Source organism: Crinia signifera, chromosome 1, assembly GCF_055691185.1.
Source record: "Crinia signifera chromosome 1, ASM5569118v1, whole genome shotgun sequence".
In the NCBI taxonomy this organism is placed as follows: Eukaryota; Metazoa; Chordata; class Amphibia; order Anura; family Myobatrachidae; genus Crinia; species Crinia signifera.
The window spans coordinates 12,732,837-12,804,142 of NC_139217.1; the positions used below are offsets into that span (position 1 = coordinate 12,732,837).

General features: G+C 52.9%; 2 protein-coding genes across 6 annotated transcripts; both read left to right on the forward strand.

The window, feature by feature from the left end:
- The first annotated feature begins 13,157 nt into the window (after positions 1–13,157).
- TTC31 (tetratricopeptide repeat domain 31) lies at positions 13,158–51,761 on the forward strand. Of its 5 annotated transcripts, none has more exons than XM_083178157.1 (17): positions 13,160–13,371; positions 17,215–17,279; positions 21,614–21,786; positions 23,139–23,222; positions 26,664–26,729; positions 29,206–29,295; positions 36,881–36,952; positions 37,031–37,228; positions 38,561–38,609; positions 39,034–39,124; positions 43,724–43,865; positions 43,941–44,033; positions 44,849–44,918; positions 48,435–48,567; positions 48,641–48,715; positions 50,861–50,963; positions 51,578–51,761. In XM_083178157.1, exons 2-17 carry the CDS (start codon positions 17,276–17,278, stop codon positions 51,656–51,658), a joined length of 1,524 nt encoding a protein of 507 aa, XP_083034283.1. In that variant the 5' UTR covers positions 13,160–13,371; positions 17,215–17,275; the 3' UTR covers positions 51,659–51,761. The 5 variants fall into 5 exon arrangements, with proteins under 5 accessions (XP_083034545.1, XP_083034633.1, XP_083034283.1 ...); XM_083178333.1 differs by having other exon boundaries at positions 29,206–29,286; XM_083178248.1 differs by having other exon boundaries at positions 13,160–13,361.
- LOC146064751 (uncharacterized) lies at positions 37,235–38,554 on the forward strand (the record flags this gene model as incomplete). The annotated part of the gene is made up of 1 exon (XM_083178625.1): positions 37,235–38,554. A coding segment is annotated over one exon (1,209 nt), but the record flags the coding sequence as incomplete, so codon positions are not given.
- Positions 51,762–71,306: the final 19,545 nt, after the last annotated feature.

A 71,306-nucleotide genomic window follows, 5' to 3' on the forward strand; every position in this document is an offset into this window, starting at 1 on the left:
TCATCACCGTCTACTCAGTACTAACCAACATGGGTTCGTGAAAAATCGTTCATGCCAAACTAATCTACTAGGGTTCTATGAAGAGGTTAGCAAAAACCTCGATAATGGAAATGCTGTAGATGTGATTTTCCTAGATTTCGCTAAAGCATTTGATACCGTCCCACACAAGAGATTGATTAATAAAATGGAGAACCTAGGATTGGGTGAAAATATCTGCAGATGGGTAGGGAATTGGCTATGTAATAGAGAACAAAGAGTGGTTGTGAATGGTGCCGTATCAGATATGATACCGGTACTAAGTGGAGTGCCCCAGGGTTCGGTTTTGGGGCCCATTTTGTTTAACATTTTTATTAACGATATTGGGATAGGGTTACTCAGCAATGTATCCATCTTTGCGGACGATACAAAACTTAGCAAAGTCATCAAATCACCAGAAGATGTCACCATGCTTCAAAATGATCTTGCAATTCTAGATGAGTGGGCAAAAAAATGGAAGATGAGGTTCAATGTAGATAAATGTAAGGTTATGCACCTTGGGAGACACAACCAGTGTGCAAGTTACAGCCTTAGCGGAGAGGAACTGGGTAATTCCATACTTGAAAAGGATCTAGGAGTCCAAATAGACAGCAATCTAGGATGTAGTGCCCATTGTAATGTAGCTACAAAAAAGGCCAACAAAATTCTGGCATGTATTAAGAGGGGAATGGAAACTAGGGACTCAAGGGTAATTATGCCACTATATAAAGCATTGGTGAGACCTCACCTAGAGTACGGAGTACAGTTCTGGGCCCCACACTATAAAAAGGACATCATAGAATTAGAAAAAGTCCAAAGGCGAGCAACAAAGCTTATTAGGGGAATGGAGAATTTAAGCTACGGGGAGAGATTAAGCAATTTGGGACTATTTACATTAGAAAAGAGACGTTTAAGGGGGGACATGCTCAACATGTACAAGTATATCAAGGGCCAATATAAGGAACTGTCACACACCCTATTTTCTACTAGAAAGGAATCTAGGACGCGAGGGCATGAGTATAGATTAGAAGAAAAAAGATTTCATTCAGCTAGTAGAAAGAATTTCTTTACGGTCAGAACAGTCAAACTCTGGAACTCTCTTCCCAGAGAGGTGGTAACGGCTGGCTCATTAAATGCGTTCAAGGCAAAGTTGGACAAACATTTACTGGAGGAAAACATCCATGGGTACAAATAATTTGTCTGTAAAATACCAGAACCTACCAAATTAGCAATGGATATCTATACCAGGTTGAACTAGATGGACGCAAGTCTTTTTTCAGCCTTACCTACTATGTTACTATGTAACTATGGTCTTGCACATATTTTGTGCCGGTTACAGATGTCCCCAGTAGTGCCAGTTACATATCATGTCCCCAGTAGTGCTGTTACAGATATCCCTAGTACCAGTTACATATCATGTCCCCAGTAGTGCCAGTTACAGATATCCCTAGTACCAGTTACATATCATGTCCCCAGTAGTGCCAGTTACAGATGTCCCCAGTAGTGCCAGTTACAGATATCCCTAGTACCAGTTACATATCATGTCCCCAGTAGTGGCAGTTACAGATGTCCCCAGTAGTGCCAGTTACATATCATGTCCCCAGTAGTGCTGTTACAGATGTCCCCAGTAGTGCCAATTACAGATATCCCTAGTGCCAGTTACAGATGTCACCAGTAGTGCCAGTTACATATCATGTCCCCAGTTGTGCCAGTTACATATATCCCTAGTACCAGTTACACATCGTGTCCCCAGTAGTGGCAGTTACAGATGTCCCCAGTAGTGCCAGTTACATATCATGTTGCCAGTAGTGGCAGTTACAGATGTCCCCAGTAGTGCCAGTTACATATCATGTCCCCAGTAGTGCTGTTACATATGTCCCCAGTAGTGCCAGTTACAGATATCCCTAGTGCCAGTTACAGATGTCCCCAGTAGTGCCAGTTACATATCATGTCCCCAGTAGTGGCAGTTACAGATGTCACCAGTAGTGCCAGTTACATATCATGTCCCCAGTAGTGGCAGTTACAGCTGTCCCCAGAAGTGCCAGTTACATATCATGTCCCCAGTAGTGGCAGTTACAGCTGTCCCCAGTAGTGCCAGTTACATATCATGTCCCCAGTAGTGCTGTTACAGATGTCCCCAGTAGTGCCAGTTACAGATAACCCTAGTGCCAGTTACAGATGTCACCAGTCGTGCTAGTTACATATCATGTCCCCTGTAGTGCCAGTTACAGATGTCCCCAGTAGTGCCAGTTACATATCATGTCCCCAGTAGTGCCAGTTAAATATCATGTCCCCAGTAGTGCCAGTTACATATCATGTCCCCAGTAGTGCCAGTTACATATCATGTCCCCAGTAGTGCCAGTTACAGATGTCCCCAGTAGTGCCAGTTACATATCATGTCCCCAAGTAGTGCCAGTTACAGATATCTCTAGTACCAGTTACATATCATGTCCCCAGTAGTGCCAGTTACAGATGTCCCCAGTAGTGGTAGTTACATATCATGTCCCCAGTAGTGGCAGTTACAGATTTCACCAGTAGTGGCAGTTACATATCATGTCCCTAGTAGTGCCAGTTACAGATGTCCCCAGTAGTGGCAGTTACATGTCATGTCCCCAGTAGTGCCAGTTACATATCATGTCCCCAGTAGTGCCAGTTACATATCATGTCCCCAGTAGTGGCAGTTACATATAATGTCCCCAGTAGTGGCAGTTACATATCATGTCCCCAGTAGTGCCAGTTACAGATTTCACCAGTAGTGGCAGTTACATATCATGTCCCCAGTAGTGCCAGTTACAGATGTCCCTAGTAGTGGCAGTTACATATCATGTCCCCAGTAGTGCCAGTTACATATCATGTCCCCAGTAGTGCCAGTTACATATCATGTCCCCAGTAGTGCCAGTTACATATCATGTCCCCAGTAGTGGCAGTTACATATCATGTCCCCAGTAGTGGCAGTTACATATCATGTCCCCAGTAGTGCTTTTAGCAAAAAAAATTTTTTTTCACTTTCTGGAATGTATGGTTTTCAGAATAATTTGGGGTACTTGTTTTCTAGCACGGCGCCTGTCGGGGTTGATCGCATGTCTTAAGTTAAGGTACTTAAGGCATGCGATGGACCCGATTGTCTTTCATTTACAAGCTTATCTGCCGGTAAAAGTGAAAATCGCGTTGATCGCGTCCATCGCGGCCCCTAATAAGGGGCCGCAACGCGATCAACGTGATTTTCCCATAGGGAACAATGTTAAATTATTTTTAAACTGTAAATCGGGTTGATCACGTCGGTCGCGGCCCATTATAATGGGCCGCGATGCGATCAACCCGATTTTACATAGGTGACAATGTGAAATGGGCCAATATGGGCCATTTCACATTGAATATGTTTAAAAAGTATGTTGAATGCCCCCCCCCCCAATTTTTAACGCCACCCCGCCAATTGACGTCAACCCGAAGCGTGGCAAGCGCAGGGCCCGCGAGGGGCGGCGGTACGCGTCCTCCGACCTTTTCATACCCCTACTATCCACGTCGGCGTGGAGTTGAGAATAGAAAGTGTGGCGAGCGGACGCGGATACCTGTGAAGGCCGCGAGGGGACGCCAATACCTGTGAAGGTATCCGCGTTCCCTCGCGGGGCTCGGTGGCTCACTGCGCTCGCCACACTTTCTATTCTCAACTCCACGCCGACGTGGATAGTAGGGGTATGAAAAGGTCGGAGGACGCGTACCGCTTCGCTCGCCACGCTTCGGGTTGGCGTCAATAGCGGGGTGGCGTTAACCATACCTCCCAACATGACCCTCTCCAGGAGGGACACAATGCTCTGCTCCTGCACTTCTCTCTTAACCCCTTACCGCCGCAGCCTGATTTTGCCTTCCTGACAGAGCCCTTTTTTTCAAATCTGACAGGTATCACTTAAGTGGGGATAATTTTTTTTTGCTTTTACTTATCCCAGTGATTTTGAGATTGTTTTCTCGTGACACATTGTACTTCAAGTTAGTGGTAAATTTTTTTCGATACAGTCTGTGTTTTTTTGTGAAAAATACCAAAATGTCGTAAAAAAATTGAAAATTTTGCAAAATGTTAAATTTTCTGCTTGTGAGACAAATAATCATACCACTCAAAATAGTTAATAACTAACATAGACCATATGTCTACTTTATGTTTCCATCATTATTTCAACCTTCTTTTAATTTTTTTGGACACTAGGAGGCTTAAAATATGAATAGCAAATTCTCAAATTTTCAAGAAAATTTCAAACACTGATTTTTTTAGGGACCAGTTCAGTTCTGATGTGACTTTGAGGGACTTGTATGTGAGACACCCCCATAAATGATGCCATTTCAAAAACTGCACCCCTCACAGTATTCAAAACAGCATTTTGGAAGTTTGTTAACCCTTTAGGTGTTTCACAGGAATTAAAACAAAGTGTAGGTGAAATTTCCAAATTTCATTTTTTTTGCAGATTTTCAATTTTAATACATTTTTCCAAGGAACACAGTAGATTTTACTAGAGAAATGTGACTAAAAATTGATTCCCCCAATTCTTTTGTTTTCATAAATATCCTATATGTGGCCCTAGTGTGCACGTTGACCAAACCACAGGCTTTATAATAGAAGGAGCACCTACTTGATTTTGGAGCCTCCTTTTTATGAGATTATTTTTTAGGCACCATGTAGGTTTCTAGGCACCATAAGATGCTAAAAGTTAGGAACCCCCCCACAAGTGACCCCATTTTGCAAACTACACCCCTCAGGGAATTCATCTAGGGGTATAGTGTACATTTCAAACCCCCAGGGGTTTCACCAATTTTGGTACAACTGGGCTGTGAAAATGAAAAATTACATTTTTTTACACAAAAATGCAGTTCTGGCTCAAAATTTTTCATTTTCACAAGGAATGAAGGAGACAAAGCACCCCAAAATCTGTGCCGCAATTTCTCCCGAGTACGGCAATGCCTCATATGTGACCAAAAAATACCATTTGGGTGCATGGCAGGACTCAGAAGGGAAGGAGTGATATTTGGATTTTGCAGCACAGATTCTGGTGGAATGAATGGTGGGTGCTATGTCGCATTAGCAAGACCCCCGAAGCACCAATACAGTGGAACCCCCCCACAAGTGACCCCATTTTGCAAACTACACCCCTCAGGGAATTCATCTAGGGGTATAGTGTACATTTCAAACCCCCAGGGGTTTCACCAATTTTGGTACAACTGGGCTGTGAAAATGAAAAATTACATTTTTTTACACAAAAATGCAGTTCTGGCTCAAAATTTTTCATTTTCACAAGGAATGAAGGAGACAAAGCACCCCAAAATCTGTGCCGCAATTTCTCCCGAGTACGGCAATGCCTCATATGTGACCAAAAATACCATTTGGGTGCATGGCAGGACTCAGAAGGGAAGGAGTGATATTTGGATTTTGCAGCACACATTCTGGTGGAATGAATGGTGGGTGCTATGTCGCATTAGCAAGACCCCCGAAGCACCAATACAGTGGAACCCCCCCACAAGTGACCCCATTTTGCAAACTACACCCCTCAGGGAATTCATCTAGGGGTATAGTGTACATTTCAAACCCCCAGGGGTTTCACCAATTTTGGTACAACTGGGCTGTGAAAATGAAAAATTACAATTTTTTACACAAAAATGCAGTTCTGGCTCAAAATTTTTCATTTTCACAAGGAATGAAGGAGACAAAGCACCCCAAAATCTGTGCCGCAATTTCTCCCGAGTACGGCAATGCTTCATATGTGACCAAAAAATACCATTTGGGTGCATGGCAGGACTCAGAAGGGAAGGAGTGATATTTGGATTTTGCAGCACACATTCTGGTGGAATGAATGGTGGGTGCTATGTCGCATTAGCAAGACCCCCGAAGCACCAATACAGTGGAACCCCCCCACAAGTGACCCCATTTTGCAAACTACACCCCTCAGGGAATTCATCTAAGGGTATAGTGTACATTTCAAACCCCCAGGGGTTTCACCAATTTTGGTACAACTGGGCTGTGAAAATGAAAAATTACATTTTTTTTACACAAAAATGCAGTTCTGGCTCAAAATTTTTCATTTTCACAAGGAATGAAGAAGACAAAGCACCCCAAAATCTGTGCCGCAATTTCTCCCGAGTACGGCAATGCCTCATATGTGACCAAAAAATACCATTTGGGTGCATGGCAGGACTCAGAAGGGAAGGAGTGATCTTTGGATTTTGCAGCTCAGATTCTGGTGGAATGAATGGTGGGTGCTATGTCGCATTAGCAAGACCCCCGAAGCACGGTGAAATGATGAACCTAATAATCCATAGATGTGTGGTATATTTTAAAGCACTCCTTCATACATAGGCCGGGTTTGTCGGGGCAAGTTTCACAGTGGAAAATAGTTTGCTTTCGTATTCCCTTTTTATAGCAAACTTTGCACATTTTTTGTGTCCTGCCCTTTTTTCCAGTGGAGGGGATTTCGTTAGGAAAATGCTGCCCTGATACAATACGGGGGCCAGTACTAGAAGTACTGGGGCCAGTACTAGAAGTACTGGGGCCCTCTGCCTGCTGGTTCCCAAATATTAGGCCCTTTATGACTTCCTCTTGAAAGTGCATAAATGTCCCCCTCTGGCTGGTAGAACGGAATAGCACGTAAGCGTTATACAGTGCCATCTGGATGATATACACGGCCAGCTTCTTATACCATATTTTTGTTTTCCGTAGGGCACTGTACGGCTTCAGTACCTGATCTGAAAGTTCCACTCCGCCCATGTACTTATTGTAATCTAGGATACAAATAGGTTTTGAGGTGTGGGTACTGGTACCTCGTACAGGGACGGAGGTGGTACTGTCTCCGTGAATTGTTGTCAGTATAAGGACATCCCTCTTGTCCTTATATTTGACCAACAACATATTTTCGGTGGATTGTGCCCTGCTTTCACCCTTTCTCAGTAATTGGGCAACGTGCGTTTTTGGGAGGTCTCTTTGGTTCTTGCGCACAGTACCGCAAGCTGCTGTACCTCTTGAACCAAGGGCCTTAAACAGGGGGATGCTGGTGTAAAAGTTATCCACATAGAGGTGATAACCCTTATCCAGGAAGGGGTGCACTAAATCCCAGACAATAGAAACATAGAAACATAGAAACATAGAATTTGACGGCAGATAAGAACCATTTGGCCCATCTAGTCTGCCCCTTTTTTACCCTTTAGGTAAACTCAACCCTTTTTAATCCTTATTTCTTTGTAAGGATATTCATATGCCTATCCCAAGCATGTTTAAATTGTTCTACTGTCTTAGCCTCTACCACCTCTGATGGGAGGCTATTCCACTTATCCACTACCCTTTCTGTGAAGTAATTCTTTCTAACATTTCCCCTGAACCTACCTCCCTCCAGTTTCAGTGCATGTCCTCGTGTTTTATTACTTGTTTTCCTTTGAAGAAAATTTCCCACCTGTACTATGTTAAAACCCTTGATATATTTAAAGATTTCTATCATGTCCCCCCTTTCCCTTCTCTGCTCCAAACTATACATGTTAAGATCTTTTAGTCTATCCAGGTAAGTTTTGTGATGTAGGCCATGAACCATTTTAGTTGCCCTTCTTTGTACACTCTCCAATGTATTTATATCCTTCTGAAGATATGGCCTCCAGAACTGGACACAGTATTCCAGATGAGGTCGTACCAATGACCTATAAAGTGGCATTATTACGTCTTTTTTTCTGCTACTGATTCCTCTCCCTATGCAACCAAGCATCTGACTAGCCTTCCTCATTGCTTTGTTACATTGCCTCCCTGCCTTTAAGTCACTTGAAATAGTGACTCCTAGATCTCTTTCCTCCTCAGTAGTTTCCATTATAGTACCCTTGATACTATATTGAGCCTTTGGGTTTTTGAGTCCCAAGTGCATAATTTTGCATTTTTTAGCATTAAACTGTAGTTGCCATTCTCTTGACCAATTCTCAAGTTTACTTAGATCATCAGTCATTTGATTTACCCCTCCTGGTGTGTCTACTCTGTTGCATATCTTTGTATCATCTGCAAAAAGGCATACTTTCCCTTCAATACCATTTGCAATGTCACTGACAAAGATATTAAAGAGCACTGGTCCAAGTACAGATCCCTGGGGTACTCCACTGGTAACATGTCCCTCCATAGAATGCACTCCATTTACGACAACTGTCTGTTTCCTATCCTGCAACCAGGTTCTTATCCATTTAATTGTTTTATAATCCAATCCCACACTTTCAAGTTTATTTAGCAGCCTGCGATGTGGGACAGTGTCAAATGCCTTACTAAAGTCTAGATATGCCACATCTACAGCCCCCCCTTCATCTAGTATTTTGGTCACGGAGTCAAAAAAGTCAATGAGACTTGTTTGGCATGATCTCCCTGCAGTAAAACCATGCTGTTTTGGATCCTGTAAGTTGTTTAATTTAAGATATTCCACTATTCTTTCTTTTAATAGTGTTTCCATTATTTTCCCTACTACTGATGTAAGGCTCACTGGTCTGTAGTTACTTGCTTCTTCTTTGCTTCCGCTTTTGTGCAGTGGAACTACATTTGCTTTTCTCCAGTCCTCTGGAACTGCACCTGTATCTAGTGACTGATTGAATAAATCTGTTAATGGCGCTACCAACACAATCTTTCCACTAACACCTACGAGGGAGGGGGGGGCATTCTGGCGGTTCAATTCTTGTGTCCTTCCCTTCATATACCCTAAACCTGTGGGTGTACCCTGAGGTACTTTCACACAGCTTATACATTTTTATGCCATACCTTGCCCTCTTATTGGGAAGGTACTGGCGGAATTTAACCCTTCCTTTAAAATGTATAAGTGACTCGTCTACACAAATGAATTTTTGGGGGATGTACATCTCAGCAAATTTGGCGCTGAAATGATCAATGACCGGCCTGACTTTGAATAGCAGGTCAAAGGTGGGATCATCTCTGGGTGGGCACTGTGCATTATCATTGTAATGCAAAAATTTAAGGATCGTCTCAAAACGAGTCCGGGTCATGGCCATACGATGAAGTGGGGTGCTGTACAGAACATCTGTACTCCAATATTGCCTAATTTCTGGCTTTTTAACTATGCCCATATGTAACACCAGACCCCAAAACGTCATCATCTCTACTGCATCTACAGGGGTCCACCTAGCAAATGATGACGTGGGGTTTTGAGCAATAAACTGCTGGGCATATAAATTACTTTGGTCCACCATTAAATTTATAAAATCATCAGAGAAAAAGACTTTGAAAAAGTCAATTTCTTTGAGGCCTGTAGTATCAAATTGGATTCCTGGGTTGGCCAAAAACTCAGGAACCTGGGGCTCAAAATTGTCTGGTGGTGGGGTCCATACGAGATCAATCATTGGGGGGGGGGGTCTCAGCTGCTCTACGGGGGCGTCTTTGAGGGGGTCCCTCATCACTAGAGGAGGAAGAGGAGCTTAAGGCGAATGCAAATTCATCGCTTGCATTACTGGCTGTGTCAGTGTCAGAGGCAATAAGGGCATATGCCGCCTCCGCTGAAAACAGTCTTTGCGATGATTGGGACATTTTTATTATTTTTAAGTGTAGTGTTTCAACACGTGTATAGTGTAGGGGGGGGGGTACAAACTTTATTTCAACACGGGGGGTATGTAGTGTGTATGTAGTGCTTTAACACGTGTAAGTTAAAAGAAAAAAAAAAAAGCTCCTGCGCCAAAAATTGAGCACAGATGTTGGTCAGTAACGTCCGTCACTGATCAGCGCTCAGCGGGCACAGGACACCCACAAAAGCACCGTGGGTGTAAAAAAAATTAAAAAAAAAAACCCCACAGCACCCTCAAAAAAAAAAAAAAATTAAAAAAAACTGCTGATGAGTCAAAGGCAACAGAAATTTGATCAAAAAAAAAAAAAATTAGATCAACCCTGTGCCAAAAATGCTGATCAGTGATGTACGTCACTGATCAGCGCTCAGCAGGCACAGGACACCCACAAAAGCACCGTGGGTGTAAAAACAATAAAAAAAAAAAAACCCACAGCACCCTCCAAAAAAAAATAAATAAAAAAAAACTGCTGATGAGTCAAAGGCAACAGAAATTTGATCAAAAAAAAAAAAAATTAGATCAACCCTGTGCCAAAAATGCTGATCAGTGATGTACGTCACTGATCAGCGCTCAGCGGCCACAGGACACCCACAAAATCACCGTGGGTGTAAAATTTTTTTTTTTAAAAAACCCCACAGCACCCTCAAAAAAAAAACCTGCTGATCAGTGATGCAACACTGATTAGCAGTGAGGGGCAGCAGGCACACAACTTTGGGTGCAACCTGACAGGGTATATATAAAAAAAAAACCCTGCACCCCAAAAAAAGTTGCTGATCAGTTAGTTTATACTGATCAGCACAAAAGGGGGGCAGCAGGGGGCAGCAGATACAAAATTATATCACACAATATATATCTCTGACACAATGACGCTGCAGCAGCAGCAGCACAAGCAGACAGGAAGCAACAGCAACGAGGAAGCACCAGCAGCTGGCAGCACGGATGCCACCAACGCTGATCAGGTCAGTATAAGGGCACAGATGGGCACGGAGACCGCTCTGCACGCTGTTCCTGACCGGAATGGCGGCTGCAGGGCTGTCTCCGTTATTTCATTTGAGGTGTAATGGCTGTGATTGGTCCGTCGGTTCGACGGACCAATCACAGCCTTTGGGGGCAGGTGGGGTGAGGTGGGGTGTCCACCAGTGACACCCTTACACCCGGTGGTGATTGGTGCTGTACTTAACAGCACCAATCACCACCGATCCCTGTGTCACCGGCGAACGTTATTCGCCGGTACACAGAAAACGCTGTAATTGGCTGTTCACATTGAACAGCCAATCACAGCGATCGCCGATGGGTGGGGGCATCGCTGCCCCCCCTGGGCAATGAGGGAAGATGTCTGCTGTCAGGGACAGCAGACATCGTCCCTCTGTCACCGCGTCTATAGACGCGGTGACCGTTTAATGGCATGACGTACATTTATGCCATGTGTCGGGAAGTACATCCCGACCATGACGTAAATGTACGTCAAATGTCGGGAAGGGGTTAATGTATGATTACCTTCATCTGTGTTGAACAGGTAAATTGCTAAAAAAAAAGTTCTTTCAACACAGGTGCTGGCAATCATACATTAAGAGGGAAGTGCAGGAGCAGAGCATTGTGTCCTCCTGGAGAGGGTCATGTTGGGAGGTATGCGTTAATAATGGGGGGGGAGGCATTTAAAACATTGGTAGAAAAATTGGGGGTTTTGGTGCTTTTTAAATTGAAATAAATGTAAAATCGGGTCTCAGGGACTTCAATGTAAAAATCGGGTTGATCGCATCACACGCGATTTGGTTGGTCATGCGATGCGATCGACGCGATTTTTCCGACCCAATGGATACAATCAAAATCGGTGGCGCCGTGCTAGGAAACAAGTACCTAATTTGGATAAGGGATACTCAACCTGTACAAGTATACACAGTAAGATAAATTGCACACAATATATACAAGTACAGAATCTGACCTGCAGGACTCCTGGGTAGCTGAGGGGGAAATCGGCCTCAGCTGAATTGCCCTAGTGCAGGCATTCTAAACCACGGTCCTCAAGGCACAAAAACAGTGCAGGTTTTAGTTATATCCAGGCTTGAGCACAGGTGACTTATACCCCTTTTCCACTTGCAGTCCCGGGTCATACCCGGGAATGTGTTCCCGGATGCTTCCCGGGACACTACCCGGGAATGTACCCTTTCACACTGCAGTCAGACCTGGGATTGACCCGGGACAGCCCCATTCACACTGATCCCGGGAAATCCTGGGTGACTGTCTGTCACACACCCTCCGGTACAGCTCCAGGCTCCTCAGCGGCACAGGTCGCTGCAGGGAGCTTCGGTTTTTACAGTCCGGCGTTCCGGAATTTGCTCCGGTGCCAGTTTTTCCTGGGCTGCCCACAGCCACACGAGCCGCTATCAGCAGCAGAGGACGTATAGCGGTGGCTGCAGCTCGCCATGAGCTGTCTCTCCCCCCTGAGGGTGTGCGCTCCGTGCCGCTCGGACAACGGGCGCCGCCTGGGTCTCTGGCTGGCCAATGTGCAGAGCTGGTGCACGGAGGAGCAGCTATCAGCAGCAGCAGATTCTGGGGTAGCGTAAAAGTCCCACGGGACCATTCACACTGACCGTATTCCGGGTCCTACCCAGGTAAGGACCTGGGTAGAGATCCCGGATTGCTGAACACGGGATATTCCTCAAAGACCCTTTCACACTGCACTAAATCCCGGATTGATGCGCGTTCATGTGCAAAAACCCGGGATATTTTTGCAAGTGGAAAAGGGGTATGAATTAGTACCTGAGTGATTCTGATTAAACCATCTGTGCTGAAGCCTGGATATCACTAAAACCTGCACTGTTGGTATGCCTTGAGGACTGTGGTTGGGAATGCCCGGTTTAGTGTATGGCCACCGGTGCGATATGGCCAGTTTTCAGGCGATCGCGACACATTGGTGCAACGGACCTCATGAGAACTGGCACATCGCAGGTGGTATTGGTGCGATTGCGATGAGCGCTCCCGTGCGTCTTGCCTCTCAATGGCAGATCTCACTGGCTGCCACAAAGATTTGTCACAGTCCGTTCAGCCCTAATAATAGGAACGCATGAGATACACTGCTGGGAAAAGGACCGCATTCAATGCGTCACATGCGATCCTGGCCCCCAGGAAGGTCCCGGCCACATTGCAAGCAACCAATTAGTGAGATACATGTGTATGGCCACCTTTACTCTGTGCTGCACATGTTACATCTGCCCCCCTGCAGTGCAGCACATCAGCCGCCCGCCCCACATGCACTGTTACTTTACTCTGTGCACATTTTACATCTGCCCCCCCTGCAGTGCAGCAAATCAGCCGCCCGCCCCATGCACTGTTACTTTACTCTGTGCACATGTTACATCTGCCCCCTGCAGTGCAGCACATCACCCGCCCGCCCCATGCACTGTTACTTTACTCTGTGCACATGTTACATCTGCCCCCCTGCAGTGCAGCACATCAGCCGCCCGCCCCATGCACTGTTACTTAGTTTCTATTCCCGGGTATCTCCTCCCCTCCTGTATATAAGCCCGGGCAGGGTGCACTAGAGGGAAGGAGACAGAACACACAGTGACAGGAGGAGGAGGATTTCCCATCTGGTCACATGAGCAGACGCCGGACAGGGCAGGAAGTAGCCGATAAGATGGCGGCGGCTGAGGACACACATTGCTGCCTCTAGCGCCCGGACCTACTGGTAGCCAATCACAAGTGTCGAAGACCTGAAGTGTGGAGAGGGGCGGGGCCTCCTGCGGGAGACAGAGTACAGCGGCTGCATGTGTGACTCGTGCCGGGTGAGATGAGGTACAGGCGGGGCACGGGGCTTGGGGGACCCCGACACTACACCCCCTCCTCCTGTACACCCCCTGTACTGTATGTGTACAACCCCCTCCTCCTGTACACCCCCTGTACTGTATGTGTACGCCCCCTTCTCCTGTACACCCCCTGTACTGTATGTGTACGCCCCCTTCTCCTGTACACCCCCTGTACTGTATGTGTACGCCCCCTCCTCCCGTACACCCCCTGTACTGTATGTGTACAGCCCCTCCTCCTGTACACCCCCTGTACTGTATGTGTACAGCCCCTCCTCCTGTACACCCCCTGTACTGTATGTATACAGCCCCCTCCTCCTGTACACCCCCTGTACTGTATGTGTACGCTCCCTCCTTTACACCCCCTGTACTGTATGTGTACGCCCCCTCCTCCCGTACACCCTCTGTACTGTATGTATACAGCCCCCTCCTCCTGTACACCCCCTGTACTGTATGTATACAGCCCCTCCCCCTGTACACCCCCTGTACTGTATGTGTACGCCCCCTCCTAATGTACACCCCCTGTACTGTATGTGTACGCCCCCTCCTAATGTACACCCCCTGTACTGTATGTGTACAGCCCCTCCTCCTGTACACCCCCTGTACTGTATGTGTACGCCCCCTCCTCCTGTACACCCCCTGTACTGTATGTGTACGCCCCCTCCTCCTGTACACCCCCTGTACTGTATGTGTACAGCCCCTCCTCCTGTACACCCCCTGTACTGTATGTGTACGCTCCCTCCTTTACACCCCCTGTACTGTATGTGTACGCCCCCTCCTCCCGTACACCCCCTGTACTGTATGTGTACGCCCCCTCCTCCCGTACACCCTCTGTACTGTATGTATACAGCCCCCTCCTCCTGTACACCCCCTGTACTGTATGTATACAGCCCCTCCCCCTGTACACCCCTCCCCCTGTACACCCCCTGTACTGTATGTGTACGCCCCCTCCTCCTGTACACCCCCTGTACTGTATGTGTACGCCCCCTCCTCCCGTACACCCCCTGTACTGTATGTATACAGCCCCTCCTCCTGTACACCCCCTGTACTGTATGTATACAACCCCTCCTCCTGTACACCTCCTGTACTGTATGTATACAACCCCTTCTCCTGTACACCCCCTGTACTGTATGTGTACGCCCTCTTCTCCTGTACACCCCCTGCAGTGTATGTGTACGCCCCCTCCTCCTGTACACCCCCTGTATTGTATGTATACAACCCCTCCTCCTGTACAACCCCTGTACTGTATGTGCACAGCCCCTCCTCCGGTACACCCCTTGTACTGTATGTATACAACCCCTCCTCCTGTACACCCCCTGTACTGTATGTGTACAACCCCTCCTCCTGTACACCCCCTGTACTGTATGTATACAACCCCTCCTCCTGTACACCCCCTGTACTGTATGTGTACAACCCCTCCTCCTGTACACCCCCTGTACTGTATGTGTACGCTCCCTCCTTTACACCCCCTGTACTGTATGTGTACGCCCCCTCCTCCCGTACACCCCCTGTACTGTATGTGTACGCCCCCTCCTCCCGTACACCCTCTGTACTGTATGTATACAGCCCCCTCCTCCTGTACACCCCCTGTACTGTATGTATACAGCCCCTCCCCCTGTACACCCCCTGTACTGTATGTGTACGCCCCCTCCTCCTGTACACCCCCTGTACTGTATGTGTACGCCCCCTCCTCCCGTACACCCCCTGTACTGTATGTATACAGCCCCTCCTCCTGTACACCCCCTGTACTGTATGTATACAACCCCTCCTCCTGTACACCTCCTGTACTGTATGTATACAACCCCTTCTCCTGTACACCCCCTGTACTGTATGTGTACGCCCTCTTCTCCTGTACACCCCCTGCAGTGTATGTGTACGCCCCCTCCTCCTGTACACCCCCTGTATTGTATGTATACAACCCCTCCTCCTGTACAACCCCTGTACTGTATGTGCACAGCCCCTCCTCCGGTACACCCCTTGTACTGTATGTATACAACCCCTCCTCCTGTACACCCCCTGTACTGTATGTGTACAACCCCTCCTCCTGTACACCCCCTGTACTGTATGTATACAACCCCTCCTCCTGTACACCCCCTGTACTGTATGTGTACAACCCCTCCTCCTGTACACCCCCTGTACTGTATGTGTACAACCCCTCCGCCTGTACACCTCCTGTACTGTATGTGTACACCCCCTCCTCCTGTACACCCCCTGTACTGTGTCTACGCCCCCTTCTCCTGTACACCCCCTGTACTGTATGTGTACAACCCCTGTACTGTATGTGTACAACCCCTGTACTGTATGTGTACAACCCCTCCGCCTGTACACCTCCTGTACTGTATGTGTACACCCCCTCCTCCTGTACATCCTCTGTACTGTATGTGTACAACCCCTCCGCCTCTACACCCCCTGTACTTTATGTGTACACCCCCTGTACTGTATGTGTACGCCCCCTTCTCTTGTACACCCCCTGTACTGTATGTGTACGCTCCCTCCTGTACACCCCCTGTACTGTATGTGTACGCTCCCTCCTTTACACCCCCTGTACTGTATGTGTACGCCCCCTCCTCCTGTACACCCCCTGTACTGTATGTGTACGCCCCCTCCTCCCGTACACCCCCTGTACTGTATGTGTACAGCCCCTCCTCCTGTACACCCCCTGTACTGTATGTGTACAACCCCTCCTCCTGTACACCCCCTGTACTGTATGTGTATGCCCCCTTCTCTTGTACACCCCCTTTACTGTATGTGTACGCCCCCTCATCCTGTACACCCCCTGTAGTGTATGTGTACGTCCCCTCCTCCTGTACACCCCCTGTACTGTATGTGTACACCCCCCTGTACTGTAGTGTATGTGTATGCCCCCTCCTCCTGTACACCCTCTGTAGTGTATGTGTACGTCCCCTCCTCCTGTACACCCCCTGTACTGTATGTGTATACCCCCTGTACTTTAGTGTATGTGTACGCCCCCTTCTCCTGTACACCCCCTGTACTGTATGTGTACACCCCCTGTACTGTATGTGTACACCTCCTGTACTGTATATGCACAACCCCTCTGCCTGTACACCCCCTGTACTGTATGTGTACACCCCCTCCTCCTGTACAGCCCCTGTACTGTATGTGTACACTTCCTGTACTGTGTGTACAACCCCTGTACTGTATGTGTACAACCCCTCCGCCTGTACACCCCCTGTAGTGTCTGTGTACTCCCCCTTCTCTTGTACACCCCTGTACTATATGTGTACGCCCCCTCATCCTGTACACCCCCTGTAGTGTATGTGTACGTCCCCTCCTCCTGTACACCCCCTGTACTGTATGTGTACACCCCCTGTACTGTACTGTAGTGTATGTGTACGCCCCCTCCTCCTGTACACCCCCTGTACTGTATGTGTACGCCCCCTTCTCTTGTATACCCCCTGTACTGTATGTGTACGCCTCCTGCTCTTGTACACCCCCTGTACTGTATGTGTACGCCTCCTTCTCTTGTACACCCCCTGTACTGTATGTGTACACCCCCTGTACTGTACTGTATGTGTACGCCCCCTCCTCCTGTACACCCCTGTACTGTATGTGTACGCCCCCTTCTCTTGTACACCCCCTGTACTGTATGTCTACGCCTCCTTCTCTTGTACACCCCCTGTACTGTATGTGTACGCCCCCTTCTCTTGTACACCCCCTGTACTGTATGTCTACGCCTCCTTCTCTTGTACACCCCCTGTACTGTATGTGTACGCCCCCTTCTCTTGTACACCCCCTGTACTGTATGTGTACACCCCCTCCTGTATTAATGTACCCCCCTTTGACATGTCAGTGGTATTCTTGTCTTTCTCTGCAGAATGTATATAACATATGTGGAATTATAACAATGATCCGAAATCAGCAACTTGAATGAAAATATGGGTGAGCATATGTATTTAAATTACCCTGTAGTGGGAGGGGCAAACTATATGTCTCTTAGCTTCTCTCAGCTCCTGCAGTGGGTGGGCAGGCTCCATACTACCTGTGTCACCCTGCAGTGGGCGGGCGGGCTGTTTACGTTTATCTTTGTCACCCTGCAGTGGGCGGGCAGGCTCAATACTACCTCTGTCACCCTGCAGTGGGCGGGCAGTCTCTATATTACCAGTGTCACCCTTCAGTGGGCGGGCTGTTTACGTTTACCTGTGTCACCCTGCAGTGAGCGGGCCGACCCCGCACTACCTTTGTCACCCTGCAGAGGGCAGACAGTCTTCATATTACCAGTGTCACCCTGCAGTGGGCGTGCAGGCTCCGTACTACCTGTGTCACCCTGCAGTGGGTGGGCAGGCTCCATACTACCTCTGTCACCCTGCAGTGGTCGGGCAGTCTCTGTATTACCAATGTCGCCCTGTAGTGGGCGGGCAGTCTCTATATTACCAGTTTCACCCTGCAGTGGGCGGTCATTCTCTATATTACCAGTTTCACCCTGCAGTGGGCGGGCAGTCTCTATATTACCAGTGTCACCCTGCAGTGGGAGGGCAGTCTGTATATTACCAGTTTCGCCCTGCAGTGGGCGGGCAGTCTCTATATTACCAGTGTCGCCCTGCAGTGGGCGGGCAGTCTCTATATTACCAGTGTCGCCCTGCAGTGGGCGGGCAGTCTGTATATTACCAGTGTCGCCCTGCAGTGGGTGGGCAGTCTCTATATTACCAGTGTCGCCCTGCAGTGGGAGGGCAGTCTGTATATTACCAGTGTCGCCCTGCAGTGGGTGGGCAGTCTCTATATTACCAGTGTCGCCCTGCAGTGGACGGGCAGTCTCTATATTACCAGTGTCGCCCTGCAGTGGGCGGGCAGTCTCTATATTACCAGTGTCGCCCTGCAGTGGGCGGGCAGTCTCTATATTACCAGTGTCGCCCTGCAGTGGGCGGGCAGTCTCTATATTACCAGTGTCGCCCTGCAGTGGGCGGGCAGTCTCTATATTACCAGTGTCGCCCTGCAGTGGGTGGGCAGTCTCTATATTACCAGTGTCGCCCTGCAGTGGGCGGGCAGTCTCTATATTACCAGTGTCGCCCTGCAGTGGGCGGGCAGTCTCTATATTACCAGTGTCGCCCTGCAGTGGGCGGGCAGTCTCTATATTACCAGTGTCGCCCTGCAGTGGGCGGGCAGTCTCTATATTACCAGTGTCGCCCTGCAGTGGGTGGGCAGTCTCTATATTACCAGTGTCGCCCTGCAGTGGGTGGGCAGTCTCTATATTACCAGTTTCGCCCTGCAGTGGGCGGGCAGTCTCTATATTACCAGTGTCGCCCTGCAGTGGGAGGGCAGTCTGTATATTACCAGTTTCGCCCTGCAGTGGGCGGGCAGTCTCTATATTACCAGTGTCACCCTGCAGTGGGCGTGCAGGCTCCATACTACCAGTGTCGCCCTGCAGTGGGCGGGCAGTCTCTATATTACCATTGTCACCCTGCAGTGGGCGGGCAGTCTCTATATTACAAGTGGGTACTTATGTAGTATCTGGACGCCCGATTAAAAAATCGGGTCCATCACATGCGACCAAATCGCATGCGATGCGATGGACACGATTTTTCCATAGGATTCAATGTTAAAATGGACTGAGTCCATTTTAACATAGGATTCTGTGGGAAAAAGGGTCCTTTTCATTTCCCCACTATCCAACTACGCGTTGAGTTTGATATAAACCTGTGGCGGGTGCAGCGAGCCACTGAGCCCGAAGCGTGGCGAGCGCATGCGGAATACTTTTTAACGAATCCGCGTCCCCTCGCGGGGCTCGCTGCGCTCGCCACGCTTCGGGCTCGGTGGCTCGCTGCGCTCGCCACAGGTTTATATCCAACTCAACGCGTAGTTGGATAGTGGGGAAATGAAAAGGACCCTTTTTCCCATAGAATCCTATGGAAAATCGGGTCCATCGCATGCGATTTGGTCGAATGCGATGCGATAATCGGGCGTCTAGATACTACATAAGTACCTACCAGTGTCGCCCTGCAGTCGGTGGGCAGTCTGTATATTACCAGTGTCGCCCTGCAGTGGGCGGGCAGTCTCTATATTACCAGTGTCACCCTGCAGTGGGCGGGCAGTCTGTATATTACCAGTGTCGCCCTGCAGTGGGCGGGCAGTCTCTATATTACCAGTGTCGCCCTGCAGTGGGCGGGCAGTCTCTATATTACCAGTGTCGCCCTGCAGTGGGCGGGCAGTCTCTAAATTACCAGTGTCGCCCTGCAGGGGGCGGGCAGTCTCTATATTTCCAGTGTCGCCCTGCAGTGGGCGGGCAGTCTCTATATTACCAGTGTCGCCCTGCAGTGGGCGGGCAGCCTCTATATTACCAGTGTCGCCCTGCAGTGGGCGGGCAGTCTCTATATTACCAGTGTCGCCCTGCAGTGGGCGGGCAGTCTCTATATTACCAGTGTCGCCCTGCAGTGGGCGGGCAGTCTCTATATTACCAGTGTCACCCTGCAGTGGGTGGGCAGGCACTATATTACCAGTGTCGCCCTGCAGTGGGCGGGCAGTCTCTATATTACCAGTGTCACCCTGCAGTGGGTGGGCAGTCTCTATATTACCAGTGTCGCCCTGCAGTGGGCGGGCAGTCTCTATATTACCAGTGTCACCCTGCAGTGGGCGTGCAGGCTCCATACTACCAGTGTCGCCCTGCAGTTGGCGGGCAGTCTCTATATTACCATTGTCACCCTGCAGTGGGCGGGCAGTCTGTATATTACCAGTTTCGCCCTGCAGTGGGCGGGCAGTCTCTATATTACCAGTGTCACCCTGCAGTGGGAGGGCAGTCTGTATATTACCAGTGTCGCCCTGCAGTGGGCGGGCAGTCTCTATATTACCAGTGTCGCCCTGCAGTGGGCGGGCAGTCTCTATATTACCAGTGTCGCCCTGCAGTGGGCGGGCAGTCTCTATATTACCAGTGTCGCCCTGCAGTGGGCGGGCAGTCTCTATATTACCAGTGTCGCCCTGCAGTGGGCGGGCAGTCTCTATATTACCAGTGTCGCCCTGCAGGGGGCAGGCAGTCTCTATATTTCCAGTGTCGCCCTGCAGTGGGCGGGCAGTCTCTATATTACCAGTGTCGCCCTGCAGTGGGCGGGCAGTCTCTATATTACCAGTGTCGCCCTGCAGTGGGCGGGCAGTCTCTATATTACCAGTGTCGCCCTGCAGTGGGCGGGCAGTCTCTATATTACCAGTGTCGCCCTGCAGTGGGCGGGCAGTCTCTATATTACCAGTGTCGCCCTGCAGTGGGCGGGCAGGCACTATATTACCAGTGTCGCCCTGCAGTGGGCGGGCAGTCTCTATATTACCAGTGTCGCCCTGCAGTGGGCGGGCAGTCTCTATATTACCAGTGTCGCCCTGCAGTGGGTGGGCAGTCTCTATATTACCAGTGTCGCTCTGCAGTGGGCGGGCAGTCTCTATATTACCAGTGTCACCCTGCAGTGGGCGTGCAGGCTCCATACTACCAGTGTCGCCCTGCAGTGGGCGGGCAGTCTCTATATTACCATTGTCACCCTGCAGTGGGCGGGCAGTCTGTATATTACCAGTTTCGCCCTGCAGTGGGCGGGCAGTCTCTATATTACCAGTGTCACCCTGCAGTGGGAGGGCAGTCTGTATATTACCAGTTTCGCCCTGCAGTGGGCGGGCAGTCTCTTTATTACCAGTGTCACCCTGCAGTGGGCGTGCAGGCTCCATACTACCAGTGTCGCCCTGCAGTGGGCGGGCAGTCTCTATATTACCATTGTCACCCTGCAGTGGGCGGGCAGTCTGTATATTACCAGTTTCGCCCTGCAGTGGGCGGGCAGTCTCTATATTACCAGTGTCACCCTGCAGTGGGAGGGCAGTCTGTATATTACCAGTTTCGCCCTGCAGTGGGAGGGCAGTCTGTATATTACCAGTTTCGCCCTGCAGTGGGCGGGCAGTCTCTATATTACCAGTGTCACCCTGCAGTGGGCGTGCAGGCTCCATACTACCAGTGTCGCCCTGCAGTGGGCGGGCAGTCTCTATATTACCATTGTCACCCTGCAGTGGGCGGGCAGTCTGTATATTACCAGTGTCGCCCTGCAGTGGGCGGGCAGTCTGTATATTACCAGTGTCGCCCTGCAGTGGGCGGGCAGTCTCTATATTACCAGTGTCGCCCTGCAGTGGGCGGGCAGTCTGTATATTACCAGTGTCGCCCTGCAGTGGGCTGGCAGTCTGTGTATTACCAGTGTCGCCCTGCAGTGGGCGGGCAGGCTCCGTACTACCTGTGTCATATATGTGTCTCTCTCTTGCAGACTCGGATGACAGCTCTCTGGATGAATATTACTATTATAATGATGGCATTGATTATGGTGATAGATGCTGGGACCCCCCTATCCCCTATCAGGGGACGTATTGCGGCTTCCGCCCATCTTTTCTCTATTCCCAGCCTTACACCCTTCCTAAGGAGACCTATATAAGTCAGGAGGTGAGTACATGGCCGCATCCTGAGAGCACGCCTACTCACCGGGGTGCACGCCCTGTTAGTGAGCACGCCTACTCACCGGGGGGCACGCCCTGTTAGTGAGCACGCCTACTCACCGGGGTGCACGCCCTGTTAGTGAGCACGCCTACTCACCGGGGTGCACGCCCTGTTAGTGAGCACGCCTACTCACCGGGGTGCACGCCCTGTTAGTGAGCACGCCTACTCACCGGGGTGCACGCCCTGTTAGTGAGCACGCCTACTCACCGGGGTGCACGCCCTGTTAGTGAGCACGCCTACTCACCGGGGTGCACGCCCTGTTAGTGAGCACGCCTACTCACCGGGGTGCACGCCCTGTTAGTGAGCACGCCTACTCACCGGGGTGCACGCCCTGTTACTGAGCATGCCTACTCACCGGGGTGCACGCCCTGTTAGTGAGCACGCCTACTCACCGGGGTGCACGCCCTGTTAGTGAGCACGCCTACTCACCGGGGTGCACGCCCTGTTACTGAGCACACCTACTCAGCGGGGTACACGCCCTGTTAGTGAGCACGCCTACTAACCGGGGTGCACGCCCTGTTAGTGAGCACGCCTACTCACCGGGGTGCACGCCCTGTTAGTGAGCACGCCTACTCACCGTGGTACACGCCCTGTTAGTGAGCACGCCTACTCACCGGGGTGCACGCCCTGTTACTGAGCATGCCTACTCACCGGGGTGCACGCCCTGTTAGTGAGCACGCCTACTCACCGGGGTGCACGCCCTGTTAGTGAGCAGGCCTACTCAGCGGGGTGCACGCCCTGTTACTGAGCACACCTACTCAGCGGGGTACACGCCCTGTTAGTGAGCACGCCTACTAACCGGGGTGCACGCCCTGTTAGTGAGCACGCCTACTCACCGGGGTGCACGCCCTGTTAGTGAGCACGCCTACTCACCAGGGTGCACGCCCTGTTACTGAGCACGCCTACTAACCGGGGTGCACGCCCTGTTAGTGAGCACGCCTACTCACCGGGGTGCACGCCCTGTTAGTGAGCACGCCTACTCACCGGGGTGCACGCCCTGTTACTGAGCATGCCTACTCACCTGGTTGCACGCACTGATATTGAGAACATTTGTACACACTGGGCTGCATTCACATTGAGAAGAGTTATGTATACTCATTACATAGGCTGATCTATAGGGCAGGTGTCTATGCAATGGACTGAATTAGAGAACATGTCTACAATAGGATGGCGGGAGGACTGAGGAGAGAGGTCTGCTCCCAGCGTAACACTGTCCCAGGAGCTGCTACTCTCCGGGACTCCTGGTGGGATGTCATATACATGTGTCTCTAATCTGTCTGTTTATGTGCACAATGCAGGAAGCCGACAGAAATGCTAAAGAACTTATAGAAAAAGAGGAGAAAGAGAAGGAGAAAGCCGACAAGAAAAGACTGAAAAAGAAGGTAATATACAAGTTATATGACATCTGCTGAACCCGATTCCAATCCAATTCCCCGCATAGACTTCCCCTGCCCCTCCGTAGCTCTCTCTCCCCTCTCCGTAGCGCTTTCTTCCCCAACGTGGCGCTCTCCTCCCCCGCTCCTCCATAGCACGCTCTCCCCCCCTTGCGCTCCTACGTAGCGCCTCTCCCCCAACACCTCCCCCGCTCCTCCATAGCGCGCCCCCCCTCCGGAGCTGGAGGTTGGGAAGGGAGGGGGGGGGGGGTGCAGCCGTATTCTGAATGATAAATATAAACACTCAGCAGGGGAAGTTTGTGTGGTCTACTATTTTACAAATCTGGTCCCGGGTGGATTGATCGAACTATGTAAATGTCCTGTCTCATAGAAAATAGTGATACTGTATTAACAAATGCAGATTTTTCAAAATCTAAAACCTGGGACATTTATTCTTCGCTTCCCAGGGCTTGACGCTGGCTATAGGTTGGATCCAGGACTCTGCCCCTCCTCACCCTATGCCCCGCCCCCAGCCCAGGCAGTCCCAGGCAGTCGCTCGCACCCCTGCAGGAACACCAGGTTACAGACATTGGGGAGGGACACCCAGCAGGGGTTCCCACCACAATGCTGGTTCCTTGTTAGCCATTTTCCTGTGGGATCTTTAGCTCCTCCCAGGCGTGATTCCCGCCACTGGGTTCTTTACTCCTGCTCTCCGATGATGGGGAAAATCGCTCAATACATACACACTGAGCGGTTTTAGCCCATTTTAGTGATTTTCCCGGGGGTGTACGACTTTCCATAGCAGGACCCCCCCATTGCCCATCTGCTGATGAGTGGCCGGACCAGCGATAATGCGGGAGTGCGCATCAACGCTTATCGCTGCCTGAGCTGCTTTCATCTCAATGTCGCCCGGTGTGTATGGGCCTTAAGTCTTCATAGTGGAGTGTTGACAGATTAGCCTGTGAGAGAGTAGGGGTCTCTGTTATGTACACAGTTTCTTCCACAACCCGTTGGAGTGGATATCAGACCAGCGTAGAATAGAGGAATGTAATGCGCTAATCAATGGTATCACACATGTACAGCAATAATTGTAGTGGGTCAGAAATTGACTCCTTGTATGTAACCTTATTGGCAGGATGGCAAGCACTGCACTATGAATGTGATACATCCCACAACTGATAACAAGCATGGCTCTTTACTAGCCCCTTGTGGATGGACAGTTGCTGTTAAATGCACAGCTCCCAGCTGCCTTTGTGATGGGAGGTCTGCCTGGGAGCCCCTCTGCCCACACCTGCACGTTGGCCAGCTACCTTTGTGATGGGAGGTCTGCCTGGCTTCTGCCCTGGGAGCCCCTCTGCCCACACCTGCACATTGGCCAGCTACCTTTGTGATGGGAGGTCTGCCTGGCTTCTGACCTTGAGCCCCACTTCCCACACCTGCACATTGGCCAGCTACCTTTGTGATGGGAGGTCTGCCTGGCTTCTGACCTTGGAGCCCCACTCCCCACACCTGCACATTGGCCAGCTACCTTTGTGATGGGAGGTCTGCCTGGCTTCTGACCTTGGAGCCCCACTCCCCACACCTGCACATTGGCCAGCTACCTTTGTGATGGGAGGTCTGCCTGACTTCTGACCTTGGAGCCCATCTGCCCACACCTGCACATTGGCCAGCTACCTTTGTAATGGGAGGTCTGCCTGGCTTCTGACCTTGGAGCCCATCTGCCCACACCTGCACATTGGCCAGCTACCTTTGTGATGGGAGGTCTGCCTGGCTTCTGACGTTGGAGCCCATCTGCCCACACCTGCACATTGGCCAGCTACCTTTTTAATGGGAGGTCTGCCTGACTTCTGACCTGGGAGCCCATCTGCCCACACCTGCACATTGGCCAGCTACCTTTGTGATGGGAGGTCTGCCTGACTTCTGACCTTGGAGCCCATCTGCCCACACCTGCACATTGGCCAGCTACCTTTGTGATGGGAGGTCTGCCTGGCTTCTGACCTTGAGCCCCACACCTGCACATTGGCCAGCTACCTTTGTGATGGGAGGTCTGCCTGACTTCTGACCTTGGAGCCCATCTGCCCACACCTGCACATTGGCCAGCTACCTTTGTGATGGGAGGTCTGCCTGGCTTCTGACCTTGAGCCCCACACCTGCACATTGGCCAGCTACCTTTGTAATGGGAGGTCTGCCTGGCTTCTGACCTTGGAGCCCATCTGCCCACACCTGCACATTGGCCAGCTACCTTTGTGATGGGAGGTCTGCCTGGCTTCTGACCTTGGAGCCCATCTGCCCACACCTGCACATTGGCCAGCTACCTTTTTAATGGGAGGTCTGCCTGACTTCTGACCTGGGAGCCCATCTGCCCACACCTGCACATTGGCCAGCTACCTTTGTGATGGGAGGTCTGCCTGACTTCTGACCTGGGAGCCCATCTGCCCACACCTGCACATTGGCCAGCTACCTTTGTGATGGGAGGTCTGCCTGGCTTCTGACCTTGGAGCCCATCTGACCACACCTGCACATTGGCCAGCTACCTTTGTGATGGGAGGTCTGCCTGGCTTCTGACCTTGGAGCCCCACTCCCCACCTCCACATTGGCCAGCTACCTTTGTGATGGGAGGTCTGCCTGGCTTCTGACCTTGGAGCCCCACTCCCCACACCTGCACATTGGCCAGCTACCTTTGTGATGGGAGGTCTGCCTGGCTTCTGACCTTGGAGCCCCACACCTGCACATTGGCCAGCTACCTTTGTGATGGGAGGTCTACCTGGCTTCTGACCTGGAAGAGCCCATCTACACATTGGTCAGCACATGTGCGAGCCTATTGGATGTTTCTTGAGGAGTTTTGCATAATGAAGCCCATAGGCTCTTGTGACAGGAAGGCCTCTATCTGACATTGCCAGTTATAGAACAATGACAGAACACCATCAGGAGAAAGAAAGGCGCCCTGCAGCACAGGCCTGGGGTCCAGTATTCCGAGGGATGTAAAATCTTATTCCTCTAGGAACTGAGGGCCTTATTCTGGTTCACTCTTTCTGACAAATTCCTTCTTAGATGGACAAAACCATGTGCACTGCAGGTGGGGCAGATGTAACATGTGCAGAGAGAGTTAGATTTAAGTGGGGTTTTACTTCAAAGTGAGATCTATATTGCAGTGTAAAAATAAAGCAGTCAGTATTTACCCTGCACAGAAACAAAATAACTCACCCAAATCTAATTCTCTGCACGTTACATCTGCCCCACCTGCAGTGCACATGGTTTTGTCCATCTAAGCAGGAATTTGTCCGAAAGAGTGAACTAGAATAAGGCCCTGAGCACCCCGGTTCCCATTCCTAGAGGGCTTGGCATTGCCCATTCTTGGTGCCCAGTCTCGGCCTGGCAGCTTGTAGTAATTTCCAGCCTTGCTATTATACTTCTTTGTCTTGTGTATAATATCGTTCTGCTCCATTTCAGAGGCAGAAAGATCGGATCCGCCAGCAGAAGCTGCAGGAGACCGGGAAGGTGCAGGATGGCAATCCGGTCAGTGCGGGGCGATGGGGGGTATTTTCTAGTATCAGTGACCCTGGCGCTCTTCCAATGTCACGCTTACAGAGGCCACTGCCATCGTTAGGAGATATTTAGTTGTAGATAGAGGCTGCAGGTACATGGCCAGTTGTCCTGGTGCATTTCGCCTAGCATCCCATAAGGGTCCTCTTCCTCCCAGTATCCCCAATGCTGCTCTGTCCATCTACTGCCATATAGCCGTACTCAGGGCACAGGATCACTGTGGACCCCCGTCTGAAGTCAGACTGTGAGCGGGAGGCACGTCCAAAAGTAATGCAATTTATTTACATTTCCAATTAATACATCACGCGGCATGAGGACAGATGTTACAGGTGTACTTAGTTACTAGGCAACCAACGAGTCGCTAGTTACTAGGCAACAAACGAGTAGCTTCACTCCATATAAGATAGCCATTGGTATACATGATGTAGAGAATATGGCCAGGAGCTCAAGGCTTCTGCCTGTACATTCTGTGTGTACATGATGCGTAGCGGCTTATATATAACCCACAGTGTGACTATAGGTTACCATGGTAACAGGTACATTCTGTGTGTACACAATACGTAGCGGCTTATACTCACAGTGTGACTATAGGTTACCATGGTAACAGGTACTTTCTGTGTGTACATGATGCGTAGCGGCTTATATATAACCCACGGTGTGACTATAGGTTACCATGGTAACATGTACATTCTGTGTGTACATGATGCGTAGCGGCTTATATATAACCCACAGTGTGACTATAGGTTACCATGGTAACAGGTACATTCTGTGTGTACACAATACGTAGCGGCTTATACTCACAGTGTGACTATAGGTTACCATGGTAACAGGTACTTTCTGTGTGTACATGATGCGTAGCGGCTTATATATAACCCACGGTGTGACTATAGGTTACCATGGTAACATGTACATTCTGTGTGTACATGATGCGTAGCGGCTTATATATAACCCACGGTGTGACTATAGGTTACCATGGTAACAGGTACATTCTGTGTGTACATGATACGTAGCGGCTTATATATAACCCACAGTGTGACTATAGGTTACCATGGTAACATGTACATTCTGTGTGTACATGATGCGTAGCGGCTTATATATAACCCACGGTGTGACTATAGGTTACCATGGTAACAGGTACATTCTGTGTGTACATGATACGTAGCGGCTTATATATATCCCACGATGTGACTATAGGTTACCATGGTAACAGGTACATTCTGTGTGTACATGATGCGTAGCGGCTTATATATAACCCACGGAGTGTCTGTGGTTGCTATGGTAACAGTTACATTCTGTGTGTACATGATGCCTAGCGGCTTATATATAACCCACGGTGTGACTATAGGTTGCCATGGTAACAGGTACATTCTGTGTGTACATGATGCGTAGCGGCTTATACCCACAGTGTGACTATAGGTTACCATGGTAACAGGTACATTCTGTGTGTACATGATGCGTAGCGGCTTATACCCACAGTGTGACTATAGGTTACCATGGTAACAGGTACATTCTGTGTGTACATGATGCGTAGCGGCTTATACCCACAGTGTGACTATAGGTTACCATGGTAACAGGTACTTTCTGTGTGTACATGATGCGTAGCGGCTTATATATAACCCACGATGTGACTATAGGTTACCATGGTAACATGTACATTCTGTGTGTACATGATGTGTAGCGGCTTATATATAACCCACAGTGTGACTATAGGTTACCATGGTAACAGGTACTTTCTGTGTGTACATGATACGTAGCGGCTTATATATAACCCACGATGTGACTATAGGTTACCATGGTAACACGTACATTCTGTGTGTACATGATGCGTAGCGGCTTATATATAACCCACAGTGTGACTATAGGTTACCATGGTAACACGTACATTCTGTGTGTACATGATGCGTAGCGGCTTATATATAACCCACAGTTTGACTATAGGTTACCATGGTAACAGGTACATTCTGTGTGTACACGATACATAGCAGCTTATATATAACCCACAGTGTGACTATAGGTTACCATGGTAACATGTACATTCTGTGTGTACATGATGTGTAGCGGCTTATATATAACCCACAGTGTGACTATAGGTTACCATGGTAACAGGTACATGATGCGTAGCGGCTTATATATAACCCACAGTATATAACCCACAGTGTGTCTGTGGTTGACATGGTAACACGTACAGTCTGTGTGTACATGATGCATAGCAGCTTATATATAACCCACAGTGTACCTGTGGTTGCCATGGTACACCTGCTTCTGACTGAAGTGCAGCCATGTTGTCACAACTTCTCACTAATGTGTGTGCTCTGTTATCACCATCCCTGAACCATTAATGTCACTGGACCCTGACCACTACTGCCCTGGTTACACTGGAGAGAAGATACTACAGACACTAAACGATACCAGAAGTGAGAATTAATCGTGTGTGTTTTTTGTTTATTAGATTCTAACCTCAGCATCTATTAATAATGATAATGTGGCAGCAACCCCAGCAGTAGTTACACCGGATACTTCATCCCCAGATGTTAGTGAGGTAAGATCTGTAACCCTTCCCTCATTGCTGATGCCTGACAAAAAGCCTCCCCTCCATCACAGCGCACACAGAGATGCAGAGAGACGGGGTAGGAGGAGGGACAGCGAGGCAGGTGGGGAGGTACAGAGGTGACCGGGTCCTATATACTATTAGTCATGGTCTGAGAGTAGTATTACAGCCGGCCGACCGTAATACCCAGCCCAGAGATGCAGGGAGACGGGGTAGGAGGAGGGACAGCGAGGCAGGTGGGGAGGTACAGAGGTGACCGGGTCCTATATACTATTAGTCATGGTCTGAGAGTAGTATTACAGCCGGCCGACCGTAATACCCAGCCCAGAGATGCAGGGAGACGGGGTAGGAGGAGGGACAGCGAGGCAGGTGGGGAGGTACAGAGGTGACCGGGTCCTATATACTATTAATCATGGTCCGATAGTAGTATTACAGCCGGCCGACCGTAATACCCAGCCCAGAGATGCAGGGAGACTGGGTAGGAGGAGGGACAGCGAGGCAGGTGGGGAGGTACAGAAATGGTGGTGACCGGGTCCTATATACTATTAGTCATGGTCAGAGAGTAGTATTACAGCCGGCCGACCGTAATACCCAGCCCAGAGATGCAGGGAGACGGGGTAGGAGGAGGGACAGCGAGGCAGGTGGGGAGGTACAGAGGTGACCGGGTCCTATATACTATTAGTCATGGTCTGAGAGTAGTATTACAGCCGGCCGACCGTAATACCCAGCCCAGAGATGCAGAGAGACGGGGTAGGATGAGGGACAGCGAGGCAGGTGGGGAGGTACAGAGGTGACCGGGTCCTATATACTATTAGTCATGGTCCGATAGTAGTATTACAGCCGGCCGACCGTAATACCCAGCCCAGAGATGCAGGGAGACGGGGTAGGAGGAGGGACAGCGAGGCAGGTGGGGAGGTACAGAGGTGACCGGGTCCTATATACTATTAGTCATGGTCCGATAGTAGTATTACAGCCGGCCGACCGTAATACCCAGCCCAGAGATGCAGAGAGACGGGGTAGGAAGAGGGACAGCGAGGCAGGTGGGGAGGTACAGAAATGGTGGTGACCGGGTCCTATATACTATTAGTCATGGTCAGAGAGTAGTATTACAGCCGGCCGACCGTAATACCCAGCCCAGAGATGCAGGGAGACGGGGTAGGAGGAGGGACAGCGAGGCAGGTGGGGAGGTACAGAAATGGTGGTGACCGGGTCCTATATACTATTAATCATGGTCCGATAGTAGTATTACAGCCGGCCGACCGTAATACCCAGCCCAGAGATGCAGGGAGACAGGGTAGAGGGAGGGACCGCGAGGCAGGTGGGGGGGGGTACAGAAATGGTGGTGACCGGGTTCTATATACTATTAGTCATGGTCCGATAGTAGTATTACAGCCGGCCGACCGTAATACCCAGCCCAGAGATGCAGGGAGACGGGGTAGGAAGAGGGACAGCGAGGCAGGTGGGGAGATACAGAAATGGTGGTGACCGGGTCCTATATACTATTAGTCATGGTCCGATAGTAGTATTACAGCCGGCCGACCGTAATACCCAGCCCAGAGATGCAGGGAGACGGGGTAGGAGGAGGGACAGCGAGGCAGGTGGGGAGGTACAGAAATGGTGGTGACCGGGTCCTATATAGTATTAGTCATGGTCCGATAGTAGTATTACAGCCGGCCGACCGTAATACCCAGCCCAGAGATGCAGGGAGACAGGGTAGAGGGAGGGACAGCGAGGCAGGTGGGGAGGTACAGAAATGGGGGTGACCGGGTCCTATATACTATTAGTCATGGTCTGATAGTAGTATTACAGACGGCCGACCGTAATACCCAGCCCAGAGATGCAGGGAGACGGGGTAGGAAGAGGGACAGCGAGGCAGGTGGGGAGATACAGAAATGGTGGTGACCGGGTCCTATATACTATTAGTCATGGTCCGATAGTAGTATTACAGCCGGCCGACCGTAATACCCAGCCCAGAGATGCAGGGAGACGGGGTAGGAAGAGGGACAGCGAGGCAGGTGGGGAGATACAGAAATGGTGGTGACCGGGTCCTATATACTATTAGTCATGGTCCGATAGTAGTATTACAGCCGGCCGACCGTAATACCCAGCCCAGAGATGCAGGGAGACTGGGTAGGAGGAGGGACAGCGAGGCAGGTGGGGAGGTACAGAAATGGTGGTGACCGGGTCCTATATAGTATTAGTCATGGTCCGATAGTAGTATTACAGCCGGCCGACCGTAATACCCAGCCCAGAGATGCAGGGAGACGGGGTAGGAGGAGGGACAGCGAGGCAGGTGGGGAGGTACAGAAATGGGGGTGACCGGGTCCTATATACTATTAGTCATGGTCCGATAGTAGTATTACAGCCGGCCGACCGTAATACCCAGCCCAGAGATGCAGGGAGACGGGGTAGGAGGAGGGACAGCGAGGCAGGGAGGGGAGGTACAGAAATGGGGGTGACCGGGTCCTATATACTATTAGTCATGGTCTGAGAGTAGTATTACAGCCGGCCGACCGTAATACCCAGCCCAGAGATGCAGGGAGACTGGGTAGGAGGAGGGACAGCGAGGCAGGTGGGGAGGTACAGAAATGGTGGTGACCGGGTCCTATATACTATTAGTCATGGTCAGAGAGTAGTATTACAGCTGGCCGACCGTAATACCCAGCCCAGAGATGCAGGGAGACGGGGTAGGAGGAGGGACAGCGAGGCAGGTGGGGAGGTACAGAGGTCACCGGGTCCTATATACTATTAGTCATGGTCAGAGAGTAGTATTACAGCCGGCCGACCGTAATACCCAGCCCAGAGATGCAGGGAGACGGGGTAGGAGGAGGGACAGCGAGGCAGGTGGGGAGGTACAGAAATGGTGGTGACCGGGTCCTATATACTATTAGTCATGGTCTGAGAGTAGTATTACAGCCGGCCGACCGTAATACCCAGCCCAGAGATGCAGAGAGACGGGGTAGGAGGACGAACAGCGAGGCAGGTGGGGAGGTACAAAAATGGTGGTGACCGGGTCCTATATACTATTAGTCATGGTCCGATAGTAGTATTACAGCCGGCCGACCGTAATACCCAGCCCAGAGATGCAGGGAGACGGGGTAGGAGGAGGGACAGCGAGGCAGGTGGGGAGGTACAGAAATGGGGGTGACCGGGTCCTATATACTATTAGTCATGGTCAGAGAGTAGTATCACAGCCGGCCGACCGTCATACCCAGCCCAGAGATGCAGGGAGACGGGGTAGGAGGAGGGACAGCGAGGCAGGTGGGGAGGTACAGAAATGGTGGTGACCGGGTCCTATATACTATTAGTCATGGTCTGAGAGTAGTATTACAGCCGGCCGACCGTAATACCCAGCCCAGAGATGCAGGGAGACGGGGTAGGAGGAGGGACAGCGAGGCAGGGGGGGAGGTACAGAAATGGTGGTGACCGGGTCCTATATACTATTAGTCATGGTCAGAGAGTAGTATTACAGCCGGCCAACCGTAATACCCAGCCCAGAGATGCAGGGAGACGGGGTAGGAGGAGGGACAGCGAGGCAGGTGGGGAGGTACAGAGGTGACCGGGTCCTATATACTATTAGTCATGGTCAGAGAGTAGTATTACAGCCGGCCGACCGTAATACCCAGCCCAGAGATGCAGGGAGACGGGGTAGAGGGAGGGACAGCGAGGCAGGTGGGGAGGTACAGAGGTGACCGGGTCCTATATACTATTAGTCATGGTCAGAGAGTAGTATTACAGCCGGCCGACCGTAATACCCAGCCCAGAGATGCAGGGAGACGGAGTAGGAGGAGGGACAGCGAGGCAGGTGGGGAGGTACAGAAGTGACCGGGTCCTATATACTATCAGTCATGGTCAGAGAGTAGTATTACAGCCGGCCGACCGTAATACCCAGCCCAGAGATGCAGGGAGACGGGGTAGGAGGAGGGACAGCGAGGCAGGTGGGGGGGTACAGAAATGGCGGTGACCGGGTCCTATATACTATTAGTCATGGTCAGAGAGTAGTATTACAGCCGGCCGACCGTAATACCCAGCCCAGAGATGCAGGGAGACGGGGTAGGAGGAGGGACAGCGAGGCAGGCGGGGAGGTACAGAGGTGACCGGGTCCTATATACTATTAGTCATAGTCAGAGAGTAGTATTACAGCCGGCCGACCGTAATACCCAGCCCAGAGATGCAGGGAGACGGGGTAGGAGGAGGGACAGCGAGGCAGGTGGGGAGGTACAGAGGTGACCGGGTCCTATATACTATTAGTCATGGTCTGAGAGTAGTATTACAGCCGGCCGACCGTAATACCCAGCCCAGAGATGCAGGGAGACGGGGTAGGAGGAGGGACAGCGAGGCAGGCGGGGAGGTACAGAGGTGACCGGGTCCTATATACTATTAGTCATAGTCAGAGAGTAGTATTACAGCCGGCCGACCGTAATACCCAGCCCAGAGATGCAGGGAGACGGGGTAGGAGGAGGGACAGCGAGGCAGGTGGGGAGGTACAGAGGTGACCGGGTCCTATATACTATTAGTCATGGTCTGAGAGTAGTATTACAGCCGGCCGACCGTAATACCCAGCCCAGAGATGCATGGAGACGGGGTAGGAGGATGGACAGCGAGGCAGGTGGGGAGGTACAGAAATGGTGGTGACCGGGTCCTATATACTATTAGTCATGGTCCGATAGTAGTATTACAGCAGGCCGACCGTAATACCCAGCCCAGAGATGCAGGGAGACGGGGTAGGAGGAGGGACAGCGAGGCAGGTGGGGAGGTACAGAGGTGACTGGGTCCTATATACTATTAGTCATGGTCAGAGAGTAGTATCACAGCCGGCCGACCGTAATACCCAGCCCAGAGATGCAGGGAGACGGGGTAGGAGGAGGGATAGCGAGGCAGGTGGGGAGGTACAGAGGTGACCGGGTCCTATATACTATTAGTCATGGTCAGAGAGTAGTATTACAGCCGGCCGACCGTAATACCCAGCCCAGAGATGCAGGGAGACGGGGTAGGAGGAGGGACAGCGAGGCAGGTGGGGAGGTACAGAGGTGACCGGGTCCTATATACTATTAGTCATAGTCAGAGAGTAGTATTACAGCCGGCCGACCGTAATACCCAGCCCAGAGATGCAGGGAGACGGGGTAGGAGGAGGGATAGTGAGGCAGGTGGGGAGGTACAGAAGTGGTGGTGACCGGGTCCTATATACTATTAGTCATGGTCTGAGAGTAGTGTTACAGCCGGCCGACCGTAATACCCAGCCCAGAGATGCAGGGAGATGGGGTAGGAGGAGGGACAGCGAGGCAGGTGGGGAGGTACAGAAATGGTGGTGACCGGGTCCTATATACTATTAGTCATGGTCTGAGAGTAGTATTACAGCCGGCCGACCGTAATATCCAGCCCAGAGATGCAGGGAGATGGGGTAGGAGGAGGGACAGCGAGGCAGGTGGGGAGGTACAGAAGTGGTGGTGACCGGGTCCTATATACTATTAGTCATGGTCTGAGAGTAGTATTACAGCCGGCCGACCGTAATACCCAGCCCAGAGATGCAGGGAGACGGGGTAGGAGGGGACAGCGAGGCAGGTGGGGAGGTACAGAGGTGACCGGGTCCTATATACTATTAGTCATGGTCTGAGAGTAGTATTGCAGCCGGCCGACCGTAATACCCAGCCCAGAGATGCAGGGAGACGGGGTAGAGGGAGGGACAGCGAGGCAGGTGGGGAGGTACAGAGGTGACCGGGTCCTATATACTATTAGTCATGGTCAGAGAGTAGTATTACAGCCGGCCGACCGTAATACCCAGCCCAGAGATGCAGGGAGACGGGGTAGGAGGAGGGACAGCGAGGCAGGTGGGGAGGTACAGAAATGGTGGTGACCGGGTCCTATATACTATTAGTCATGGTCCGATAGTAGTATTACAGCCGGCCGACCGTAATACCCAGCCCAGAGATGCAGAGAGACGGGGTAGGAGGAGGGACAGCGAGGCAGGTGGGCAGGTACAGAAATGGGGGTGACCGGGTCCTATATACTATTAGTCATGGTCAGAGAGTAATATTACAGCCGGCCGACCGTAATACCCAGCCCAGAGATGCAGGGAGACGGGGTAGGAGGAGGGACAGCGAGGCAGGTGGGGAGGTACAGAGGTGACCGGGTCCTATATACTATTAGTCATGGTCAGGGAGTAGTATTACAGCCGGCCGACCGTAATACCCAGCCCAGAGATGCAGGGAGACGGGGTAGGAGGAGGGACAGCGAGGCAGGTGGGGAGGTACAGAGGTGACCGGGTCCTATATACTATTAGTCATGGTCTGATAGTAGTATTACAGCCGGCCGACCGTAATACCCAGCCCAGAGATGCAGAGAGACGGGGTAGGAGGAGGGTCAGCGAGGCAGGTGGGGAGGTACAGAGGTGACCGGGTCCTATATACTATTAGTCATGGTCAGAGAGTAGTATTACAGCCGGCCGACCGTAATACCCAGCCCAGAGATGCAGGGAGACGGGGTAGGAGGAGGAACAGCGAGGCAGTTGGGGAGGTACAGAGGTGACCGGGTCCTATATACTATTAGTCATGGTCAGGGAGTAGTATTACAGCCGGCCGACCGTAATACCCAGCCCAGAGATGCAGGGAGACGGGGTAGGAGGAGGGACAGCGAGGCAGGTGGGGAGGTACAGAGGTGACCGGGTCCTATATACTATTAGTCATGGTCAGAGAGTAGTATTACAGCCGGCCGACCGTAATACCCAGCCCAGAGATGCAGGGAGACGGGGTAGGAGGAGGGACAGCGAGGCAGGTGGGGAGGTACAGAAATGGTGGTGACCGGGTCCTATATACTATTAGTCATGGTCCGATAGTAGTATTACAGCCGGCCGACCGTAATACCCAGCCCAGAGATGCAGAGAGACGGGGTAGGAGGAGGGACAGCGAGGCAGGTGGGCAGGTACAGAAATGGGGGTGACCGGGTCCTATATACTATTAGTCATGGTCAGAGAGTAATATTACAGCCGGCCGACCGTAATACCCAGCCCAGAGATGCAGGGAGACGGGGTAGGAGGAGGGACAGCGAGGCAGGTGGGGAGGTACAGAGGTGACCGGGTCCTATATACTATTAGTCATGGTCAGGGAGTAGTATTACAGCCGGCCGACCGTAATACCCAGCCCAGAGATGCAGGGAGACGGGGTAGGAGGAGGGACAGCGAGGCAGGTGGGGAGGTACAGAGGTGACCGGGTCCTATATACTATTAGTCATGGTCTGATAGTAGTATTACAGCCGGCCGACCGTAATACCCAGCCCAGAGATGCAGAGAGACGGGGTAGGAGGAGGGTCAGCGAGGCAGGTGGGGAGTTACAGAGGTGACCGGGTCCTATATACTATTAGTCATGGTCAGAGAGTAGTATTACAGCCGGCCGACCGTAATACCCAGCCCAGAGATGCAGGGAGACGGGGTAGGAGGAGGGACAGCGAGGCAGGTGGGGAGGTACAGAGGTGACCGGGTCCTATATACTATTAGTCATGGTCAGAGAGTAGTATTACAGCCGCCCCAGAGATGTCTCCTATTACCCAGTGCCGGACTTTAGCATTACTTATTCCTTATTAGGTGCCGACTGTGGCTACTGTTGATGATGATGATGATAATGTGGCTGTGGAGTCGGCAGATGCTGGTAATGAGGTGAGTGATGACACGTAACGCCATCTCTCTGTGCTCTCCCCGGCCACTCATTCCCTAATGTAAGATTCCCTCTCGCAGGATAATCTGGATCTCGGAAGCACATTTGTTCGCCAGGTGCAGAAAAAGATGGAAAACAAACCGAAACGGGAACGGAAAGATCGAAGTAAAGAGGAGTCACGCGATAAAGCGCTGGTCCGGCCCGAGGAGAGTGTGTGTAATAAGCAGGACATCTGTGCCAAGGATCAGGCCCCATCTCTGGTGCCAATACCGAATAATGTACGGAATCGCTCTCCTCCAAATACTTCACTGCCTCCTTCTCGCCGCCAGCCTGCTGCCGCCCACCTACTGCCTGCTGCCGCCCACCTTCTTCCCACCAGCCTGCCCCCCCCCTCATCCCCACCAGCCTGCTGCCGCCCACCACCAGCCTGCTGCCGCCCACCACTTCCCCGCGAGCCTGCCGCTGCTCACCTCCTCCCCGCCGGTGTGCCGCTGCTCACCTCCTCCCCGCCGGTGTGCCGCTGCTCACCTCCTCCCCGCCGGTGTGCCGCTGCTCACCTCCTCCCCGCCGGTGTGCCGCTGCTCACCTCCTCCCCGCCGGTGTGCCGCTGCTCACCTCCTCCCCGCCGGTGTGCCGCTGCTCGACTCCTCCCCACCAGTGTGCCCCCCCTCACCACCAGCCTGCTGCCGCCCACCACTTCCCCGCGAGCCTGCCGCTGCTCACCTCCTCCCCGCCGGTGTGCCGCTGCTCACCTCCTCCCCGCCGGTGTGCCGCTGCTCACCTCCTCCCCGCCGGTGTGCCGCTGCTCACCTCCTCCCCGCCAGTGTGCCGCTGCTCAACTCCTCCCCGCCAGTGTGCCCCCCCTCACCACCAGCCTGCTGCCGCCCACCACTTCCCCGCGAGCCTGCCGCTGCTCACCTCCTCCCCGCCGGTGTGCCGCTGCTCACCTCCTCCCCGCCGGTGTGCCGCTGCTCACCTCCTCCCCGCCGGTGTGCCGCTGCTCAACTCCTCCCCGCCAGTGTGCCGCTGCTCAACTCCTCCCCGCCAGTGTGCCCCCCCTCACCACCAGCCTGCTGCCGCCCACCTCCTCCCCGCCAGCGTGCCGCTGCTCACCTCCTCCCCGCCAGTGTACCGCTGCTCATCTCCTCCCCACCAGTGTGCCGCTGCTCACCTCCTCCCCGCCGGTGTGCCGCTGCTCACCTCCTCCCCGCCAGTGTGCCGCTGCTCACCTCCTCCCTGCCGGTGTGCCGCTGCTCACCTCCTCCCCGCCAGTGTGCCGCTGCTCACCTCCTCCCCGCCGGTGTGCCGCTGCTCACCTCCTCCCCGCGGGCCTGCCGCTGCTCAACTCCTCCCCGCCAGTGTGCCGCTGCTCACCTCCTCCCCGCCAGTGTGCCTGCCAGCACCCACCTCCTCTCCGCCATCCCGCCATCACCCACCTCCTCTCCGCCATCCCGCCAGCACCCACCTCCTCGGGGGCAAAAAAAGCCTGTTAGCCCCGCCTCCTTCTCCCTCAGTCTCATCCCTGGCTTCCCATAGGCTGTGCAGGATATCATGGTAAATAATTACCCCGCTACCTCAGTCGCCTGTTACTCTCAGTGTGTCTCTTACAGGGGAGTCGTGTGACCGCGTATAACATAAACAGCAGCATGGAATTAGCAAGTGAGTATGTATACGCTCCCACTGTATACAGCCCCCCGCTGCCGCTGTATACAGCCCGCCCCCCCCGCTGCCTCTGTATACAGCCCCCCCCCCCGCTGCCGCTGTATACAGCCCCCCCCCTGCTGCCGCTGTATACAGTCCGTCCCCCCATTCCCTTTGTGTACAGTCGCCACCCCCCACTTCCTCTGTGTACAGTCCCCCCCACTGCCTCTGTATACAGACTTCCCCCTACTCCCGCTGTATACAGCCCCCCCCCTACTCCCTTTTGTATACAGCCCCCCCCACTCCCAGTGTATACGCCCCCCCTACTCCCTTTGTATACAGCCCACTCCCACTGTATACAGCCCCCCCCCCCGCTCCTGCTGTAGCGCTCCACCCCACACCATCTTTCTAATCCTAAAATATTACTTGTGCTTTCCTGCAGATACTGGGAACCATTTGGCCAGCAGGGGGCTCTTTAAGGAATCTTTGAGTTATTTTTCAAAAGCAATAAAGTTAAACCCGAAAGAGTACAGGTGAGTGTGTGTGCGCCTTCCTGTCCTCCTTCATGTGACATGGTCCTCCCGTGGCCTGCTGCAGTCTCTGCTGCTTACCCCCCTCCGGTCTCTGCTGCTGCCCCTCTCCCCTCCGGTCTCTGCTGCTGCCCCCCCTCCGGTCTCTGCTGCTGCCCCCCCTCCGGTCTCTGCTGCTGCCCCGCCCCCTTTCAGTCTCTGCTGCTGCCCCCCCTCCGGTCTCTGCTGTTACTGCCCCGCCCCCTTTCAGTCTCTGCTGCTGCCCCCCCTCCGGTCTCTGCTGCTGCCCCCCCTCCAGTCTCTGCAGCTGCCCCCCCTCCGGTCTCTGCTGCTGCTGCCCCCCGCCCCCTTTCAGTCTCTGCTGCTGCCCCCCCTCCGGTCTCTGCTGCTGCCCCCCCTCCAGTCTCTGCAGCTGCCCCCCCTCCGGTCTCTGCTGCTGCTGCCCCGCCCCCTTTCAGTCTCTGCTGCTGCCTGCCTCCGGTCCTGAGCCGCGGTCCCCTCCGGTCTCTGCTGCTGCCCCCCTCCGGTCTCTGCCGCTGCTGCCCGCCCCCCTTCGGTCTCTGCTGCTGCCTGCCTCCGGTCATGGTCCCCTCCAGGTGTGAGCCGCGGTCCCCTCCAATCCTGCTCCTCACGTCTAACCTGCTACAGCCGCGGTTCTCTTCTGCCGTCCTGTATTAATCCAGCGTCCTGCTCCTCACATCTAACCTGCTACAGCCGCGGTTCTCTTCTGCCGTCCTGTATTAATCCAGCGTCCTGCTCCTCACGTCTAACCTGCTACAGCCGCGGTTCTCTTCTGCCGTCCTGTATTAATCCAGCGTCCTGCTCCTCACGTCTAACCTGCTACAGCCGCGGTTCTCTTCTGCCGTCCTGTATTAATCCAGCGTCCTGCTCCTCACGTCTAACCTGCTACAGCCGCGGTTCTCTTCTGCCGTCCTGTATTAATCCAGCGTCCTGCTCCTCACGTCTAACCTGCTACAGCCGCGGTTCTCTTCTGCCTTCCTGTATTAATCCAGCGTCCTGCTCCTCACGTCTAACCTGCTACAGCCGCGGTTCTCTTCTGCTGTCCTGTATTAATCCAGCGTCCTGCTCCTCACGTCTAACCTGCTACAGCCGCGGTTCTCTTCTGCCGTCCTGTATTAATCCAGCGTCCTGCTCCTCACGTCTAACCTGCTACAGCCGCGGTTCTCTTCTGCCGTCCTGTACTAATCCAGCGTCCTGCTCCTCACATCTAACCTGCTACAGCCGCGGTTCTCTTCTGCCGTCCTGTATTAATCCAGCGTCCTGCTCCTCACGTCTAACCTACTACAGCTGCGGTTCTCTTCTGCCGTCCTGTATTAATCCAGCGTCCTGCTCCTCACGTCTAACCTGCTACAGCTGCGGTTCTCTTCTGCCGTCCTGTACTAATCCAGCGTCCTGCTCCTCACGTCTAACCTGCTACAGCCGCGGTTCTTTTCTGCCGTCCTGTATTAATCCACCGTCCTGCTCCTCACGTCTAACCTGCTACAGCCGCGGTTCTCTCCTGCCGTCCTGTACTAATCCAGCGTCCTGCTCCTCACGTCTAACCTGCTACAGCCGCGGTTCTCTTCTGCCGTCCTGTATTAATCCAGCGTCCTGCTCCTCACGTCTAACCTGCTACAGCCGCGGTTCTTTTCTGCCGTCCTGTATTAATCCAGCGTCCTGCTCCTCACGTCTAACCTGCTACAGCCGCGGTTCTCTTCTGCCGTCCTGTATTAATCCAGCGTCCTGCTCCTCACGTCTAACCTGCTACAGCCGCGGTTCTCTTCTGCCGTCCTGTACTAATCCAGCGTCCTGCTCCTCACGTCTAACCTGCTACAGCCGCGGTTTTCTTCTGCCGTCCTGTATTAATCCAGCGTCCTGCTCCTCACGTCTAACCTGCTACAGCTCGCGGTTCTCTTCTGCCGTCCTGTACTAATCCAGCGTCCTGCTCCTCACGTCTAACCTGCTACAGCCGCGGTTTTCTTCTGCCGTCCTGTACTAATCCAGCGTCCTGCTCCTCACGTCTAACTGCTACAGCCGCGGTTCTCTCCTGCCGTCCTGTATTAATCCAGCGTCCTGCTCCTCACGTCTAACCTGCTACAGCCGCGGTTCTCTTCTGCCGTCCTGTACTAATCCAGCGTCCTGCTCCTCACGTCTAACCTGCTACAGCCGCGGTTTTCTTCTGCCGTCCTGTATTAATCCAGCGTCCTGCTCCTCACGTCTAACCTGCTACAGCCGCGGTTCTCTTCTGCCGTCCTGTATTAATCCAGCGTCCTGCTCCTCACGTCTAACCTGCTACAGCCGCGGTTCTCTTCTGCCGTCCTGTATTAATCCAGCGTCCTGCTCCTCACGTCTAACCTGCTACAGCCGCGGTTTTCTTCTGCCGTCCTGTACTAATCCAGCGTCCTGCTCCTCACGTCTAACCTGCTACAGCCGCGGTTCTCTCCTGCCGTCCTGTATTAATCCAGCGTCCTGCTCCTCACGTCTAACCTGCTACAGCCGCGGTTCTCTTCTGCCGTCCTGTACTAATCCAGCGTCCTGCTCCTCACGTCTAACCTGCTACAGCCGCGGTTTTCTTCTGCCGTCCTGTATTAATCCAGCGTCCTGCTCCTCACGTCTAACCTGCTACAGCCGCGGTTCTCTTCTGCCGTCCTGTATTAATCCAGCGTCCTGCTCCTCACGTCTAACCTGCTACAGCCGCGGTTCTCTTCCTGCCGTCCTGTATTAATCCAGCGTCCTGCTCCTCACGTCTAACCTGCTACAGCCGCGGTTCTCTTCTGCTGTCCTGTATTAATCCAGCGTCCTGCTCCTCACGTCTAACCTGCTACAGCCGCGGTTCTCTTCTGCCGTCCTGTATTAATCCAGCGTCCTGCTCCTCACGTCTAACCTGCTACAGTCCGCGGTTCTCTTCTGCCGTCCTGTACTAATCCAGCGTCTGCTCCTCACGTCTAACCTGCTACAGCCGCGGTTCTCTTCTGCCGTCCTGTATTAATCCAGCGTCCTGCTCTTCACGGTCTAACCTGCTACAGCTGCGGTTCTCTTCTGCCGTCCTGTATTAATCCAGCGTCCTGCTCCTCACGTCTAACCTGCTACAGCTGCGATTCTCTTCTGCCGTCCTGTACTAATCCAGCGTCCTGCTCTCACGTCTAACCTGCTACAGCCTGCGGTTCTTTTCTGCCGTCCTGTATTAATCCACCGTCCTGCTCCTCACGTCTAACCTGCTACAGCGCGGTTCTCTCCTGCCGTCCTGTACTAATCCAGCGTCCTGCTCCTCACGTCTAACCTGCTACAGCCGCGGTTCTCTTCTGCCGTCCTGTATTAATCCAGCGTCCTGCTCCTCACGTCTAACCTGCTACAGCCGCGGTTCTCTTCTGCCGTCCTGTATTAATCCAGCGTCCTGCTCCTCACGTCTAACCTGCTACAGCCGCGGTTCTCTTCTGCCGTCCTGTATTAATCCAGCGTCCTGCTCCTCACATCTAACCTGCTACAGCCGCGGTTCTCTTCTGCCGTCCTGTACTAATCCAGCGTCCTGCTCCTCACGTCTAACCTGCTACAGCCGTGGTTTTCTTCTGCCGTCCTGTATTAATCCAGCGTCCTGCTCCTCACGTCTAACCTGCTACAGCCGCGGTTCTCTTCTGCCGTCCTGTACTAATCCAGCGTCCTGCTCCTCACGTCTAACCTGCTACAGCCGCGGTTCTCTCCTGCCGTCCTGTATTAATCCAGCGTCCTTCTCCTCACGTCTAACCTGCTACAGCCGCGGTTCTCTTCTGCCGTCCTGTATTAATCCAGCGTCCTGCTCCTCACGTCTAACCTGCTACAGCCGCGGTTTTCTTCTGCCGTCCTGTACTAATCCAGCGTCCTGCTCCTCACGTCTAACCTGCTACAGCCGCGGTTCTCTCCTGCCGTCCTGTATTAATCCAGCGTCCTGCTCCTCACGTCTAACCTGCTACAGCCGCGGTTTCTCTTCTGCCGTCCTGTACTAATCCAGCGTCCTGCTCCTCACGTCTAACCTGCTACAGCCGCGGTTTTCTTCTGCCGTCCTGTATTAATCCAGCGTCCTGCTCCTCACGTCTAACCTGCTACAGCCGCGGTTCTCTTCTGCCGTCCTGTATTAATCCAGCGTCCTGCTCCTCACGTCTAACCTGCTACAGCCGCGGTTCTCTTCTGCCGTCCTGTACTAATCCAGCGTCCTGCTCCTCACGTCTAACCTGCTACAGCCGCGGTTTTCTTCTGCCGTCCTGTATTAATCCAGCGTCCTGCTCCTCACGTCTAACCTGCTACAGCCGCGGTTCTCTTCTGCCGTCCTGTACTAATCCAGCGTCCTGCTCCTCAGGTCTAACCTGCTACAGCCGCGGTTCTCTCCTGCCGTCCTGTATTAATCCAGCGTCCTGCTCCTCACGTCTAACCTGCTACAGCCGCGGTTCTCTTCTGCCGTCCTGTACTAATCCAGCGTCCTGCTCCTCACGTCTAACCTGCTACAGCCGCGGTTTTCTTCTGCCGTCCTGTATTAATCCAGCGTCCTGCTCCTCACGTCTAACCTGCTACAGCCGCGGTTCTCTTCTGCCGTCCTGTATTAATCCAGCGTCCTGCTCCTCACGTGGGCAGGTTTCTAGGTAATCGCTCTTATAGTTATGAACGTATTGGAAGCTTTAAGGAGGCGCTGCAGGATGCTGAGAAGGCTCTGGAGCTCCATCCGCACTTTATAAAGGGCCACTTCCGGAAGGGCCGGGCCCTGAAAGGGCTGAAGGTAAGTGGTGAAATGGTTTGCACTTGTTCCCCCATATACCAGTATTCTCTCTGTACCATCTCCCTTTGTCTGCAGAGATATTCTGAGGCGGTTGCGGCTTTCCAGCAGGTGTTGCTGTGTGACGGGACGCACGTGGAGGCTGCTGCGGAGATATCTCTGTGCAAGCAGGTGAGGTCATCCTTCCGTCATACCTCCAGTAACTGCTCTATGAGGCCATCGCCAGATGGCCACCAGGGGGCACCATGTCCATCTGAGATCCCACTTCTTCCTACAGACCCACTTGTCCCAGGGGGCGGTGCCCCATCGGCTCCTCTGGTCCCAGGTGGGGGTGACCTATTGGCTTTTCAGGTCCCAGGTGGTGCCCTTCTCCTCATCCAATGAGGTCTTCCTTTTCTTGATGCCATGGTTCCTATGAGTAAGGACTTGGCTGGTTTTGTAGATATGTCCAGGCTCCGGACATGGTGGTCACTGTCATGAGTGGCCAGGTGGCAGGTTTATGCTCTCTGTGTGGTTTTGGGTTTACTTACCCTCGTTCAGGAGTTTCCGCTTGGTATATGGGACTGTAATCGTTCAGAAGGACCTGGATTGGCCAGCGTCAATCATTTACCTTATGCTGCCCAGGATGGGACTAAGCAAGGTCTGGTGGCTCTTCTGCATTAGCCTAGCACCTTTCTTACACGCACATGTAGTTTCCATGTAGCACATGAGGGAAGGATGTGCGGAACCTGGAAACACTATGGAGGTGGCCACAAGCCAGTGCAGGAATGGTGACCCTTTAATGGTGCCTCGCTCCTGCTGGGCCAGTGGGAATGGGGCAGGCTGTTAACCCTTTATTGTCTAGAAGTCTATTACCGCAAGTCTCTGTGTTCTGAGGATCGCACACTCGTTTCACCCTTCTTACGATCGTGGTTCCTTATGGTACTATATGTGTAACCTCAGCACGCTCTAATCCATGATACATATCATACGTCCATCTATTACAGGAGCTGCTGAAATTCACAGAAGTAAAAAGTCCGAAAGCTTCTCCGCTGAGCCCTCCAGCAACGCAATCCAGTAAGTAACACAATAGTGGGACGCTGGTGGGATAATGGGCAGGAGAGGGATCGGGGGCAGGACGCTGGTGGGATAATGGGCAGGAGAGGGATCGGGGGCAGGACGCTGGTGGGATAATGGGCAGGAGAGGGATCGGGGGCGGGACGCTGGTGGGATAATGGGCAGGAGAGGGATCAGGGGCGGGACGCTGGTGGGATAATGGGCAGGAGAGGGATCGGGGGCGGGACGCTGGTGGGATAATGGGCAGGAGAGGGATCGGGGGCAGGACGCGGGTGGGATAATGGGCAGGAGAGGGATCGGGGGCAGGACGCTGGTGGGATAATGGGCAGGAGAGGGATCGGGGGCGGGACGCTGGTGGGATAATGGGCAGGAGAGAGATCAGGGGCGGGACGCTGGTGGGATAATGGGCAGGAGAGGGATCGGGGGCGGGACGCTGGTGGGATAATGGGCAGGAGAGGGATCGGGGGCAGGACGCGGGTGGGATAATGGGCAGGAGAGGGATCGGGGGCAGGACGCTGGTGGGATAATGGGCAGGAGAGGGATCGGGGGCGGGACGCTGGTGGGATAATGGGCAGGAGAGGGATCGGGGCGGGACGCTGGTGGGATAAAGGGCAGGAGAGGGATCGGGGGCAGGACGCGGGTGGGATAATGGGCAGGAGAGGGATCGGGGGCAGGACGCTGGTGGGATAAAGGGCAGGAGAGGGATCGGGGGCAGGACGCTGGTGGGATAATGGGCAGGAGAGGGATCGGGGGCGGGACGCTGGTGGGATAATGGGCAGGAGAGGGATCGGGGGTGGGACGCTGGTGGGATAATGGGCAGGAGAGGGATCGGGTGGGATAATGGGCAGGAGAGGGATCGGGGGCCGGACGCTGGTGGGATAATGGGCAGGAGAGGGATCGGGGGCGGGACGCTGGTGGGATAATGGGCAGGAGAGGGATCGGGGGCAGGACGCGGGTGGGATAATGGGCAGGAGAGGGATCGGGGGCGGGACGCTGGTGGAATAATGGGCAGGAGAGGGATCGGGGGCAGGACGCTGGTGGGATAATGGGCAGGAGAGGGATCGGGGGCGGGACGCTGGTGGGATAATGGGCAGGAGAGGGATCGGGGGGGGGACGCTGGTGGGATAAAGGGCAGGAGAGGGATTGGGGGTGGGACGCTGGTGGGATAAAGGGCAGGAGAGGGATCGGGGGCGGGACGCTGGTGGGATAATGGGCAGGAGAGGGATCGGGGGCAGGACGCTGGTGGGATAATGGGCAGGAGAGGGATCGGGGGCGGGACACTGGTGGGATAAAGGGCAGGAGAGGGATCGGGGGCAGGACGCTGGTGGGATAATGGGCAGGAGAGGGATCGGGGGCAGGATGCTGGTGGGATAATGGGCAGGAGAGGCATCAGGGGTGGGACGCTGGTGGGATAATGGGCAGGAGAGGGATCCGGGGCAGGACACTGGTGGGATAATGGGCAGGAGAGGGATCGGGGGCGGGACACTGGTGGGATAAAGGGCAGGAGAGGGATCGGGGGCAGGACGCGGGTGGGATAATGGGCAGGAGAGGGATCGGGGGCGGGCTGCGGGTGGGATAATGGGCAGGAGAGGGATCGGGGGCGGGACGCTGGTGGGATAAAGGGCAGGAGAGGGATCGGGGGTGGGACACTGGTGGGATAATGGGCAGGAGAGGGATCGGGGGCGGGACGCTGGTGGGATAATGGGCAGGAGAGGGATTGGGGCAGGATGCTGGTGGGATAATGGGCAGGAGAGGGATCGGGGGCAAGACACTGGTGGGATAATGGGCAGGAGAGGGATCTGGGGCGGGACACTGGTGGGATAAAGGGCAGGAGAGGGATCTGGGGCAGGACGCGGGTGGGATAATGGGCAGGAGAGGGATCGAGGGAAGGCTGCGGGTGGGATAATGGGCAGGAGAGGGATCGGGGGCGGGACGCTGGTGGGATAATGGGCAGGAGAGGGATCGGGGGTGTGACACTGGTGGGATAAAGGGCAGGAGAGGGATCGGGGGTGGGACGCTGGTGGGATAATGGGCAGGAGAGGGATCGGGGGTGTGACACTGGTGGGATAAAGGGCAGGAGAGGGATCGGGGGTGGGACGCTGGTGGGATAATGGGCAGGAGAGGGATCGGGGGCGGGACACTGGTGGGATAAAGGGCAGGAGAGGGATTGGGGCAGGATGCTGGTGGGATAATGGGCAGGAGAGGGATCGGGGGCGGGACACTGGTGGGATAAAGGGCAGGAGAGGGATTGGGGCAGGACGCTGGTGGGATAAAGGGCAGGAGAGGGATTGGGGCAGGACGCTGGTGGGATAATGGGCAGGAGAGGGATCAGGGGCAGGATGCTGGTGGGATAATGGGCAGGAGAGGGATCGGGGGCAGGACGCTGGTGGGATAATGGGCAGGTGAGGGATCGGGGGCGGGACGCTGGTGGGATAATGGGCAGGAGAGGGATCAGGGTTAGGAAGCTGGTGGGATAATGGGCAGGAGAAGGATCGGGGGTGGGACGCTGGTGGGATAAAGGGCAGGAGAGGGATTGGGGGTGGGACGCTGGTGGGATAAAGGGCAGGAGAGGGATCGGGGGCAGGACGCTGGTGGGATAATGGGCAGGAGAGGGATCGGGGGCAGGACGCGGGTGGGATAATGGGCAGGAGAGGGATCGGGGGCAGGACGCTGGTGGGATAATGGGCAGGAGAGGGATCGGGGGCGGGACGCTGGTGGGATAATGGGCAGGAGAGGGATCGGGGGTGGGACGCTGGTGGGATAATGGGCAGGAGAGGGATCGGGGGCGGGACGCTGGTGGGATAATGGGCAGGAGAGGGATCAGGGTTAGGAAGCTGGTGGGATAATGGGTAGGAGAAGGATCGGGGGTGGGACGCTGGTGGGATAATGGGCAGGAGAAGGATCGGGGGTGGGACGCTGGTGGGATAAAGGGCAGGAGAGGGATTGGGGGTGGGACGCTGGTGGGATAAAGGGCAGGAGAGGGATCGGGGGTGGGAAGCTGGTGGGATAATGGGCAGGAGAGGGATCATGGTTAGGAAGCTGGTGGGATATTGGGCAGGTGAGGGCTCGGGAGCAGGACACTGGTGGGATAATGGGTAGGAGAGGGATCGGGGGCGGAACACTGGTGGGATATGGGCAGGAGGACACTGGTGGGCAGAGGAGGGCTCGGGGGCAGCACACTGGTGGGATATGGGCAGGAGGACACTGGTGGGCAGGAGAGGCCTCGGGGCTGGACACTGGTGGGATATGGGCAGGAGGGCACTGGTGGGCAGAGGAGGGCTCGGGTGCGGGTCACTGGTGGGATATGGGCATGAGGACACTGGTGGGCAGAGGAGGGCTCGGGTGCGGGTCACTGGTGGGATATGGGCAGGAGGGCACTGGTGGGCAGAGGAGGGCTCGGGTGCGGGTCACTGGTGGGATATGGGCAGGAGGACACTGGTGGGCAGAGGAGGGTGCGGGTCACTGGTGGGTGAAGGCCTGTGACAGTGGCTTACCAGTGACTTCTCTCTGTTGTAGATTCTGTTGGTGGATATAATAAGTTATTTGTGCAGCGCAATGTGGGTTATATAAGAGCCGATGGGAAGAAATCTGGGCCAGCGCCCGCACTTAACCTGCCGGTGGCCAGACTGCCCCCTGCCACAATCCACAGGTATTACCATGTGTATAATCAGGCGTGTGAGTGACGGGCATGGCATATGGTAACTACGTCTCTCTCCCTGTAGTGCGCTGTACCCGGTGTGGGTCGGGAACATCACCAATAACATTACAGAGAATATTCTAAGATCCCATTTTGAGCCGTAAGTGTTGAATGTTTCCCTGGTGCCTGTTGTGTGTCCCCTGTGCCCGTTGTGTGTCCCCTGTGCCCGTTGTGTGTCAGGACATGGTGATATCTGACGTGTTCTTGGTCTCCCTGCCATATGTATGATTATCATCATAAGTCTCTGTGAGACTGGGATCCTGACCAATGATAAAAGCTGCGGGAAGAGTTAGACATTGGCCAGGATGTATCAGGTGGCAGCAGTAGTGGGAGGTATCCCTTGTGCCACCAGCCCCTGGCACATTGTCCTTACCAGTAATCCCAGTAATGAGTGGTTCTTATTCTCTAGCCGGATAGAGTACTAGAGATCGGCCATGTGGCGCCTGAATTATACCTACAAATACTTTATGCCCAGTATAGGATGTGACTGTCCCACCAGCAGTGCAAGAGGCCCCTTCTTATGGCACTGACCCTGGTAGGCAGCCTCCCTCCAGACGCCAAAGCTCAGCAGAACCGTGCATCTGCTCCAACCTGGGCAAGGAGTGGGCACTGGACGCAGCCAACCTGGGCAAGGAGTGGGCACTGGACGCAGCCAACCTGGGCTAGGAGTGGGCACTGGACGCAGCCAACCTGGGCAAGGAGTGGGCACTGTACGCAGCCAACCTGGGCTAGGAGTGGGCACTGGACGCAGCCAACCTGGGCTAGGAGTGGGCACTGGACGCAGCCAACCTGGGCAAGGAGTGGGCACTGGACGCAGCCAACCTGGGCTAGGAGTGGGCACTGGACGCAGCCAACCTGGGCTAGGAGTGGGCACTGGACGCAGCCAACCTGGGCTAGGAGTGGGCACTGGACGCAGCCAACCTGGGCTAGGAGTGGGCACTGGACGCAGCCAACCTGGGCTAGGAGTGGGCACTGGACGCAGCCAACCTGGGCTAGGAGTGGGCACTGGACGCAGCCAACCTGGGCTAGGAGTGGGCACTGGACGCAGCCAACCTGGGCTAGGAGTGGGCACTGGACGCAGGCAACCTGGGCTAGGAGTGGGCACTGGACGCAGGCAACCTGGGCTAGGAGTGGGCACTGGACGCAGCCAACCTGGGCTAGGAGTGGGCACTGGACGCAGCCAACCTGGGCTAGGAGTGGGCACTGGACAGAGCACATTGGCAGCCAAGAACGCTCCCATACCCTGTCACCTCACTGCAGAATCCATGTAATGTGGGTAACGTCTGTGACCTCGTTGTTGCCATACTAATGGGCTTTATTCTGATGCCCCTGAGAGATTTTCTCTTCTGCTGCAGTAGCATTACCTGCTTTTTTATGCTGAGGGGTCTATAGTCCTCTGTCATTCATCCCAAATATGCCTGCCGTCTGTGTCCTCCTTCCCTGAGGTGTCTGGTGCCTGTGTCCTTGTCTCTGTCCTCTGCTGTCTTGGTTGTACCCCATCCTCGAGGCCTCTGCTGTCTTGGTTGTACCCCATCCTCGAGGCCTCTGCTGTCTTGGTTGTACCCCATCCTCGAGGCCTCTGCTGCCTTGGTGTCCCCCGAGGTCCCTGCCGCCTTGGTGTCCCCCGAGGTCCCTGCCGCCTTGGTGTCCCCCGAGGTCCCTGCCGCCTTGGTGTCCCCCGAGGTCCCTGCCGCCTTGGTGTCATCTGTCTTCAGGTCCCTGCCGCCTTGGTGTCCCCCATCCCCGAGGTCTCTGCCGCCTTGGTGTCCCGCGAGGCCTCTGCCGCCTTGGTGTCATCTGTCTTCAGGTCCCTGCCGCCTTGGTGTCCCCCATCCCCGAGGTCTCTGCCGCCTTGGTGTCCCCCGAGGTCCCTGCCGCCTTGGTGTCATCTGTCTTCAGGTCCCTGCCGCCTTGGTGTCCCCCATCCCCGAGGTCTCTGCCGCCTTGGTGTCCCCCGAGGCCTCTGCCGCCTTGGTGTCATCTGTCTTCAGGTCCCTGCCGCCTTGGTGTCCCCCATCCCCGAGGCCTCTGCCGCCTTGGTGTCCCCCGAGGCCTCTGCCGCCTTGGTGTCATCTGTCTTCAGGTCCCTGCCGCCTTGGTGTCCCCCATCCCCGAGGTCCCTGCCGCCTTGGTGTCCCCTGTCTCCAGGTCTTTGCTGTCTCTGTGTCTCCCTTACATATGGTCACCATCATTTGTTATCTGCATGTATTAACTATATACATCATTCTCCCTTGTTCTATAACAGGTTTGGTCCTATCCATTCACTGCGTATTCTCTATGGCAGAACCTGCGCTTTTATAAACTACACCAGTAAAGACGCCGCAGAGCTTGCTTTCCGTGCATTACAGGTAACTACAACTGCATAATACATCATAGAGTCTCTCTTCCCACCGTACATATTACCAACGCCTCTGCCCCCGGCCCCACTGTCCTGCCTCTGCCCCCGGCCCCACTGTCCTGCCTCTGCCCCCGGCCCCACTGTCCTGCCTCTGCCTCCGGCCCCACTGTCCTGCCTCTGCCCCCGGCCCCACTGTCCTGCCTCTGCCCCCGGCCCCACTGTCCTGCCTCTGCCCCCGGCCCCACTGTCCTGCCTCTGCCCCCGGCCCCACTGTCCTGCCTCTGCCCCCGGCCCCACTGTCCTGCCTCTGCCCCCGGCCCCACTGTCCTGCCTCTGCCCCCGGCCCCACTGTCCTGCCTCTGACCCCTCTACCCTGGCCCCACTGTCCTGCCTCTGACCCCTCTGCCCCGGCCCCACTGGTAGCTGATGTATTGGGCATGTATAGATATCCCGTACATCCCTCCACACCACGTACATCCCTCCACACCACGTACATCCCCCCACACCGTGTACATCCCCCCCACACCGTGTACATCCCCCCCACACCGTGTACATCCCCCCCACACCGTGTACATCCCCCTCACACCACGTACAATTTCCTCCTCTTCTCTCTCTGACATGCAGGGGCTGATCATTGAAGGAACCACGTTTGTTTTACAACTGCGGAACCCAGAACACAGAACTGGGAACATCGGGGGAATGTGAACCAGGCGGCCTGAATGTCATTCAGTTTCCATTGAATTTTAGTATTATTGTTATTTGTGTCAATTTATGGAGGATTTCCCATTAAAAACATCTTTGTCTGTGACGCGGCTCGGTCATCCTGTATTTAGTGATGGGGAAGCTGTGGCCGGGATTTACAGCTGCTGCGTGCTCCTGTCGCTGCTTCCCAGCTTCTAGCATCTTCTACCACCATCTCCTCTGGTTGTCAGGCTGCTCACCCCTGATCAAAAACATTGATCATAAACCCTTTCTCCCCCTCCCCCCTCCCATATCTCCCCAGTTGGTGTAGTAGCACTGGCTGCCAGCAGGTGGCGATAAAGTCTCGCTGACGCTAGGGATACATTACTCACTGATTACAAGTACTGCGGTTGTGCGTCAGTGCGCCCGGCTCCTGGCTGCCAGCAGGTGGCGATAAAGTCTCACTGACGCTAGGGATACATTCCTCACTGATTACAAGTACTGCGGTTGTGCGTCAGTGCGCCCGGCTCCTGGCTGCCAGCAGGTGGCGATAAAGTCTCGCTGACACTAGGGATACATTACACAGGGGTAGATTTATTGAGCTCAGTGAAGTGATAAAGTGCCTGGTTTTTATCACCGCCCAATCCGCTCCTACCTGTCATTTTTCAAACCAAGCCTGTTGAGATTAGAAGTACTGCTCTTATAGAGCTGATGTCACAGTATCGTGCGCCAGTGCGCCGGGCTCCTGGCTGCCAACTGACCTATGTCTTCTGCATTTGGTTGACAGGTCGACAAGATTATATGGTCTTCATCGGGAAGGTCAACAGTCAGAAAAAAGTTTTCACATATTATTCTGTCCCACAGTCAACATGGTGACTGAAGCGTTGCACCGCGTCCCCTTGCATCGCTCGTGGTGCCCGCCATGCTTCGGGCGCGGTGCCTCGCTACACTATTCTCCCACCACGCCCTAGTGCAGGGGCAGCCGACTCCAGTCCTCGAGAGCTACCAACAGCTCACCTCGCAGGTGCACTCATTACTCACTGACACATTATAAAAGATACACAGGTGACACTAATTACTTCACATGTGATTCTGTGAGGAGAGCTGGAAAACATGCACTGTTGGTAGCTCTCGGGGACTGGAGTTGGCTACCTCAGCCCTAGTGGATGGTAGTGCAACAAATACCTCCTGTCGGCTAAAAAGTGAAAAACCAATGTCGACCTTTTGAGTGAGGGTCCGGGTTCCTGTAATTGGGGGAGTCAGTGAGGGTCCGGGTTCCTGTAATTGGGGGAGTCAGTGAGGGTCCGGGTTCCTGTAATTGGGGGAGTCAGTGAGGGTCCGGGTTCCTGTAATTGGGGGAGTCAGTGAGGGTCCGGGTTCCTGTAATTGGGGGAGTCAGTGAGGGTCCGGGTTCCTGTAATTGGGGGAGTCAGTGAGGGTCCGGGTTCCTGTAATTGGGGGAGTCAGTGAGGGTCCGGGTTCCTGTAATTGGGGGAGTGAGCGATGGTCCGGGTTCCTGTAATTGGGGGAGTCAGCGAGGGTCCGGGTTCCTGTAATTGGGGGAGTCAGTGAGGGTCCGGGTTCCTGCAATTGGGGGAGCGAGCGAGGGTCCGGGTTCCTGTAATTGGGGGAGTCAGTGAGGGTCCGGGTTCCTGTAATTGGGGGAGTCAGTGAGGGTCCGGGTTCCTGTAATTGGGGGAGTCAGTGAGGGTCCGGGTTCCTGTAATTGGGGGAGTCAGTGAGGGTCCGGGTTCCTGTAATTGGGGGAGTCAGTGAGGGTCCGGGTTCCTGTAATTGGGGGAGTCAGTGAGGGTCCGGGTTCCTGTAATTGGGGGAGTCAGTGAGGGTCCGGGTTCCTGTAATTGGGGGAGTCAGTGAGGGTCCGGGTTCCTGTAATTGGGGGAGTCAGTGAGGGTCCGGGTTCCTGTAATTGGGGGAGTCAGTGAGGGTCCGGGTTCCTGTAATTGGGGGAGTCAGTGAGGGTCCGGGTTCCTGTAATTGGGGGAGTCAGTGAGGGTCCGGGTTCCTGTAATTGGGGGAGTCAGTGAGGGTCCGGGTTCCTGTAATTGGGGGAGTCAGTGAGGGTCCGGGTTCCTGTAATTGGGGGAGCGAGTTAGGGTCCGGGTTCCTGTAATTGGGGGAGCGAGTGAGGGTCCGGGTTCCTGTAATTGGGGGAGTCAGTGAGGGTCCGGGTTCCTGTAATTGGGGGAGTCAGTGAGGGTCCGGGTTCCTGTAATTGGGGGAGTCAGTGAGGGTCCGGGTTCCTGTAATTGGGGGAGTCAGTGAGGGTCCGGGTTCCTGTAATTGGGGAGTCAGTGAGGGTCCGGGTTCCTGTAATTGGGGGAGTCAGTGAGGGTCCGGGTTCCTGTAATTGGGGGAGTGAGCGATGGTCCGGGTTCCTGTAATTGGGGGAGCCGGTGACGGTCCGGGTTCCTGTAATTGGGGGAGTCAGTGAGGGTCCGGGTTCCTGTAATTGGGGGAGTCAGTGAGGGTCCGGGTTCCTGTAATTGGGGGAGTCAGTGAGGGTCCGGGTTCCTGTAATTGGGGGAGTCAGTGAGGGTCCGGGTTCCTGTAATTGGGGGAGTCAGTGAGGGTCCGGGTTCCTGTAATTGGGGGAGTCAGTGAGGGTCCGGGTTCCTGTAATTGGGGGAGTCAGTGAGGGTCCGGGTTCCTGTAATTGGGGGAGTCAGTGAGGGTCCGGGTTCCTGTAATTGGGGGAGCGAGTTAGGGTCCGGGTTCCTGTAATTGGGGGAGCGAGTGAGGGTCCGGGTTCCTGTAATTGGGGGAGTCAGTGAGGGTCCGGGTTCCTGTAATTGGGGGAGTCAGTGAGGGTCCGGGTTCCTGTAATTGGGGGAGTCAGTGAGGGTCCGGGTTCCTGTAATTGGGGGAGTCAGTGAGGGTCCGGGTTCCTGTAATTGGGGGAGTCAGTGAGGGTCCGGGTTCCTGTAATTGGGGGAGTCAGTGAGGGTCCGGGTTCCTGTAATTGGGGGAGTGAGCGATGGTCCGGGTTCCTGTAATTGGGGGAGCCAGCGAGGGTCCGTGTTCCTGTAATTGGGGGAGTCAGTGAGGGTCCGGGTTCCTGTAATTGGGGGAGTCAGTGAGGGTCCGGGTTCCTGTAATTGGGGGAGTGAGCGATGGTCCGGGTTCCTGTAATTGGGGGAGTCAGCGAGGGTCCGGGTTCCTGTAATTGGGGGAGTCAGTGAGGGTCCGGGTTCCTGTAATTGGGGGAGTCAGTGAGGGTCCGGGTTCCTGTAATTGGGGGAGTCAGTGAGGGTCCGGGTTCCTGTAATTGGGGGAGTCAGTGAGGGTCCGGGTTCCTGTAATTGGGGGAGTCAGTGAGGGTCCGGGTTCCTGTAATTGGGGGAGTCAGTGAGGGTCCGGGTTCCTGTAATTGGGGGAGTCAGTGAGGGTCCGGGTTCCTGTAATTGGGGGAGTCAGTGAGGGTCCGGGTTCCTGTAATTGGGGGAGTCAGTGAGGGTCCGGGTTCCTGTAATTGGGGGAGTCAGTGAGGGTCCGGGTTCCTGTAATTGGGGGAGTCAGTGAGGGTCCGGGTTCCTGTAATTGGGGGAGTCAGTGAGGGTCCGGGTTCCTGTAATTGGGGGAGTCAGTGAGGGTCCGGGTTCCTGTAATTGGGGGAGTCAGTGAGGGTCCGGGTTCCTGTAATTGGGGGAGCGAGTTAGGGTCCGGGTTCCTGTAATTGGGGGAGCGAGTGAGGGTCCGGGTTCCTGTAATTGGGGGAGTCAGTGAGGGTCCGGGTTCCTGTAATTGGGGGAGTCAGTGAGGGTCCGGGTTCCTGTAATTGGGGGAGTCAGTGAGGGTCCGGGTTCCTGTAATTGGGGGAGTCAGTGAGGGTCCGGGTTCCTGTAATTGGGGGAGTCAGTGAGGGTCCGGGTTCCTGTAATTGGGGGAGTCAGTGAGGGTCCGGGTTCCTGTAATTGGGGGAGTGAGCGATGGTCCGGGTTCCTGTAATTGGGGGAGCCAGCGAGGGTCCGTGTTCCTGTAATTGGGGGAGCCAGCGAGGGTCCGTGTTCCTGTAATTGGGGGAGTCAGTGAGGGTCCGGGTTCCTGTAATTGGGGGAGCCGGTGACGGTCCGGGTTCCTGTAATTGGGGGAGTCAGTGAGGGTCCGGGTTCCTGTAATTGGGGGAGTCAGTGAGGGTCCGGGTTCCTGTAATTGGGGGAGTCAGTGAGGGTCCGGGTTCCTGTAATTGGGGGAGTCAGTGAGGGTCCGGGTTCCTGTAATTGGGGGAGTCAGTGAGGGTCCGGGTTCCTGTATTTGGGGGGAGTCAGGGAGGGTCCGGGTTCCTGTAATTGGGGGAGTCAGTGAGGGTCCGGGTTCCTGTGATTGGGGGAGTCAGTGAGGGTCCGGGTTCCTGTAATTGGGGGAGCCAGCGAGGGTCCGGGTTCCTGTAATTGGGGGAGTCAGTGAGGGTCCGGGTTCCTGTATTTGGGGGGAGTCAGGGAGGGTCCGGGTTCCTGTAATTGGGGGAGTCAGTGAGGGTCCGGGTTCCTGTAATTGGGGGAGCCAGCGAGGGTCCGGGTTCCTGTAATTGGGGGAGCCAGCGAGGGTCCGGGATCCTGCAATTGGGGGAGCCAGCGAGGGTCCGGGTTCCTGTAATTGGGGGAGGGAGCGAGGGTCCGGGTTCCTGTAATTGGGGGAGGGAGCGAGGGTCCGGGTTCCTGTAATTGGGGGATGGAGCGAGGGTCCGGGTTCCTGTAATTGGGGGAGTCAGTGAGGGTCCGGGTTCCTGTAATTGGGGGAGGGAGCGAGGGTCCGGGTTCCTGTAATTGGGGGCGGGAGTGAGGGTCCGGGTTCCTGTAATTGGGGGAGTCAGCGAGGGTCCGGGTTCCTGCAACTGGGGGAGCCAGCGAGGGTCCGGGTTCCTGTAATTGGGGGAGTGAGTGAGGGTCCGGGTTCCTGTAATTGGGGGAGTGAGTGAGGGTCCGGGTTCCTGTAATTGGGGGAGTCAGTGAGGGTCCGGGTTCCTGTAATTGGGGGAGTCAGTGAGGGTCCGGGTTCCTGTAATTGGGGGGGCGAGTTGAGGGTCCGGGTTCCTGCAATTGGGGGAGTCAGTGAGGGTCCGGGTTCCTGTAATTGGGGGAGTCAGTGAGGGTCCGGGTTCCTGTAATTGGGGGAGTCAGTGAGGGTCCGGGTTCCTGTAATTGGGGGAGTCAGTGAGGGTCCGGGTTCCTGTAATTGGGGGAGTCAGTGAGGGTCCGGGTTCCTGTAATTGGGGGAGTCAGTGAGGGTCCGGGTTCCTGTAATTGGGGGAGTCAGTGAGGGTCCGGGTTCCTGTAATTGGGGGTGCGAGTGAGGGTCCGGGTTCGTGTAATTGGGGGAGTCAGTGAGGGTCCGGGTTCCTGTAATTGGGGGATGGAGCGAGGGTCCGGGTTCCTGTAATTGGGGGAGGGAGTGAGGGTCCGGGTTCCTGTAATTGGGGGAGTCAGTGAGGGTCCGGGTTCCTGTAATTGGGGGAGCCAGCGAGGGTCCGGGTTCCTGTAATTGGGGGAGTCAGTGAGGGTCCGGGTTCCTGTAATTGGGGGAGTCAGTGAGGGTCCGGGTTCCTGTAATTGGGGGTGCGAGTGAGGGTCCGGGTTCGTGTAATTGGGGAGTCAGTGAGGGTCCGGGTTCCTGTAATTGGGGGATGGAGCGAGGGTCCGGGTTCCTGTAATTGGGGGAGTCAGTGAGGGTCCGGGTTCCTGTAATTGGGGGATGGAGCGAGGGTCTGGGTTCCTGTAATTGGGGGAGTGAGCGAGGGTCCGGGTTCCTGTAATTGGGGGAGCCAGCGAGGGTCCGGGTTCCTGCAATTGGAGGAGCCAGCGAGGGTCCGGGTTCCTGCAATTGGGGGAGCCAGCGAGGGTCCGGGTTCCTGCAATTGGAGGAGCCAGCGAGGGTCCGGGTTCCTGCAATTGGGGGAGCCAGCGAGGGTCCGGGTTCCTGCGATTGGGGGTGCCAGCGAGGGTCCGGGTTCCTGCAATTGGGGGAGCCAGCGAGGGTCCGGGTTCCTGCAATTGGGGGAGCCAGCGAGGGTCCGGGTTCCTGCAATTGGGGGAGCCAGCGAGGGTCCGGGTTCCTGCAATTGGGGGAGCCAGCGAGGGTCCGGGTTCCTGCAATTGGGGGAGCCAGCGAGGGTCCGGGTTCCTGCGATTGGGGGAGCCAGCGAGGGCCCGGGTTCCTGCAATTGGGGGAGCCAGCGAGGGTTCGTGTAATTGGGGGTGCGAGTGAGGGTCCGGGTTCCTGTAATTGGGGGAGCGAGTGAGGGTCCGGGTTCCTGCAATTGGGGGAGCCAGTGAGGGTCCGGGTTCCTGGAGACATGAAATGAGGAATGTTCCTCAGAAGATATAACTGGTGGATTGAGGGTCTAGGTTCCTTGGAACATACATTTGAGAATGAGAGAGGATACTTTTTCCAGGGACGTAAATGGGGTCATGAGTGAGGATCCTTGTTCCTGGGGACAGTAAACTATGGCTGGCCATATCAATCATCGATCATATGAAATCATTGATGGTTTATGACCAATGTTGAACACCAGACGGTTTCTTGCCTTTGATGATATAAATCTTCCAGTTATTTTTTTTGATTTCTAAGTGGTTGTAACACAGAGCCTAGCTCCTCCCACCAGCATCCACAAAGCCTAGCTCCTCCCACCAGCATCCACAAAGCCTAGCTCCTTCCACCAGCATCCACAAAGCCTAGCTCCTCCCACCAGCATCCACAAAGCCTAGCTCCTTCCACCAGCATCCACAAAGCCTAGCTCCTCCCACCAGCATCCACAAAGCCTAGCTCCTCCCACCAGCATCCACAAAGCCTAGCTCCTCCCACCAGCATCCACAAAGCCTAGCTCCTCCCACCAGCATCCACAAAGCCCCACTCCTGGGATTTTACTGGTCCACAGCTCACTGAATGCTGAAGCTGGTGTGACATCTATGTTTCCCCTACAGATGGGTTCCCACCATGGAGATTATCCATCAATGATGAGGTAGGAATGGGGGATGGAGCAAAGGGCCATGTTTCTGGGTGAGGTAGGAATGGGGGAAGGAGAGGGGACATGTACCTGGTTGAGGCAGTAATGGAGGAAAAAGTGAGCAGCCACGTTCCAGGGTGAGGTAGGATGGGGGAAGGAGCAAGGGGCCATGTTCCTGGGTGACACAAAAGGGGGGGGGGGGGGTCATGGACATGAACATCTCTTACCTAACGATATTCTATTTATTAACATATTGTCTCCCTCGATCCATATTGTCCTTTCCAAAATACAACTCTAGTTCTCGCTGTCACACTCTCAATGTTTATATTCATATGTCTCTTTATATATTTAATTTTATCTATCTTTCATTATGTTCAGCACTGAACAGGCACATTTACCAATCGATCAATTTTTGTAGGATAATTCCAGTGCATACACACTCTTCAGTTGTATGAGTATTTTTTGATATATAGATATTTCTATATATACACATTTGTTACCATCCATTACTACCGTTGATTGTATATCAGTCAGCATTTATTAAGTACATTCATTCAATAATAATCAACCCGCTCCAGCTTCTGCGCTCCCCTATTCCATTCACATTTAGCTGTTACTAACTCGTATCAATTTATATTATTTGCATTCCCCAATAATATAATAATATAATTTATGCTGCATCAAGTACCAGTCAATCAACTCTGTAGCAATTACCAATATCAATTCCCCATACCTATAGGATGCCGCTCGAACTACTTTTTATATCTCAGCACTCACTTTGGCCAATTAACTATTGGCAACCCCGAACGTCCCCGGCTATCCATATTATTCTCAACCACATTGTTATAAATACACCTGCACTGTTTAACATCAGGCTGACATATATCTCCGATTATCTCTAAAACAGCGATCCCATTCCACGTATGTAGGTTTCCAGCTAGCCTTACTTATCCAATTCCCGCACAGACAAATCACTGTCAAATTTAATCGCCTCCCGACGTGTACCGGCTAGCACTACTTGTCAATCTACCACCCACACATTGATCCTCCCCCTGGCTCCTATAGGCCAGAACAGGACATTAATACCGGCTGTGCTGTCTTCCTGACAGCGTCCTTTGAGAAAGCTTCAGGCGAAACATGTGTGAAAAAAAAAAAATCAAGTGTGCCCCAAAAACCTCACGCATGTTCCCTTTTGGTCACAATCGTGACACCCCCCCCCCCCTTTTTTTGTCTTACAGTTTAATCACTGAACATCCTTTTGGGAGCACCACCAGCCTAGCACTGCTAAGAAATTTTTAAAACAAACAGTAACCATGCTGGTTATTTTGATTGAGTATCTATATACAATTGCTAACTGATCACGCCAAACCAGTGCCAATCCCTCTCTCTAATCCATTATGTTCCTGGGTGAGTCAGAAATGGAATGAGCGATGGTCCACGTTCCTGGGTGAGGTAGAAATTGGGAAGGAGCGATGGGCCACATTCCTGGGTGAGGCAGGAAAGTGGAAGGAGCAAGGGGTCACATTCCTGGGTGAGGTATGAATGAGGGAAGGAGCAAGGTGCCACATTCCTGGGTGAGGCAGGATTGAGGGAAGGAGGTAGCAGCCACGTTCCTGGGTGAGGTAGGAATGGGGGAAGGAGAGAGGGGTCACGTTCCTGGGTGAGGCAGGAATGGGGAAGGAGCGAGGGGTCACGTTCCTGGGTGAGGCAAGATGGGGGAAGGAGCGAGGGGCCACCTGACTGGGTGAGGTAGGAATGGGGGAAGGAGCGAGGGGCCAAGTTCCTGGGTGAGGCAGGATTGGGGAAAGAGCGAGGTGCCACATTCCTGGTTGAGGCAGTAATGGGGGAAAGATGGAGGGGTCATGTTCCTGGGTGAGGCAGGATGAGGGAAGGAGCGAGGTGCCACGTTCCTGGATGAGGCAGGAATGGGGAAGGAGCGAGGGGTCATGTTCCTGGGTGAGGTAGGAATGGGGGAAGGAGTGAGGGGCCACATTCCTGGGTGAGGTAGGAATGGGGGAAGGAGTGAGGGGCCACATACCTGGGTGAGGTAGGAATGGGGAAGAAGCGAGTGGTCATGTTCCTGGTTGAGGCAGTAATGGGGGAAAGAGGGAGGTGCCACGTTCCTGGGTGAGGTAGGAATGGAGGAAGGAGCGAGGGGCCTCGTTCCTGGGTGAGCTAGGAATGGGGAAGGATCCAGGGGTCACTTTCCTGGGTGAGGCAGGATGGGGGAAGGAGCGTGGTGCCACGTTCCTGGGTGAGGTAGGATGGGGGATGGAGCAAAGTGCCATGTTCCTTGGTGAGGCAGGATGGGGGAAGGAGCGAGGGGTCGCATTCCTTGGTGAGGCAGGATGGGGGAAGGAGCGAGGTGTCACGTTCCTGGGTGAGCTAGGAATGGGGAAGGAGCAAGGTGCCATGTTCCTGGGTGAGGTAGGATGGGGGATGGAGCAAAGTGCCACATTCCTGGGTGAGGTAGGATGGGGGATGGAGCAAAGTGCCATGTTCCTTGGTGAGGCAGGATGGGGGAAGGAGCGAGGGGTCACGTTCCTGGGTGAGGTAGGAATGGGGAAGGATTGAGGGGTCACTTTCCTGGGTGAGGTAGGATGGGGGAAGGAGCGTGGTGCCACGTTCCTTGGTGAGGCAGGATGGGGGAAGGAGCGAGGGGTCACGTTCCTGGGTGAGGCAGGATGGGGGATGGAGCAAAGTGCCACGTTCCTTGTTGAGGCAGGATGGGGGAAGGAGCGAGGGGTCACGTTCCTTGGTGAGGCAGGATGGGGGAAGGAGCGTGGTGCCATGTTCCTGGGTGAGGCAGGATGGGGGAAGGAGCGAGGGGCCACGTTCCTGGGTGAGGCAGGATGGGGGAAGGAGCGTGGTGCCACGTTCCTGGGTGAGGCAGGATGGGGGAAGGAGCGAGGGGCCACGTTCCTGGGTGAGGTAGGAATGGGGCTACAGGTAGGATGATCTAACATCCACGGACCCACTTTGCCGGCTTCCACATCCATAATAATCACATTTGCATAATAATCTAATAAAACACATGCGATTAGTAACACAAAGGACAGCTCTTGCAATAAGGGTATAGCCAGCAAAAGCTGCTGATCCCTCCGCAGCGGTGCTTTAGTGCATACAACCTTGGTAACTGGGTAACATTTCCACGTTTGTGCCTCCCGCCCAGAGTATGGAATCTGTATTCGGGAGCCTTTGTCCGTGGTATTATTGTGTTACCCCAAGTCTGTAGTTATTGGCTGTGGCAGGGAGCACCCCGTCCTGTGTGTGGAATCTGTATTCCGGAGCCTTTGTCCGTGGTATTATTGTGTAGTTATTGGCTGTGGCAGGGAGCACCCCGTCCTGTGTGTGGAATCTGTATTCCGGAGCCTTTGTCCGTGGTATTATTGTGTAGTTATTGGCTGTGGCAGGGAGCACCCCGTCCTGTGTGTGGAATCTGTATTCCGGAGCCTTTGTCCATGGTATTATTGTGTAGTTATTGGCTGTGGCAGGGAGCACCCCGTCCTGTGTGTGGAATCTGTATTCCGGAGCCTTTGTCCGTGGTATTATTGTGTAGTTATTGGCTGTGGCAGGGAGCGCCCCGTCCTGTGTGTGGAATCTGTATTCCGGAGCCTTTGTCCGTGGTATTATTGTGTAGTTATTGGCTGTGGCAGGGAGCACCCCGTCCTGTGTGTGGAATCTGTATTCCGGAGCCTTTGTCCGTGATATTATTGTGTAGTTATTGGCTGTGGCAGGGAGCGCCCCGTCCTGAGTATGGAATCTGTATTCCGGAGCCTTTGTCCGTGGTATTATTGTGTAGTTATTGGCTGTGGCAGGGAGCGCCCCGTCCTGAGTATGGAATCTGTATTCCGGAGCCTTTGTCCGTGGTATTATTGTGTAGTTATTGGCTGTGGCAGGGAGCACCCCGTCCTGTGTATGGAATCTGTATTCCGGAGCCTTTGTCCGTGGTATTATTGTGTAGTTATTGGCTGTGGCAGGGAGCACCCCGTCCTGTGTATGGAATCTGTATTCCGGAGCCTTTGTCCGTGGTATTATTGTGTAGTTATTGGCTGTGGCAGGGAGCGCCCCGTCCTGAGTGTGGAATCTGTATTCCGGAGCCTTTGTCCGTGGTATTATTGTGTAGTTATTGGCTGTGGCAGGGATCACCCCGTCCTGTGTATGGAATCTGTATTCCAGAGCCTTTGTCCGTGGTATTATTGTGTAGTTATTGGCTGTGGCAGGGAGCGCCCCGTCCTGAGTATGGAATCTGTATTCCGGAGCCTTTGTCCGTGGTATTATTGTGTAGTTATTGGCTGTGGCAGGGAGCGCCCCGTCCTGTGTGTGGAATCTGTATTCCGGAGCCTTTGTCCGTGGTATTATTGTGTAGTTATTGGCTGTGGCAGGGAGCGCCCCGTCCTGTGTGTGGAATCTGTATTCCGGAGCCTTTGTCCGTGGTATTATTGTGTAGTTATTGGCTGTGGCAGGGAGCGCCCCGTCCTGTGTATGGAATCTGTATTCCGGAGCCTTTGTCCGTGGTATTATTGTGTAGTTATTGGCTGTGGCAGGGAGCACCCCGTCCTGTGTGTGGAATCTGTATTCCGGAGCCTTTGTCCGTGGTATTATTGTGTAGTTATTGGCTGTGGCAGGGAGCACCCCGTCCTGTGTGTGGAATCTGTATTCCGGAGCCTTTGTCCGTGGTATTATTGTGTAGTTATTGGCTGTGGCAGGGAGCGCCCCGTCCTGTGTGTGGAATCTGTATTCCGGAGCCTTTGTCCGTGATATTATTGTGTAGTTATTGGCTGTGGCAGGGAGCGCCCCGTCCTGTGTATGGAATCTGTATTCCGGAGCCTTTGTCCGTGATATTATTGTGTAGTTATTGGCTGTGGCAGGGAGCGCCCCGTCCTGAGTATGGAATCTGTATTCCGGAGCCTTTGTCCGTGGTATTATTGTGTAGTTATTGGCTGTGGCAGGGAGCACCCCGTCCTGTGTGTGGAATCTGTATTCCGGAGCCTTTGTCCGTGGTATTATTGTGTAGTTATTGGCTGTGGCAGGGAGCGCCCCGTCCTGAGTATGGAATCTGTATTCCGGAGCCTTTGTCCGTGGTATTATTGTGTAGTTATTGGCTGTGGCAGGGAGCACCCCGTCCTGTGTATGGAATCTGTATTCCGGAGCCTTTGTCCGTGGTATTATTGTGTAGTTATTGGCTGTGGCAGGGATCACCCCGTCCTGTGTATGGAATCTGTATTCCAGAGCCTTTGTCCGTGGTATTATTGTGTAGTTATTGGCTGTGGCAGGGAGCGCCCCGTCCTGAGTATGGAATCTGTATTCCGGAGCCTTTGTCCGTGGTATTATTGTGTAGTTATTGGCTGTGGCAGGGAGCGCCCCGTCCTGTGTGTGGAATCTGTATTCCGGAGCCTTTGTCCGTGGTATTATTGTGTAGTTATTGGCTGTGGCAGGGATCACCCCGTCCTGTGTATGGAATCTGTATTCCGGAGCCTTTGTCCGTGGTATTATTGTGTAGTTATTGGCTGTGGCAGGGAGCACCCCGTCCTGTGTGTGGAATCTGTATTCCGGAGCCTTTGTCCGTGATATTATTGTGTAGTTATTGGCTGTGGCAGGGAGCACCCGTCCTGTGTATGGAATCTGTATTCCGGAGCCTTTGTCCGTGGTATTATTGTGTAGTTATTGGCTGTGGCAGGGAGCACCCTGTCCTGTGTATGGAATCTGTATTCCGGAGCCTTTGTCAGTGGTATTATTGTGTAGTTATTGGCTGTGGCAGGGAGCACCCGTCCTGTGTATGGAATCTGTATTCCGGAGCCTTTGTCCGTGGTATTATTGTGTAGTTATTGGCTGTGGCAGGGAGCACCCCGTCCTGTGTATGGAATCTGTATTCCGGAGCCTTTGTCCGTGGTATTATTGTGTAGTTATTGGCTGTGGCAGGGAGCGCCCCGTCCTGTGTGTGGAATCTGTATTCCGGAGCCTTTGTCCGTGATATTATTGTGTAGTTATTGGCTGTGGCAGGGAGCGCCCCGTCCTGTGTATGGAATCTGTATTCCGGAGCCTTTGTCTGTGGTATTATTGTGTAGTTATTGGCTGTGGCAGGGAGCACCCCGTCCTGTGTGTGGACTCTGTATTCCGGAGCCTTTGTCCGTGGTATTATTGTGTAGTTATTGGCTGTGGCAGGGAGCACCCCGTCCTGTGTGTGGAATCTGTATTCCGGAGCCTTTGTCCGTGGTATTATTGTGTAGTTGTTGGCTGTGGCAGGGAGCACCCCGTCCTGTGTGTGGAATCTGTATTCCGGAGCCTTTGTCCGTGGTATTATTGTGTAGTTGTTGGCTGTGGCAGGGATCACCCCGTCCTGTGTGTGGAATGACAGAGATTGGTCCTGGTGCAGGGGACGGTGTGAGGAGGGAATAATGAGATAATCCAGGAACACATCATGCATAGCTGGCGCTGTCAGTGTACGCGTGTCACAGGGTAAAGCGTTTAATATACAGCGAGCGGCCTGATTTCCATAACTCAGCGGATATTGGCCCCCTCTGATCTCATTTACACTGACAACTATTTCCCAATGTAATAATGAATAGAATTACAGAGGTGGGAACGCTGGCTGCGCTGTCTCTGGGGGTCCGTGTTATTATCTCTGTGCCTGAGCCTGAGCAGGGGTTCTCTGCCTACACAGTGTGTGTGTGTCTATACACAACATCCTGAGCAGGGGGTCTCTGCCTACACAGTGTGTGTGTCTATACACAACATCCTGAGCAGGGGGTCTCTGCCTACACAGTGTGTGTGTGTGTGTGTGTCTGTCTATACACAACATCCTGAGCTGGGGGGTCTCTGCCTACACAGTGTGTGTGTGTGTCTATACACAACATCCTGAGCAGGGGGTCTCTGCCTACGCAGTGTGTGTGTGTCTATACACAACATCCTGAGCAGGGGGTCTCTGCCTACACAGTGTGTGTGTGTGTGTGTGTGTGTCTATACACAACATCCTGAGCAGGGGGTCTCTGCCTACACAGTGTGTGTGTCTATACACAACATCCTGAGCAGGGGGTCTCTGCCTACACAGTGTGTGTGTGTGTGTCTATGCTCAACATCCAGAGCTGGGGGGTCTCTGCCTACACAGTGTGTGTGTGTGTCTATACACAACATCCTGAGCTGGGGGGTCTCTGCCTACACAGTGTGTGTGTGTGTCTATACACAACATCCTGAGCAGGGGGTCTCTGCCTACGCAGTGTGTGTATCTATACACAACATCCTGAGCAGGGGGTCTCTGCCTACACAGTGTGTGTGTCTATACACAACATCCTGAGCAGGGGGTCTCTGCCTACGCAGTGTGTGTGTGTGTCTATACACAACATCCTGAGCTGGGGGTTCTCTGCCTACACAGTGTGTGTGTCTATACACAACATCCTGAGCAGGGGGTCTCTGCCTACACAGTGTGTCTGTGTGTGTCTATACACAACATCCTGAGCAGGGGGTCTCTGCCTACGCAGTGTGTGTGTGTCTATACACAACATCCTGAGCAGGGGGTCTCTGCCTACACAGTGTGTGTGTGTGTGTGTGTCTATACACAACATCCTGAGCAGGGGGTCTCTGCCTACACAGTGGAGCTAATACATCAGAGAATTCCTTATAGAACGCCGATGTTAGACCATCCGGTCCAGGTGACTTTTTTGATGTCAAACCATCAATTGCTTCCCTAACTTCCTCTACTCCAATCTTATTGTCCAAACACTCAAGAGAGCCATCTGGCTCCATCAGACCTGGTGTCTCCCTCCAGATAGTTTCCAGGTTACTGCAGGTTACTGGGTCTCCCTCCAGATAGTTTCCAGGTTACTCAGGCCTGAGGAAGGAACAAGGTAGTTCCGATACGCGTTGCAGTAACCTGGAAACTATCTGGAGGGAGACCCAGTATTGCTGATCTTGGAGACACCTGAAGGCCTGGTTTATCCGGAAGACCAGTGGCACCTTTAAGATAAAAAGATCTATCTACAGGCGTAATTTATCATCACAATCTGGTAAACCTCCATCTTTTAAAATCATATGACACAATTCAGTGGTCATTTTATATTGTTTGGAATTACCCCTTGTTTTTTCAATGTATTTTTGTCCATTACCCTTTTGTTTAATAAATTTGTCCATTCTTACAATATTACACTATTTTGGATTTTTTTCATTTTATGTCTCCATCATATTCACAATAATGGAGAGCCTCTGATGAGGTGAAGACACGTAAGCGAAGGAGAGTAACGTTTCTATATATATATACACCTGTGTTTTCACCTAAATAGAAAAAGGTAGTTCACGACTCAAGGTTACGGTTTCAGAAGGAAGGGATCAGCGCACAAAGTCACTTACTAATATAACCATATACGCTATCTGAAGTATCTTGCATATAAAGTATTCTGTATATGCAACGTCAGCACCTGACTCTACCACTATTCTGCATTATTAGTGACACGGTGCATAAGCCTTCCATATTCTAAACATTGCTACAACAAGCAACCATGTGTTTCATCAGTGTATATCCAGCATACAGTCAAGTTTCCCAATAAAGTATTTACAGTCACTGTATGTACAGTCACTGTGCCTAGCAGTGAGAGGACCCAGTGGCAGTGAGAGGATCCAGTGGCAGTGGTGAGCTCTTGCCATATCATACTTGTGAACATTCTGGGCACTCATGAGTCATCTATTTAACAAGTGTACTAAATATTAATGACATTACTGCACTAAGTCCAAATTCACTACTCTAAACTTTCCCCTCCTTCATTATGCAAAGGGTTTTATATACATGCACGTACAAACGTCAGTACCACGTGACTATTCAACTGGAATTTGAGCATTTAAGTTACACTGAACAGTACAGTTATAAAGGAGACTGTTGATATTTACCTACAGTATGTTGCACTGTGAATTGTGGATATGTGCATGTGATGTATGTTCTGATTTATGCTACGTTGAAACAGTAAAGCCTCAGATATATATGTCTGCTATGGTAGATATTGAACCGTTGAAGTGAATATAGAAATGTATTGCATTTATTGTGATAACCTATTGCAATTATAGGAGACTACCCATGGGAAGTGTCCCTCTGTGTTTCTTCCTTTTCACCCGACCTCTTACTCTAAGTAAATGACCTCAAAGCGAGGCCTTAACAGGACAACACTCGTGTGAACCTGTATTCCTTTTACTAACTCTCCAAGGAAAAAGAAGAACTTGTGTGATGGGGCGATTAACACCAGCGACCCCAGTGAGTGCATTACATCTCACCCACTGAGCAAGGTGTTACATTTGGCGTCACAAACAGGATTGGAGCACAAAGTAAAGGGAATACAAATCCAAGAAAATGTCTACAGAACAAAGCCCCTCGTCAGGGCCATCAAATGGCATAGAACAGCCACCACCCACAAAAAGCACAGTTCAACCCAATCACTTTGCACTACTACTTTGGGGCCCCAGGGCTTCCAACTTATAGTGAGGATGCCTGTAGCAGAGATAGCAGTACCCTAATCAACTTCAAGAACAAATTGAACTCCATGTTCCGATTTTATGCCCTGAGTGACCAACAACAAATGGAAGTACTGATTTTCCAGCTGAAAGGGACTGCTCTCAGGGAAGTGAACTCATGGCCAATTGACCAAAAAAAGATGTGGAACAGGTATTCAAAAGATTGTCAACCACATTTGAAACACAAACACTCCCAGAACTAAAAATAAAGTTTTATGCCTGCAAACAGCAGCCTGGCGAGACTCTCCGGGATTATGTACTAAGCCTACAGGAAGCCCTAAAGGCGATACAGGCTGTTGACAAAGAAGAAGCCAAGAATTCAGATGAAGCATTGATCACCCAACTCATTGAGGGAGCCTTAGGAGCAAGTGTCCGAACCCATCTACGACTACTAAGAAGACAAATGGTGGGCCAGCCATTTCTGAGTTTTAAAGAGGCTGCCATAACGGTAATGGGCACCAATGCAAATCGGGAGGAAGGGTTCCCAGAATTGACAGAATTTTACGAACACCCCCAGTCACAGGCAGCCATGGCACCCAGCCCAGAGTATTCAGAATACAGCTGGAGCCGAGCGGGTTGTAGCGAGCCTACACTCAGGAACATCCTCCCAGGCTACCGCAGGGATCTCAGAAATACACCAACAGGGAGGTACTGCTATTAAATATAAAAGTGCAATATTCTCTTGGGTGACTGAGGACATAACCAATATTACACAACAGTGGACTTTAATATCTATATTCTCTGACAAGGGAACAAAAGGACTTCACTCCTTTTCATCAATTTAACTATTTTTCCCTGGTTTGCACAGGGATCATTATTCACTGACTTTTATACATAAACAAGGGTTTTGTTTCTCATATAATAATTTTCAGGTATTATATCAATCTAGAGCTGGGTTAATTAATGTTTACTATTCTCTGTAAATTGTTAGGACAGTTGCCTATTTATACTCTTTCTCAGATTAATAATACATATTGGGCATATTGGTCATATGTTTATTATTTTTTTTTTTTATATTTTTAAGCTAATCAATTTTGAATAATTTTTCAGATGTGTGGCGCTCTCTTGTATTCAGATATATATAAGTACGTATGTGTACAGGATTAATTTATACAACTCAATTATCCATTATTTTCATCAGCAAATTCCAGCATTGCCTCTGGGAGCAGCCAGTATACATTTATCTAAAACCAACGCATGTTAGTATATTATATATTCTGAATGGTGGAGCAAACACTTGACTATTGCGCCCGATTGTTTTTTCTATATCTCTATGATACCAGGCTGGTCCATATGGGTCAAATGGTTCCGGAGATATTGCGGGTAAACCGATTTTGGTACTTATGTATTATCTGGGCTCCCATGTTAAATGCACCCCATTTTTTCATACCCCTACTATCCAACTACGCACGGAGTTGATATTATATAGTGTGGCGAGCGCAGCGAGCCACCGTGCCCGAAGCGTGGCGAGCGCAGCGAGCCCCGCGAGGGGACGTGGTCTCATAAGAAAAACGGGAGCCCAGATATTACATAAGTACCCCGATTTTTTTATTTTTGAAATGTAATTTTATAGCTGTTCATGTCCTTTGAGGGCAGATTACACAGGAACCAAACGGGACCAAAATCATTTGAAGCCCACTGAAAAGTTCTTCAAGTTGATACTTGTCTCATGTAAATGGGTCAGTTGGTTCCAAAGATATAGCCGGTTAAATGATATAGCCGGTTAAAGGGGTGGTTTTCTCTCCACCTCACAGCAGAAAATGCAGGGACTAGGCTGGTGTAAAAGAAGCCAACCCAGGAATGCATTTTCTGGTGTGAAAGGGGTATTATGTCAAATAGCCGGGACCTGCAGTACTCTGATTACAGCAGGGCAGCCTCCTGCTCTCTGCCCGGCTATTAATGGCTGTCACTTCTGCCTGGCGGCGGGTGTCCCCCAGTTACCGCAAGCATGAATTCCCCCTTGGCAATGAGCATGTATCTTGTTAGACAGAAGGAGGCTAAGAAGGTAATCAGATGCGCAAAAGCACAGGCGGAAGAGAAAATGGCCCAGTCAGTGGGTAAAGGGGGGAAAACTTTTTTTAGGTATGTACAGATGTGTCCACATACATCTTGTTTTACTGCGCCATGTATGGCACAATTTGACACACCTTGGACTCTGCAAAAGTCACGCTTTGTGATTTTTCTAAAAATTTCCACCTCTAATCTATTATTTTATACAAATTCTACTGCTGCAAACAATTTTCAGAATCCATCCACTTGCTACATTTGGAAAAACAGATAAGCCGTGTTTTACATGTTGTGACAAATTGAGAAAAAAAGCCAAGATGTATGTGGACACATCAAGTGAAAGGAGAAAATAAAAAAGTGGAATAATAAGACTAAAGACAGAGAGTGGAAGTCTACTTGAGGGGGACAATGTAATAACAGCTCATATTAATAATTATTTCTGCTCAGTATTCACTGCTGAAAGAAAGGGGAAGGGGCCACAGTTAAGTATAGTCAGAAAACTGAGGGAGAAACAAGTACATTTACAGAGGAGAAAGTCCTCACAGAACTCTCAAAACTGAAAGTGGATAAATCAGTGGGGCCAGATGGGATACATCCAAGGATACTAAAAGAGCTTAAAGAGGAACTGGTAAAACCAATAACATAATTATTCAACCAGTCACTAGCTACTGGAGTAAGCCCAGAGGACAGGAAAACAGCAAATGTAGTCCCACTGCACAAAAGTGGAAGAAAGGAAGAGGTAAGAAACCAGTGAGCCTCAGTAGTAGGGAAATTGATGGAAACACTCTTAAAACAAAGAGTTGTAGAATATCTCAAATCCAGCAATTTACAGGATCCGAAACAGCATGGGTTTACTGGGGGAAGATCATGTAAAAAAAATCTTATTGACTTTTTTGACTGGGTGACTAAAGTAGTAGATCAAGGTGGGGCTGTAGATGTAGCTTATCTAGACTGTAGGGCTTTTGACACTGTCCCACATCGCAGACTGTTCAATAAACTTGAAAGCTTGGGATTGGATTTTAAGATAGTTGAATGGATAAGAGCGTGGTTGCAGGACAGAAAACAGAGAGTTGTAGTAAACGGAGTACAGTCAAAGGAGGGAAAGGTTACAAGTGGGTACCCCAGGGATCTGTACTTGGACCAGTGCTTTTTAATATCTTTATTGGTGATATTGCAAATGGAATTGAGGGTAAAATGTGCCTTTTTGCA

What these genes read in the sequence shown, in the direction of transcription:
- TTC31 (XM_083178157.1), top strand. An exon ending in TGGTGCCAATACCGAATAAT is followed by an intron (nt 37,229 to 38,560) that starts GTACGGAATCGC and finishes TGTCTCTTACAG; the next exon opens with GGGAGTCGTGTGACCGCGTA. An exon ending in TTAAACCCGAAAGAGTACAG is followed by an intron (nt 39,125 to 43,723) that starts GTGAGTGTGTGT and finishes TCACGTGGGCAG; the next exon opens with GTTTCTAGGTAATCGCTCTT.